Source organism: Passer domesticus, chromosome 3, assembly GCF_036417665.1.
Source record: "Passer domesticus isolate bPasDom1 chromosome 3, bPasDom1.hap1, whole genome shotgun sequence".
Taxonomy (NCBI): Eukaryota; Metazoa; Chordata; class Aves; order Passeriformes; family Passeridae; genus Passer; species Passer domesticus.
In genome coordinates this window covers 87,364,382-87,436,470 of record NC_087476.1, presented here as the reverse complement: position 1 = coordinate 87,436,470, position 72,089 = coordinate 87,364,382, and the positions used below count along the sequence as shown (strand labels likewise).

Sequence of the window (72,089 nt, the reverse complement as noted above, 5' to 3'; positions counted from 1 at the left end):
GATTGTTACTCAGACATCTTTTTAGCATGCCAGGCGTGAGAGCACATATTGTAACCGTATTTGCATGTGGAAGAATGTGTCTTAGTGAACCAAAGATTGCTTCCAAATCTTTCTTGCAATTGAGTTCTCCCTGAGGCCCTCCTACTCAAATTTAACAATTAAATTTTTTTTTTCGAATTTTCACAGCTGTTGAACACTGGATAATTCCTTTGACTCTATGGGTGCTGTGTAATTCAATTTACTCATTTTTAAAATTGTAAAAGAAATTTGTGGTACTAAATATTAAGTATTGAGCTTCAAAACTTTTGTCTTTACATGAGGGAAATCACAAACTACTTTTATTAACTGCTGTTAATAAAACATGAGACAACATTTGCATAAAGCCAAGCCCTTAGCTAATCCCTGGGCAGGCAGTGCGAAGTATAGTGTGTGCTGACTACATAGCCTGGAATGCCATCCCCTTACCAAGCTCAACCTGGAATTAAGGTCAGCTTGAGAGCTAAGTGTTAAACAAAGAATGCAGATGCTCTGAATGGAAAGTTTACAGTTTTAGCAGACTGCACTCAAGAACCTGGAGATTTTTACTTCACTTATTGACTTAAGCATTACGAATCTCCATAGTCCCTACAACCTTTTTCAAAGAAGCATCTGTTTCTCATGGTTCATTGAGGTATTAACCATTTCAGGCACCAGGTGGTTTTTATGACCAGATTTAATGCCTGACCCTACAGCCCTTACTTGAAGACTATTATACCTTGCAAAGTAGCTTTAATAACAACGAGAGGGAGAGAAGGGAAATGGCTTGTTTATTGTCCATCCATGTCTTTGATGCCATATGGTGTTGATTAAACAAAACCTGTAGCTTGTTTGCTTCAACCCAAATCAGCTATGCGTACTCAGCTTGAAACATGAAGGTCTACCTGAGATTTTCCCTGCCATGCAAAACTGCAGAAGATCAAAGCCTAAGGTCTGAAGGCTCACCTGCAGAATCTACTGCAGAATGTCAGCAGAGACACCAGTCTTGCCTGTGACACTCAGTGTGGCTGCCATGAATTATGGCACCACCTCCACAAACTGCTGCTGCTCAGGAGGAGAACAGGGGTATGAGGTGTTGTGTGCCAGCTGCTCCTCTGACCTCTGACAGCTGGCTCCAGAGAAACTCATGGTTTCTATGACCTCCCTTAAAACTCTTCCACTCCTTGTTGGCTCTGGGTGAGGGCTTGCTCATGTTGCCCAGTTGCTGGTAGCCTACCCCGTGTCACTTGAGTGTTTCAGCTTTCCCAAGGGGTGGTAGCTTTGCAAAGCACTCAAAACATATGCCCTTTCTCTGTAGGTGAGGAATGGAGAATGGATCTTGATGATCCTAGATCACAGAATCCTAGTACTTGATGCACCACCACAAGACTTTCAGATGTACCGTGTCAAGGCAATATCCAAAGAGTGCAATGAAGTGTATGAGTTCCGGCTTATGCATTTTATGTTGTTCTCTTTGTCTTCTAAAAGTTCCTTAGATTTGAATGGAAATTATGGAGTCACATTTTCCATGGGTATCCTTTGAGATTTGTGGGTTGTTTTTTTTTTTTCTTTAGGACTCATATATCCACTCCTAATTCAATTCTGTAGGCTCAGCAGGGACTGCAGTTTTATCAACATAGATTATCTTCCTAAAAAGAGGCAGGGCCTTGGTGAGACAAGCAGGGGAAGCCTGTCTCTCTAGTGATTGTGCTTTGGATAATAAAGAGGAATTATATCTCAAATGATAGCTATCAGCCTGACAATATTCAAACCCACTGGAAATGAATGGACAAATTAGAACAAAATGGTTATTTTTCTTTTCAGTTATTCATCTAAAGGCTTTTCATGGTACATGATACAACAGTTCAGTGAAAGTTCAGTTTTCAACCCACAGCATTTACTTTACTTCTAAAACTGAAGAGATGAATAGTATTTTTCTCCTGGCCAGTGTAGCATTTTCTCCTGCCTGGGCAGGGCCCAAGTACTATCAGTGAATAGATGAGTCCTTAACTTGTCCATGCTCTGTGCTCAAAGCAGGTGAAACACACTGGGGTCGAGACGTAAGAAATTTGTGGAAGCCAAGAGTTTAAATCAATTTAGATGTGAGAAGGCAATACAAGGTAGCTGGGAAGAGGCCTGACGTAGTCAAGAAGGGGAAGACTGCTCTTCAGCCTACAACTGAGGACTTTGTGTTCTCTACCTTATTTCTTTTTTAACTTGCAGTGTCTCTTTAATCTGAAAAACAGAAAATAGAAGGTGATTTACAAAAGTTATTATTGTTGCTTAGGAAGAATGTTAAGAGCTCTGTTGCTCTTAGTACATGAAATCTAGTTGAAGTGACCAACTGCCTTGTTGTATGAAGGTGTGTTCCGCTCAGAGGGGAAATAGTTATATTTTCTAGGAAAGAGATTGTATCCTAATGATGTTTAGAGAAAGAAAGGAAACTGGCAAAAAACAAAATATAGCCTAAGAATAAATGACAGGCCTTGTGGTTTTGTTACAGTAGTTCCTTGTTAAACTAAGTTCTTCCAGAAAATTATGTTTCGTTGGGGATTGTGAAATGTCTGACTTAATGAGAAACAAGCATGCTGCCAGGGGCCCTACACAGACACTAACCAGTGAATAATGTCTTCTACCAACACCACTACCACCAGCTCAAATGCAGACAGTTCAAGGAAGGCAAGGGAGAGCCTGTTGAAAACCAGAAAATGTGATGGAGCTGTGAGGGAACACTATAGGCAATATAATTGGGTTTTAGTTTTATTTAGTGTTTTTGGTTGATTTTTCTTTTAGTTCTGTCTTCTTGTACTTGATTCAGGGGATTAAAACATCTGTTAGTTTGGGGAAAACCAATAAGATTTCTTAAATAGTCATGAAATTTTCAGAAATTCTGCAGTCAATGTCTGACAAAGAACCTAATCTATATTAGAATATATGTAATTATTTGCTCCTATGAAACTCACAAAGAATATAATAATTATAGAGAAAGGAAAATAGCAGATAGGAAGGAACACCAAATGTCAGAATGTTTGGGTTACTAAGCCAAACTAAGATTAAGATCGAGATCAAACTGGATTTCAACTGTAGAGACAAAATTTAAAGCAATTAAAGAAAATGGTAAAGCAGATACAGGAAGTAAAAATGGGCATCTGAAAGACCTTTGTCAGAGCCAGAACAAAAGCCCTGATCTAAACATTGGAAAGAAACAAAAAGTATGAAGACAAAGGCAACATGGCATGAGTATATAAGAAATAGGTAGCATAAAAAACCAGCTTGGACTCCAAAATATTCATGCTAAAAAGTAGCTAATAATACACTATGCATCTAGAAAATGGTTAAAAACAAAGAGCATAGAATATAGCTGTAGGTATGATAAAACTGAGCTGTGACTACAGATTTCAGTGATTTTTTTCTTGCCACAAACCATATAAAACCTATTCATGACGTGATATCTTGTACTTTTCAGCACAAGTATGAAGATCTGCATGTACATCTAAAAACTTGATTGGCATGAATTTTTTTTATGGGGATGGGAACTTCAGTGAATTCTGCATCCATGAAAATTTAATAGACAGGAAAATCATAATGAGTACACTGTCAATGTTTTTGGGGTTTTTTTAAATACAACAATATTGAAATAAACATGAGAATATAAACCCACTATATAAATAGAAAATATAATTTATGTCAACATATAGTAAATCTATATATATATATTAGTACTTAGGGAGTGCAACATTTAATATAGATAATGATATTTTTAACATAGTGAGAGGCTGTCACTCACAATAATTTGATTTTTGCATATTACTAGATGCTAATTTATTTATGTGCCAACAGTGACAGCAACTGAAAATCAAACTCTCACTTTTCCAGGTGTGCACTTTTCAAGGCCTTGATTAGGGCTGCTAGCAGAAACATTTTTCCTGCAGACTAGGAAAATGCCACCGTGTGTTAGCAGTCTCAGTCTCTAGCTACTTGATCCCCGGCATGGGCTATAAAATTACAGCCAGCTTAGTCACTGAGGCTGAGCCTACTGAGGGGTCACTACCCAGATGCATAATCCCAGCCAGGATTTGTGGGAGTGCAGGAGAAGTGCTCCATCCCCAGCCCTGTGTTGTGATACAATGCAGAGTGCTCACAGTGCATAGCAGGTTTTTATGGCTTCATGAAAACACTATGTGGGAAAAGTGTGGTTCCCAACGACCTTTCCAGCGTTATTGACCACTGGGATTTACCAGCTGCTTTTTCCTCTCAGATTTGAGGGATATAATTATGAGTGACTGTAAAAGATGCACCAGGAGAGCAGCAGAAGTTCAAAAGGGGTCTCAAGAGACCTGTCCCAGGAGAAGAGCACGCTTAGGGCAGTACAGAACAGTATTTTAATTTATGCATTCAAGAATTAGTAGAAATGCAATGAGAAGGATGACAAATCATATTAATTTTGTAGTTTTAGGAGGTGTGGAGACTTCAGCAAAGCATCCAAATATTCCTTGGGTTTATCCAACTTTTTCTAGCTCTTTGATGTTTATTATACGCACATACTCATAATTTAGAGCATCAAACAAACACATCTTTCTCAGATCCTTAGTAAAAAGGGTTTTGAATGTTTCTTCAGTGCTTCTAGTGTATATTTGTAAGGAAAAAAATAAAGAACATGTTTTGGGTTTATTGCTGTTTGTGGCTTTCTGGAATCATAGAATTATGATATAGGAGCATTAGTAGGAAAGGACAAAGGACCTTTGTGCAGAATCTGTCTTTATTTTGCTGTTTGATTTTTCCAATCAATACCTTGCTTTCCTTAGCATCGAAATTCATTGATTTACAGAAACTACAATCTCTTTCAATGCCTTCTCAAGTCTGCAATCCGGACTAGGAATTCATGAGGCAATCAGTTGTGGCTGTTTCTTTCAGACAATCTTTCTGTCCACCATTATAGGTGCAGGTTATTTAACCTCCTTACATAGCTCATATTTAGCCTCTATAAAATACAGAAAACTTTTCAACTCTTGTTGAATAAGATGTGTTTGTTAAGTGCTTGATGATTTTTTATATTTTTTGGGAACCCCGACCATTTTAATGAGCTACAAAGTGGTGAAGATTTGTGTGTTGCCCAAAGCCAAGCTGTTTAATTTAAGGTTTTCCTATAGCACAGATTTGAAATATGTTCTGGGTTATTTATTTTTGTTGGGCTTGGGGGTTTTTTTCCGCTTCTGGCTCCACTCCTTTTAAAGCTTAGTGCTAAATTTTCCCCAGGTAGCATTTTCCAAAACAGCTCAATTTGTTGGTGTCATAGGCTTGCTCAGCACACACAAGACACATTATTCTTTATTTATTTTGAGTTCCAGTATAAACACATTTGAAGCATTAGGACCAGCTCCCTCCTGCATGCCTGTGATTTTTGCTTGGTGGGTGCCAAACAGCTTCTGCAAACCTAAGGATGTAGCCAGAATCTACTTTGCGTGGCTTTAGAAACCCAGTCTGTCATTTACCTTATGTCTAGCAATATTAGGTAATATAATTCATGTTTGCAGCAGAAGATTCTAAGTATTCTCACATACTTTCACTTCAGCTGAAACAGGGAAAAGAAAAATGGTCCTGGAGTCATTTACAAAAAGATGCAAATGGCATGGGAGGTCATTAATTCTGTATTAACACTGGGACATGAGTCCACACAGAGGGCAGGTCAGAAGCAGCAACTGCAGACACCACAAGCACAGATATTCTGCCTGCTTGTGTACATCCACCTCTTCTCCATGCCTGGCTGTAACATCATCACAGCAGGCATGTTCATTGCTGTGCTAACCATGCACAAGTAATTGATACACCAGTTTACAAGGAAATCTGGTACTTGTGGGCTTTTTTTCTTTCTTTTTTTTTTATTTTATTAAAAGATTGGATATTTGCTCATTTAAAATGTTTGCCATAAGCACTGCATAATGTAGCCCACAGTCTGTGCTATGACTATTAAGCCACTCAGAACAAAAAACCAAAGAGGTTTCCTAAGGTGAGGAAATTCCTCAGTTTTGTATTTGACTTTGGAGGACACTACTGGATGCTTAAAGGTTTCCTTCATTATATTTTCCTGAGACAGAGGTTCGAGGAGGCACACCGACTTTGGAATATTTCAGCAGGTGTTTTCTACACTTAGGTAGTTGAATAATAGTGGATTAGAAAGACACTTAATGTGTGTTCTGGCCAGAATTTCAGCTGGCACAAAGAGGTGTATTTCCACTGAAGTCAAGAATCTGACCTTAAACTATCTAGGCACTTGAAATCTTCAAGACTTGGCTGCAGACCTTGAGAACAAGCTTTGTTGCAAGACTTTCAGCGTTGAATGCTTGCACATGGACCACAAAAATATCCTTTCATACAGTATTTTGGCACTTCACCTTCTGGTTTGGGCCAGAATTGAGATGTACATGAACATGGAAAATAAATTTTTAAACAATGGAAATGTTCAATGGAAACTTCAGATGGGTCTGTGCTAATGTTTAGTTGGAGGGAAAACTTCTGATCACAGTTATTTTTATGTGCACCATTTCATTCATCTGTCTCTCAGTAATGGTCATTTTGAAATGAACTGAATTTGAAACTCCCCGGTGGGAAAAGAGAATCTTGCAGTTAATGCACACAACTAGAAGTCAGGAGTCCTGGTTTTTTATACATCTAAAGTGACTTTAGGCAGTTCACTTAAGCCCTGATTCATCAAAGTATGCAAGCATGGGAGTAACTTTAAGTACATGAGTGGCCTTGTTGAATCTAGTAGTGTTCTGAAGTGAATCTGCTTCATTTAGCAGCACCACACAGCCACAGAGCACTGTAAACAGTTTTTGTTAATGATGAATAAACAACTGTTATCCCTCACACTGTGTGCTGGAGCTCTGATAAACAACAACAGAATGCACATGGGGATGGAGTAGTTCCCAGCCCAAAAATTAATATTGAGAAGTATGCAATGCTGCACAAACTCTGAAAAGATCCCTAAATATTTCCTTGCTCTTGCCTGAACAAAACTCCCCTGTATAAGGTCTTCAGGGCTCTGAGTTTCTGTGGGGATTTTTTTGATTTTCTAATGGAGTAACTAAATAGCTGCCTAAAAGCAAAAAACCTAAATAAAGTGTATTCAGATGGAAAATGCCTACAAAAGAGTTGTAGGGAATAGCTTTAAAGTGGTGAGAGAACTAACAAAACAGTTCCTTCTGTGAGGAAGAACATTTGTATCAGGGGACTCTTGGATAGGGTCTGGAGTTTCATAAACACCAGTGCTGATTGTCAGAACTTCCTTCTCAAAATACTGAAAATAGTTTTATATAGAAATGCATAATAAAGAACAGGGAGTGAGGGGGTGCATGATCCATCACTCTCCTTTATTACTCTGCTCAGGAACTGCAATGGTTAGTGTGAAATATGTTGTTTCTCCCAGCAGAATCTCTATAAATGGGAAAATCAAAACTTATTCTACCGCCAAATAAACACACTAAAGGTTAAATAATGTTGTGCTAGCAAGTGCTATTTGCACACAGCCCACACTAAGAACTGCTGAATGGAGCACGACCCCTGAGACTCACCACTTATGCTAGGGTGGGGGTTCATTTGAAATCTCTCTTTAAAATGGTGTTGCATCCTTGCTTCCTACTGTGAAACAGACTGCAAGCTATGACTAAAACAACCCCACATCCCTCAGAGCCCCTCACTGACACTTCTGCTCCAGGGAGAAAGAGTCTTTTGCTCCTGTGCATGGCAGCATCACTGAGATAGCAGGCCCCTAATGCAGGTCTGCATTAGGAGGAGATTTTTTCTTGTCACATTCATAGCTCCAAAAAAGTAAAAATACTTCCTCTTTTGCAAGTCCTTAAGGATCCTGGCTGCAGTCCTATGAAGGAAAAAGGTCTATAGGGACACATCTTCTTTTTCATATCTGGCTACCCATACTGCAGAAGTATCTGGGACCTCTACTCCTCTTGTATCCTTCGCCTTGGCCCCACTGCCTCATGTCCAAGATGGATTTGTCTAGTAAGATACTTAATGGGCAGTTGCTTTCCTACCACTGGGAACCTGACAGTAATCCTGGATATCTCCATGTCATTGCCGGTTCCATCTCAGGAAGCATAACCAGAGATTAATGCTTCCCTTTGGATTCAGATAAGTGCGCAGTCCTCCACCTCCCCACAGATTTCCTACATAAGATGGCACATCCTATTCTAAGGAGCTAAAAATCAGGGCAGGCAGCTTAAGAGCATCATGATCAAGGTACAGTCATGAGTTATGCTCCTTAAGCACCTGATGTTTTATCTCTACAGAGCTTTCCTGGCCAAAGTGGACATCTCAGAACCTCTCTCTCTATCTCTCTATCTCTCTATCTCTCTTAAGCATTGCTGGCATTTGCCAGGTAGGTCTTTCGACACAAAGCTGGTAGGAGTCCCTCGTGTAAATTTTCTGTCACTCAGGAAAAATACTCCCATCCTGTTTTATGCTAAACTCAGGTGAAAGGAATGCAAAGCCCAGATACAGATCCCACCATTGCATGTGTATTCAAAGCCACAAGACAGGAACAGAGCTTAGGATCCTTCAAAAACTCTGATTCATAGAGAGCTTTAAGCAGGCTGCAGACTTTCCATCTTGCAAGTAGAGGTGACAATGATTCACTACCCTTCTAATACTTGAGGGATTTTGCAAAGAAAAATCACTGAAATAGAGTGGGGCATTTGGGTTACCTAAATTGAGGCTTCTTAAGTATCTCAATAGCTATTCTGAACTTTCAAGAAAATTATAGGTGAACTCCCTCTAATCTACTTTCCCCTTTAATGAATGTCAATTAGGAGGATTCTAGTTGGATTCTAGTTAGTATGATTCTAAAAAGCCCTGGAAATTCATAGCAATTTTTAATCAGCAGAATAATGTTAGAAACTGAATTTGATCTACACTTGATCTAATTTGATCTACACTTTTATCTAATTCAGTTTGTATTCATATTCAGTTGCTGAAATATATTTCCTTCTCCATGGCTGAAGCACAAAATCAGCACACAAAAATGTTTTCATGGGGGACTCGGTAGCATTGTTGGTCCCCAGGATCATCATTCTCAGCATGACCAGACTGAGGAGGTTCAAGGCCCTAATTCTGATGTTATTTTTGGAAATGGCTTGAGTTTCTGCAGTTTTGGCTTTAAAAGAGATCGGAGTCATGCTTCTCAACCTCAGCTGCCAAGCTAAACTTTTCCCTTGGTGTGAAAGCACATGTTTACTCATGTGCAATCTAAGGTACAATGTCTTGCTGTAATTGCATTTGTAAAACGTCTTCCTAAAAATACTACCTTTCCAGAGCATGATCATTTTTTATTTGTCTGCGTCCAAAAGGGAAAAGAGTTTAAAAATGCAAGTGTCATGTATGGTACAGGAGTTAGTTTGATTTGAAATTAAAATAACCCGCAGCATCAGATCCTATTATTACTGTTAATTCATTGCCTCAGAGTATCTGCCTCTGTATGACTTGATGAATTTCCACTACACATTCATTATTGCAAATGCATTTCCAAACACTTCATATAAAGCAGGCTTTAGATAGCTCACCACATTCTTCTGAAAAACAACATTGTGAAGCAACCACGGGGAGCAGTCATATAAAACAGATGCTCAGCACCCACTACCCAGCAACACAAAAGGAATAATCAACTGCCATGAATACGTTGCTTTATATGCAGAACTTTGGATTCCAGTGGGCCCATGTTTTCTGGGCTGGGATATTAAATTCTGTTGGGAAGCTCGTAAAGGCTGTTGTGACTCTGCACAACAGTATTTGGCACCCAGTTGCTGCATATCTTCTGATAGAATGTAAAATCAAATTGAACTGGGCAGACTTATGCGAGGGCTACCAGCACACTGGTTTGACCTACTTGAAATCTAAAGCTTCATTAAACTATTTCTGTCAAATAAAAACTAATCTGAGCCCTCCCAAAAGTCAAACCACATTTCCATTGTGGTCAAAGAGAAATACCCTGTAATGTCCATTTCTGCTCCTAGTCTTGTCTGTCCTTGAGTATTGACTCCGAGGCAGCTCTACCTCTTATTTGCAGCAACATAGAAATTCCTTTAATGAAGAGTAATGATGAAACACTGTCTCATCCAGGCACTCCTGGATACTCTCTGGTCACCCCTCCATACACTGCTTTGGCCATGTTGGCTGCCAAGAGATTTTCCAGTAAATGTTGAAGTTGTTGCACTTTGCAGCACAATCTTTACCTCTTAGATTAGTCTTCAGTCAAGGACCTACAGCTTTGTTGCTGACAGTAGAATTCTCAGGAACAAGAAATTAATCAAAACTGTTGGTATATGTTTTTTTCAGCCATTTCACACTTTTGTTCAGGCTAGCAGATGATAGTGCTCAAATAACACATAAAAAACTATGCTAATCTTCTATTTTTGGCATAACCAGGAAGAGACTCTCTGGCAAGTCTCACTAGGGAGGTTGTTCACTGAAGATTTCTACCTCCATTTTGTAGAGGCAAGAGGTCTAAATAAACAATGAAATTTCATAATGTCTGTCTGGCCAAAAATCTCGACCAGCTTTGAGTTCCCTCTGCTTCTAAGAAGAGCTGTGAAAGTTCTGTGACTTCATTACCATGTAGTGCAAGTCCTTCTGTCATCATTACGCACTGATTTCTCTTGTGGCGCAATTTTGCAAGGCGTGTCTTTACCAGAATCTCTAATAGTGAGTTCCCTGTCACTCAAAGAATCCATTTAAAATTTCAGTCTTCACAGTCATAGGTGGTAATGAGTTCTAAAATGTAATTATATGCTATACAAAGACATTGCCTCCTTTGTCTATTAATGGAATGTTTCTTCTTCATGATGATACTTCTCTAAGAACTTTGCTGGTGCTCCTTTTCACATTGTTAATTGTAATTGGCATTAGGAGATCAGGAAGACCTGCTGCATCTTTGGAAGTACTGCAATAAAAATAATACAACTTTCTCCCCTCATTTTAATGGTATATTTAAATTTGTTTTTCTAATCAGATCTATTAGTGCTTGTGCTTTTCATAAATAAGGAAATGTTCATAAGAAAAAGAACTACGTGGAATTCAGTTATTCATGAGAAATAATGATACAGGACAGGTTAAAAAACAACCTGTGAAAAATCCCTTAGCTGAAACAACCAAAAAGTTTGGTTTGCTGTAGAAAGAAAAGAAAAAAATCTCTACTGGGCTTCATACTGAGTCATCTCTTTATTCCCGGTGCATGATGAAGATAAGTGCAATTTGCAAAGTTTCAGTTTGGCTTGTGTTTTGAAACACTCTGCATTCCAGAAGAATTCAATCTGGAGGTGAAGAGAGGGTGCCTCATCTGATCAGTGTATGCAAAAATTCTTCAGCAAAAATGGGAAAATCATCTGTTCTCATTTTTCATTATAAAATAAAATCTTAGGCTCTATATTTCAAGTGCTTGGCTTAAGTTCATGAATCTGTTGAATGAAAAGGGGAAGATTTATGATTTCGTTCTGTTTGATATAAAGTAATCTAGCAAAGTGTGAGGTTTTTGCTATGTTTGACTTCAAGACTTGGATCTGCTTTATGGCATAATTTGTTGGTTGCAAATTACAATTAATTGAGCCTGGTGGTAGCCAAAACTGAACCTGTCCTATAACTGGGACTTCAAAACTGATGCTATATTCTGTTTTGTTTGAATCTTCTACATTACACGCTAGCAATGCTGTTGCAGAACTCCTTTATTCAAGCTGGTATAGATTTAGGAAGAAAGGCTTTTGGACTCATTATAGGGATGAGGAAAAAAGAATAAATTGATAATTAGGCTTAAGAGAATAAAAGCAGGAAGGAGATACTAGCACACTCTGTAAACATTGGAGGGAGTAGGGCAGTTGATTCTCCATGGCACTGCTGACAAAGAAACAAATGGCCTTAAAGTGGGAATGAATAAACATAAGCTGAAAAGGAGAAGAGGTTATCAGCTCTCTGCAGAGTGAGGGGCTGACCCAGCCTTCCAGCAGGACCAGTAGGAACAGAAAGCCCCAGATTACTTTCCTAGGCAGATTGTCTACCTCCATTGCTGGTTATAGTAAAGAGCTGAGTTTACTGACCCACGGTTCTCATAGGATTTCATGTTCCTGCCTTCAGATACAGTACAAGGGTTTAGTTAACCCTGAGATGGATTTTCAGTCCAGATTTTTGGCTAGTGTGGTCTTCACTGCAACCAAAGAAAATATTTATAATAAAGACCTGCAGCAAAGTCCAATGCTTTGGTTTCTGAGGCACAAACAGAACTCACCAGATGTGGTCATAAGAGAAGAAGAATTAATCTAAAGCACATCTTCACCCACCCTACAATTTTTTTACAGATGTTCTTCTAACTGATACTGTATTTGTTTTCCTTCTGTAGCTTCCTGGTGTATGAAAGAGCACTGATACTACACCTGGGCCCACAGAGAAAACTGTTTTCAGAGGTTTTTCAATACCTGAACTTCAGCAGATAAAATTTTTGTGATTAGCCTCCAATTATATCTTTAATGAGCTGAAAATTTCTCCGAATGTCTGTGTTCCCAACCTCAGGGTGACTTGGCTGTGGGTCCAGCTTTTGCAGCTTGGCCCAATTTTTAGTATACATTCATGTGTCTTCTATTTTATATTTTCCTATTCATCCTACTCATCACTAAATCCCATTTTCAGAGAATTCTCTCAATTTTTAACTAAGTCAACACTGTGTTTGCCCGGGACAGTAGGAATTTCACCTTGTGCCAGCAGAAATCATGGGACTTGTGCTTGAAGGCAGCCTGCGAATCATCTTCACTAAAGGCATAACAGCAAGTAATTCTGAAGGTCATATCACTAAGTGGACAGTGAAGCCACATGAGCATTATTTCACTTTCTGGAAAGAGGAGAAATGCTTTTTCTCTGTGGAGTGCTGGCAGTCCTGCTTCAGAGAGAAGGCAGGACATTTTGGACTCCCACACACCATTTCTGTGATTTACTATGATTAAAAATACCCAGTGTGTAGTATTTTTATATTAAATGCCAGTGATGTATTTTTAACTTTGGCTTCAATAATATCTCTGAGAAGTCACATTTCCTGTGAAGTAGAAAAAGCTTTCCAGGGGGCTTGAATGAGATATTAGCTGTAAATTTGAAGTGTTTCCTCAGTGCAAAGACGATATCATCCTCTCCAGGCATTTCCCTTTCTCTATAACAAAGCTCACTTTTATTTCAGTGGTATATTGCCATGGTCTCAGTGGCAGTGGGTTGTCACATTTTGGTGATAATTGTGTTTGCCCTTTGGGATTGCTAAAAGCGTCTTGAAACAAATATTTCTAACCATAAATTATTTACATTCTTTTAATTGTAGAGGATAAGAAAGTAGGAAATATATTTGCATTTTCTAGGGCAAAGTTCTTTATTCAGAGTCATATTCTACAGAAACTAAGTTACAAAAAAATAGGAGTTTCCAAAATTGAAACTAGAGGTAACTAAAGACTGGGAATAGGCTGGTAACTCAGAAATATGAGCTTGGTAAATCAAAGTTGTCAAAGACCCAGACAAATTGAACTGAAATGAATGACAGTCTTTGTTAATAAATTAGATGTTACTAAACAAATTAGTTATATTTTTTATTTGTATATGTGTGTTATTTATCTTTTGACATGACTCAAAATTCACTCACTTCATCTGTAGAGGAAAGTTTCTGAGACAAAAGTGAAAATGAAAAGAGCAACACTACAAACCCAGTGTCACAATGACTATACAATATATACAGTTAAATAGTTTATTACATTTTTAATAAAAGGCTCAGAAAGAGCCCACAAGCTTACAATTTTCTTTGGCAAAAAAAAATCTGATTTAAACACAACAAAAAGACTTGCATGGGTTCAAGAAGGGTGACCAAAGCACTGTTTTTTGCTATCATTGGAACTCTATCAAATTATGTGTCCAAAACAAATGAATCTGAATGGAAGTAGTTAAAATACTGAAGTAAACCGGTCCAATATTTTTAAAGATATTATTGCTAGCAGTATCCTCCTCCATTAGAAATCTGCATTGGGAGATAGGGACCCACTTCAAGTAAATGAGTCACTTTTGCTTCCTAGCCAGAACAATTAAACTTCTTGTATAAAACATGACCTGAAGCCTGCCCTTCACCACATCATCCCTCCTCAAACTCCCAGAGGTCAGGTCTGACATTTAACAGCTCACAAATTCAGTTTCTTAGCTCCTGAGGCCAAGTTCATGCTTTTAAAACCAAGACTTTGTTACTGAGATTGATGTATGTGCCTGTGTGTGTTTGGATATGTGAGTATAAATACGTGTATGCACATATACAGCAGGCACATACTCCTGCTTCCAGTCTGTTCAGTATTGTCCATGGCTTTTTATCATTCTGCAGAGGTAACACCTTTGTCTCTTTTCTTGCATAGCTGCCACGAGTTGTAAAGGTACACATTTTGTGACACCAAATACTATTTCAGTGTTGGTGCCAAGATATGAGCTTGTCATATGAAACTGCACAAAGCAGATGATACAAACAAGCCAAAAAACAGTTAACGTATTTTGAAACTTGGTACTTCTTTATTGCTAGCAGTTGAGTAATTTTAGGTGTTTTTCTTTTTTTTTCCTCAATTGTTATTGATCTCTTGCCATATTGTGCATATAACTCCCTAAAAACATTAGGTCATTTCTATGCCAGTTTTAAAGCTTAGCTCATCTGGGCTATGTGCTTTGGTGTGTAGGTGTTGAGTGCTAAATGCAACTTAATTTTTCATTTGTAAAAGGCATTCTTAACAATAACAGCTACTTAATTAGTTTGATCTTCTGAGCAATTTATCACACTTTCTGTACCAGCATAAAAATAAAGCCATTATGTGGCAGGTGCAGCTTGAGGCATCAGAATTTTAAGTTTGTTGTATACATTTCCCCAGAAATTTCCTCACTTTTCCATAATGTTTCCTTTTTGGTGGTGGTAGGAATGAAGTAATGCCATTATATTAAAGGCAATAACACAACGTTCACTAATATATAACAAATGAAGGCAAATAGAACGTGACATTTCTATACCTGCTCTGGCTCTTTCAGATAAGCTCTCCTGGGGCACAGAGGAACAATGAATCATTTTAAGTATTTGATATGGACCAAATAAAATTGAAACCACAGATTAAGAGTTTTTCCTAAGTTTATTCTTAAAAATAGTTTTGTGGTGATATGCAAACTGTATAGCCAGGATTCACCTATGCAAATAATTTGTGAAATCCATTTTGTGGTACTGACAGAAAATAATAATTGTATATTTCAAAAATACTACCAAACACCAGATTCAGTCTCTTTCTAGGTTTTCAAAGACTTTCAGACTCTGCCATCAGTGTGTAAGAAGTGATAGATGACTGGAAAAGATCCATTTAAACTACTGAGATAAGACTAACTTTTAAAGTGTTAATGAAGACTAACTTTATTTTTATGACTTATATACTGAAAAAACTCTTTCTTAAACAAACAAATAACTTAGCCAATCCAGCCATAAGTTCCATTATGTTCTTGCTAGCCAGATTTCACAAGGTGGCCACTGAAGTCCTGTAAAATTAAACCAACAACTCATCACAGAACTTCACAGTGTGCGAGAACATAGGGATGGAGAAGCCCAGTTAGATCATCCACTCAGCCCACCCTTCACCTCTGCCAACATGCAAATTTCCACGGTGTTCTCATTTTATGCTAGCCCAAGGAAAATGAACTTCATTTCATATGAAAGAAAGAATATAGGGTCAAGCATCAAGAGAGAGTACAGTCTGTACTTATGATAGCCAATGTGATTTTCCCAAACTCTCTTTTTTTTTCAATTACATTAAAAAAAAAGGAAAAGGAAAAGGAAAAAACCCTCCTAAACATAAATCAGCTGAGCAGCTGAACATTATTAACATTTGTCTCTTTGTGATAATTGTTGACATCAGCAGATGGAGGTACTCTTGTCTTTGAATGTCACAGTCTGTGACCTGATGTTCGCTTCCTACAGTTGTAATCATATTATGGCACTGAAATCCATGCTGTTGCTGTGTTGTCTGGTGGAGAAAAAGAAATTTCTTTTTAGTCAGCAGGTTATTCATTTTTTCTAAGGATAACAAAACTTTCCTATACCTCTGGACAACCAGTTTCTAACAGATAATATCCCATCTCTCTTTATTTTGTCTGACCTGAACCTGACTTCTTGCCTTTCAAGCTGTAGCTTCAGAGAGTGCTCTGATTTTATCTTGCAGCATTAATTGGATCAACATTACTAAATAGTGAAAAAATTAAGCTAGGTTATTTTTCAGGATGTTAGTAGGATCTTTTGATTGGCTGATTTAATTTTTTTACCCTTTAATTTTTTGAAATCCAAAGAGCAAGCTTCCAGAACTGTTGGAATCCTACTGCTGAATTAATTGACAGAGCCAAAATATCTCAGCATCTCAGCAAATATAACTATTATATCTGAATCTGCACAACTCAGAGCCCATATTTCCCCCTTTCTGGGCAAAAAATACTGGACGATGCTTTGCAGAAGTCTGCAGGAGATGTTTGGCACTCTGAAAAAAACAAATCTTTATGAGTGGATTTTTTCCAAGAGGGAAAACTAGTATGGGGTGATGCTTCAAGGGACAAAGTGACAGGAGGAGCATGGTGCTGTAGCTGCAGGAGGCAAACAACAGGGAAAAAATCCCAGTCTGGCACCTTCTCCAGTGTGTTTAATACCACATCCAAAGCTGGACTTTAGGGTAGGTCAATAGAAATTCCAGGTGGCTGAGACTAGGGCAGGCCAAAGTAATGCAAACTTTTATCCTTGGCATGGAGAAACGTTTCTAAGACTTCCATAGCTCTTGCCATTTGCAACAGTGATGCCCATTAAAATGCTTACAGCAACAACCACCCTCCTTTTTCTGTACTTTACTTTAGAAATAATGTATAATAATTGGAATTTGAGCTGAGTTTTCCAAGACCTCAAGTTGTGTTAAATGAATATACACACACACTTTATTTCAAGATACACAGTAAAAATAATGCTCTAAAAGTAATGTGTTTCATATGTGTGTGTGTGTTACAAATTAGCTGTTATTTTAAATGTTTAACTATAAAACATCTCCACACAACATCTAAATGGTATTAAACTCTAGGGGTATGTTTAAATAATTGCTCAAGTTCCAGTTTTTATTCTGATGTAAGTAAAGTATGTTTTACAGGTTAATCAAAATTAAACAAAAATTATTAAGTACTAATTTGCATTTAATTAGTTTTCAGTAAAATAATACTGCATTTCTGCAGTTCCCTGTATAATACACAAGAATAAACCAAAAAAGAACATTCTACTATGGAAAATGTACTGCTGTAGGAGCTAAACAGGAGAACGTCGACTGTACAAATTGTACAAAAAACCACTCAAAAAATGTGGAACTGCTCTCATAGCATAGAAACACTTTGCTCCTTTCCTTTGTCAGCTGATTGTGGCTTAAGGTCTCACTCATGTAAATTTACTACCTCAGAAAAATATCTTCTTCCAGGTCTGAGCCAACAAACTTAAACATGGCATGGGTGTGGTATGAAGGAATTCAAGTTATTCACTAGGGAGCTGCAGAGGTTTTCAAGAAGTAACAGTGCTTTGTTCCCCGCAGAAGGAAACAGACAGCAGAGCACAACCCAGGAGAGGCATTTTAGAGCAGAAAATTAGGTTGTTAGGTAAATAAAACTTTCTTCCCCCTCAAAAATTGTCTAGAGAACCCTGAGTTTATTTCAAGAAACAATCAAAGCTGAAATATTTTGGAAAAACCTGCCACCCTCATTTCTTGAAAGTGTCTTGATAAGTTCAGGCTCCCTTTCTCCACTTCTCTTGACACAGCAAGCCTAAGGAGTTCAGGTCCATGAAATACACACATCATGGGACAGACATGGAGGTTTGTCTGAACTCCATCCTTGGCAGACTCCTCCAGTCTGTAAAACTCTGTTCTGAACAAAAGCACTGGACTTAGGACAGTGAGACAAAAGCTTTCTGAATGAAAAGATATCAAGGCTTGGGGTTTTTTAAAAAAATTATTTCTGAACTCTGAATGAAAGCCTATACATGTCATATTTCTCCTGAATGCTTGTTTTCTGCCACACAATCATATTTTGATGGTTCTCTTTCCTAATTTACTTTTGCCAGTTCTACTTACAATGAATTTTATGGGAGCCTTTGCAACACTAAGATGAACACAATCAAAAGAAAAAAAAACATGAAAGAATCTCTGCCTCTTCAGCACCCAAACTAACCTGGCACATGTTGTTTCATGTCACCACACAATATCTTTTCCTCCTCCTCCACCTCTAGGTCTGGGCTAGAAGTGATAGTAGGGCTGAAGTGGTAACTGAGTAGCACCAGTAACTACCAAATTAATAAAATATAAATGGAGAATAAATTTCTCCCCTAACTCTCAGTGTGAAAAATTTTCCCCCTATACCACATGGTGGATGTGATTTCATAGATATCATAGAAAGGCTTGCATTGATAGGAACCTTAAAGTTAATCTTGTTCCAACCCCCCACCACGGGCAGGGATTTACTCGCCAGACCAGGCTATTTAGGGCCCCATCCAACCTGGTCTTGAGCACTTCCTTTATTGTTTGCCATTTCACATCAAGATACTTTACTAAATTATTTCTCATCTATTTGTCTGGTTCTACACAGTTCTTAGTGAAATCTGCAGCAATGAAATTAATTGTATCAACTTATGTTATGAATTGAATTATGATCTAAATACCTTATGGCTGAATTATTGGCTGTCACCTTGTGCCAGCTGCAACTTCAGAAAAGGCAGGCTGCTAGCTAACATAAGATAACTGACACCCAACAACTGTCTGCAACCTTTGCACATCAATTTAATTTGCAAGACATCTTTGAAATGTTGCCATTAAGTGTTGTGTGCCAACAGGGTATTTTATGGTTCTTTTTTCTTACAAGGCCTGAATTTTCAGGCCAAGTTAAGAGGTAGGGTTCAGTTTAAGAGGTAAGGTCCAGAAAGTTAAGAGGTCCGGCCTCAGTGTGAAAACCCTTCTACAGATGAGTAGTCAGTGGGTCTCTACAAGTGTAAGGTTACTTTTGGGTATGAATGACAATGGACTGAAGTCATTCCTAAAGGGACTATTTCTCCATGTAAAACATGGGAAAAACCATCTATGGCAGTGGATTGGGAACAGCAGACATATTTCTGGAGATTTTTTCAGACAAGAGGCTTATTGAAAAGCCTTATTTAGTTTTTAGAACCTACTTAGGACTCCATGGACCTTTTCTTATTTAAAGCCTATAAATCCTTTAACAGTATGATCAATAAATAATAATAACATCCAGTAGTAGCTACATAACTTGTACATACTACGTAACTAACAAGTAGCTACTTTTGACTGCTTGATTTTCACCTGGCACTGAAGAAGTTAGTATTACAAGAGATTTATTGACAGTACAAAATATGGTCTGACCAAGGACATGCATTGCTCCTAAGATAATGTGGAAAGGAAGTTTAAAACTGCACAGAAGCATTTATGCTTTGCCTACAATGCATGATTCAAGAGTTTACAGTGCTGAACAGGTAGAAGAACAATCTGAAATACTGAAAGTCATCACAACAGTAAAAACTGGGCTGGAAACAGGGGTATGGCACTTTCAGGACCTGGACTAACCTCTGCCCTGCCCTGATGGGTGCTGTGTCATCCCTTCTGCTACCACATGTCTATTTTCTTATACAGCCATGAAGACTAATGTATGGGATAAATGCCTGTGAAGGATGTAATTGGCAGAAACCCCCTGTGGCATATTACATACAGCTTAAAAAAATAAAGGGGGCAAAGGAAGAGAGGAAGGAAAGGTATCCATTTTATCCTCCTCCATTCTCCTAAGAATAGCCATTTCAATATGGGATCTTGTTTTGCAGGGCTTTGGATCAAAATCAAGGATTTGGTTTCTTCAGTTTTAAGAACTTTTCATTACTTTTTCCTTCTACCTTGAGAATGCAACCTTAAATACTTTACCAGCAAAAGCTTCAGTGTTTGAAAACTAATTTTACTCTGCCGGCATCTGCATTTAAAATTAATGTCAATTCAGATTCAATTCTCACTCCCACAAAGGAATATTAATTTTCACCAGAAAACGTCTTTGCTCTTTATGTACATCTATTACACAGGACTGAAGAAAGAGTGGAGAATTCTCCATTACTTGAGAGCATCCCTTCTATTGTTTGTTCTTCTCTGATTCCCTCCATAAACTGTAAGGCACAAAGGCAGAAAAATGCACTCTACCAGAAGATTCCTTTGGCCCTCAGTCAAGGTGGAAGTCACAATTTTGGATTACTGAGTGCTGAATACAGAATTTGAACTGATTACCAGGGATGGGGAGAGGTAAATGGCTATTAATATGATTATTGTGCAACAGAGAAGCATGCGCAGGACCACAGTGTGTGGGAGGCTGCAACACAGAATTTATTCTCTTATGTCAGGACAGCTCTGTGCCAAGCCGAGTATTCTCCTGCCAGCCAACTTCAATGTGTGCAGCATCTGGATAATGTGGAAAACCACAACAATGAACCCACCCTATTGTGCAGCTCTGAAGAAGAGAGTGAGCTAAAGGTGGAACTCCCTCCTGATCTCTGAGTGAAGAATGCAGTTTAACTTCACTTCTGTTTCACAAAGTTTGGTTATAAAACCACTCAGCCCAAATCCCATCTTTACCCAAGTTCTTTCTGACACCCTACTATTCCTGCTTCTCCCATGGTCATTCAATATGGGTTTATCTGGCATGAATTCTGCATTTTAAAACTGCTTACATCTCACAAATCTGGCATGCAGGCTTAGGTTTCTGATTCATGGTGAGCTGGGCTGGATTTGGATGTGACCACTGAAGACACTATGTCTCTCAGCTGTCCTGTGCACTCATAAGATGGAAATTATGGAAACCCAACTTCTGGGAGAATAGAGCAAGTGGTGTCTGCCCATCACCAGTCACAGTCATTCTACTAAAAAAAAATGTACTTTTTCTGCCATTTGTATCAATTTGTCAACTGGAGCAGTTCCATCCTGTTGTTCCTGCTGGAGCCTCAGCATCCTGCAACTGAATGTAGATGAGTATGGTCCTGACTTTGCAGAGCCACAAGCAACCTGGCTTCTGAGACAGCTATATCAAAAATTGATATACTTCTAGGTACAAACATCTTGTCTGTGTGAGCTGCTTTTGGATGAAATTTGGTGTGCTGAGGGTAGACGTTTATTTTAGTTCTTGCCGTCTTGTTAACATAATACTTAACTTTCTGTATGGTTTGTGTAGCTGTATATACATGTCTATATGTTAATGCTTTAGTGAGAAAAAATAGTACTGACACTCAAATTTTAGCCTCTGGGGCTTTTAAAATCTATGTAATTGATTATTTGGTGTCCAGAAATATTTTTTTTCTGTAGAAGGTAATTTATAACCTTGGTTTTAACACAAATCTTAGATACAGTTCATGCTTCCAGTTGAGTGGCTGATACTTTTTAAACAAAAGACTGCAATGATGACAGCTACTGTATAATGGACTTCTGTGATGAATTTCCAGATGATTGATCATTTGTCCAAAAACTTTTGAACTTCTGGTATTTTTCAACATTTTCATGACTAAACTGTAAGTTAGCCTGAATATCTGTGAACAACAGATTACATGAGCTTAAGAACAACAAACAGTGAAGTACACCCTGAAATAATTTTACAGAAGTACTTGCACATTATTTTAATCAGCTGAGCAATTCTAGTATTCTGTCAGAGGTGAAAAATTAGTTGCCACTGAACTGACTGCTTCATGGACCTGAACGCAGCCTACAGAGTCAACAGGATTTTTTTTATCCCTTGCCATCAATGGGGTTTGGATAAGACCTTAAAAGGAAAAACATTTCTGATTTCTATAAGACTTCCCCCTAAGGACATAGTTGCTCAAAAGGCCAAATTCTAACAAATCCTCAAATGCTCCAAAACACTGCCATCAATTTGGGACCAATAGATATAGCACTTCTGTTTATTAATTGTTTTCTGCAACAGCCCAACCACACTGAAAATTCCAGTGTGTGTGAAACATAAATTTATTTCCAGTTTTAAAAACTGAATTCTGCATTCTTCAATAAATAATGGCAGGAGCCAGTCCTTGATTCAAAGCCATTTTGGTCCCATTTAATTCCACAGCTGCTGTCTTTTGTCTTCCCACTATTTTAAAAAAAAAAAAAAATATCACGAACATTTTTATAAAAACAAATTGATAATACAGCCATAATGGCATGCTGAAGAAACTGGAAGAGTTTTAAGGCCCTGAACAAATGCTAGGGTCACCAGGAGTTATATTCATCTTACATTTAATTAGAAGCTCACCTGGATAATTGCATCATATTCTTCCCTCAACCAATGCTTTTTCCAAAGATGTAGTGGAATTTTGGTTCTTGCTGTATTACATGCAAGGCTGCAAGTTCCCTTTTTATTGATAGGTTTTTGCAGACGTTGAGCAAGGATGTGAAAAATGTACTTGATATGCAAACATATTCTTTTTATAAAAAAAATATAAGGTTTACCAAGTGCTGGAATCTAATCTAGTAAAACTGAAGTAAATGGAAATAACTAAAGTACAGATGCCATGGAACTTAGCCAGTAGTTCATACCCTTGTGAGTGGTACCACTGAGGTCTATGGTCTAATTTATTCTTGGTATAACTCCATGGATAAATCTGCACTCTTGGGACTCCTCTGTGGGATGCAGGTTCCAAGTCTTTATTCATATTTTCAGTATTGAAAGCTGAATTGCAAATCCAGAAAATACGCAGTGAGAACTGCAACAATTTAATGAGATATATACACATATTAAAGGATGAATACTTTCAAAGGTTTTCATGTGCCTTCATAAAAGAATACATTTTTATTAAATGGACAGAATGTACATGGCCCTTGCAACTGTTGAAACTGGTATTGAAAGTATATTCATGACTCCCATTGCAAAATCAGTAACTCTCGCCTGTACTTTTTTCCTCATCTGCTTTGTCCTAGCTCTTTTATGTAAATAAACCAAGGTTTGAAACATTGTTTCAGTGCCCATTGATATGCTTTATGCCGGATATATATTAATCAAAAAAGGTGACATTCTATTGTGCTATGAAATTTCTATCAAGAGACTTAAAACAATATTCTTTTTTCTCTTCTATTTTTTCCCATATCCTAGTGACTTCAATGGATGTCACAGCATTTTCAAAGATATAATAACAGATTTTCTTCAGTTGCTTTAATGCATGACTGCAGAGAACAAGTCACGCTTTTTGCCATCATTTAATGTGTGCTGCACAATTAGTGACATTCTGGTTTCCAGCTAGCAGTTAAAATGTTCTCAGTTCAACAAGTGATTATTTATTTCCCTTTTTGGAAAGAATGCAGTGGCAAACACAATACAATTTTTTTTTAAATTTCTCATTTTTATTCTTTATACCCAAAATAAAACAGATCCTAATTGAGAAATAAAGGCAGCAAGACAAAATTCCTGCTTCAGTGAACTTGCATCTAATATATCGTCATGGTTTTGAGCAGAGATGAATGTTGAAGACAAAAAAAGAATAATCTGTGTAGCTTTAGGGTCAGCTAGGCATTCCCAGGAATCATTTTCAGAGTTTTTCAGTAAGTACAGCACTTACCATATATGTTCATAATATTTACATACCATAATGTTCTTAGTTGTAAAATCTCAGGGTCATATTGTCACACGCCTTGGAGGATTAGTGGGAAAGTTACTCACTTGTAGCTTGGTGCCTGCTTGTCTGCGCATACATTGCAAAACAAAAGGAAATCCCCTTCAATTCAACTGATGCCAACAACTTTCCTTCCTAACAATAATAGAGAAGGTCGACTTTGGTGTGAGACTACTGACTTAGGATTTGTTAACATTTTGGTGAGTTTTCCAGAATGAATACATTCATATTTCAAAATAAATATTTCCAGAAGCACCTTCAAGATTTAGGAGCACAAATCCCACAAGTAAAGGATTTGTGAACCCAGAATGCATAAGTTATATTTTTCCTAAAAACATAACTGGAAGCTTTCTTGATTGCCAGCCTCTCCCACTTTCTTTACCTCAAGATGAGTCCCAGGTGCAGCAGGAGCAAGCTCTATCATGTGCCAGGTGTGTCTGGTGGCCGGGCTAGAAGCTGTCCATTAGGTATCTGGATGGACAGGAGGATATGAGGAGCTACAAGACAAGACTGGGGACTGCTCCACATGCCTTTCCTGCTTCAACAGGTCTTTTTCTTCCTGAGTTGCTCCAGCATATTTCTTACAAATTCTGGTTTGTACTAAAAATACCTTGAAAGAGTTTTCCACCTTCAGCTCTGCTCTCTGATAGGCTGAATAGGGTGAAACAAAGAGTTGAAGAATATAAGGATAAGGTCATATTATCATTGTTAAAATCACTAATTTCTGCATTATATGTGTGTGTGGTTATGGCTTAGTCCACTACTGTCACACACCTTGGTTTTAGTTAATATTGCCACACACAATGAAACTTATAACCAGTTATCTGCATATCATGTAAGTAATGAATCATCTCTGTATCCATGCAACTAGAACTTTTGTAGGTTTACATAGATCTTGTCTCTGCCAGTTTACAGCTGCTCTTGGTTTTGTTTGAGCTTCACAAAAATCCCCAAGTATTTTCTGCCTTTCTTTTCCTCCCCTTCCCTTTCCTTCTGGTGGTAGTATTGGTTATCTTCATTTCTTTCTTGGATAGTTCCCTGGCAATCCCTATTGCAGTAAAAGATGAAAAGTGTGGAGAAATTATCTCAGAAGAATTACTGGACCTTTTCTGAAAAATAGAATTAAAACAACTGTAGCATCAATGAAATTGACTGTGATGCTCCCAAACAGAAATTACTGTTACAAGGCCTTTAGCTGTTAGCATAACAAAAGAGATCTTGGATCACTGTTACCCAAAACAGCCTTTAATGGAAAAAAAGCCACACCCTGCTAATGTCTCTGAACTTAAGGGATGCAAAACAACAATGATAAGGGAGACCACACAATTCTGCACAGAGCCCTGTGTTCCAGAATTTCAACAAATAAGGGCATTGCAGAGCAAATCCTGCTGGTAGTTCTCATAAGTAAAAGATGACTTCATTTATTATTTTACAGAATGACATTCTCTTATTCAAGTAATTAGTGCATATGTTGGAGGACTCAGCTCATGATGCAGTCCTAAAAGCTTACATTTTTTGAATACTAATTCCAGATTGCATTATGATTGAAGGGGAATTAAGATGAACTGATTTTTAAACATTTCAAGTGATCAAGCTCCCCGTGAAAACTGTATTCTGTAGACTTTTTCAGGCCCCCAAAAGACATGTCCTTACAATGACCTTACAGCTATGCAATAGGCACTTAGGATGACATCATAAAGAGGCCACTACATTCCAGATTAATTTGCTATCTACTAGCAAGTATTAATTTACTGTCATTAAAATGGGAGCAGAATGACCACATCTGTGTCAGTCAGGGCTTTAGAGACCATGTTAGTGTCTGCAGTGAAACTGTATGACAAGTAAAGGTCAGAGACACACGACCCCATGCATACATTTTATTTTGAGTTACTGTGCTGATGTTGTGCTAGTTGTTACTCTGAACATTTTCTCATATTGTACCTGCAGTGCTCAAATTTTTCCTGTTGTCTTTAACTCTGCAATCATCTATAAAAGGTTTGAAAAATGGAAATTCCCTCCAATCTTCTTGACTTCTTCCTGGTTTTTATCCTCTTTCTATCAATTTTCATACATTCTTTCTTTGCATGGTTTGAGCTGAGAAACCCATTTTAATTAGGGTGTAGTGATCTGATCACCACAGGTGCAAGGGAGGAATTTTTTCCTGGGGGGTAGTGTAAGCAGACTTAGCTAAGAGGGATAATACTTCAGTTGTTTTTACCTTCCTTTTACAAATCAGGTGTTGGATGGATTCACTATGCAACACTTCATGGACCAATGGTCTGATCTGATAAGGCAAGTCCTATTTACAGTACTTACACTGCATGGCTGCCATTTGAATTAAATTATTAAAACGTACCCTAAACTGAGGAGCACACAAGGAATTTTCAATACATAGTACTAACATTTTTTTTCTGTGGGATTTTGGGATTTTTTTTTTTTTTTTAACTAAAGACCTTAATTAATGAACAGAAGGAATGCCAGATTAGTATGAATCAGATGGGCTGGACACATGCGTGATAAAAGAGAAACCCCCTTTCAGAGCTGGAGTAGCTGATGAAGTAAAAGCCAATTTTCAGGCAGCTGTGAAGTTGACAGAAGAGCCTTTGTAACACTATAACCACCACCCCCTGCATGGGACAACCTCAGAACATTCTGAGTCTTTGGGATACATAGAAGCCAAAGGCTGATAAAGAGATGAGTCGGTCTCCTCAGAGGCTTGTAGGGGATTTCTCTGTCCTTTGTTCTCTTTTGTTTGACTGTGGTTTTAACTCTCAGGGGCAGTCCTGGTGGAAGTAGAGACCTTGCAGTTGCTGTTGCAATAGATTTTTTAAATCCAAATAACAGCAAAAACCCCTAGCATCTTTTTATTTAAAGCCAAAAGTTTATAAGCTGCTTTACAGAAACATTCCAAAGGAAGAAACAAAGAGTGAAAAGAGACTGCTGATGAATGGAAGCCTGTAGCCTCAAAGTGAAGCCAGGCCAACAGCAGTTCATTTGGAATATTTGAAATCATCTGTGTGTATGAATTTTGTCAGGCATAGTCTGGAGTTTGTCCAGCTTCTGTCCTTTAAACAAATGTAGGCATACAGAAGCACAGATTGAAAATTTCAGACCTAACCAGGAGAGATTCTGCCATGTAGAACTCTGGTCAGATTTCCAGTGAAGGCCATCTGAGTGAATCTTCTGGTCAGCTTTGGGAGCTGTGTGTCTAAATCCCCTATGCACTTCTGGAAACCTGTGTCATTATGTGCCCCTGTGGGGAACTGTGCAACTTTGTGTGGCTGCAGCTCTGAGTCCACAGAGCTGGAGGCCATATCTCATTCTTACAGATGTGGATATCTTATCCAGGAGCTGGCCCTGTTATTCCCATGATACTTTTTGTGTTTTACTTTTCCATTGCTTTAGGCCTACAATTGCTCTGGTAGTTTGCTGTCAATAGTCTCTTTACAAGAACTTTGTAGACGATCAGAGGGATGTGGGGATGTGGCTGTTACTGCAAATAATGCTTGTGAAGATGAACTCCACACTTCCTGGCCATGAGAAAAGGCCATCACCTACCCTTCACATTAAATTTATCAATCAAACCATCATTTTTTTACTAGTGAATAGGTATGAAAGGGCTGGATTGAAGATACTCTCACCTAAAGGTTTCCTGCAGTATCATTTCAAGCACAGGCAAAAAGCAGGGAAAACAGTTTATAAACAGGTTAAGACTGGAGGAGGTGATGGTCACAGGGTAGTATAACATCGGTGGACTTGATAAAAACATGGTTGGTTCTCACAGACTCTTTAGGATTCATCATATCAACCCTTAAAGGCTTTGCAGGATAGGTCTGCAAAGCTTTGCAATGTCTGTCCATGTTTATTTGGTGACTACTCAGAGTGCTTGTGAAGGAAATACCCTGGATATTAATAATGAGGGAAGGGAATGAATTCCTTCCACTTAGGCTAAAATGGAGGAACTGAAGGATCACTAAGAAGCTTCATTTTCTTTTAGCATAGGCCAAGTTCCACCCAAATTGACACACTTTTTATGTGGGAGGGAGAGGACGCCTAAATTGGGCCATTACTGTCTCAAAGGACTAGAAATGTTTAGACCACCAGATCAGCTCTGTGGAGATACCAAGGCAGTGAAGGTCACAAAGCCATTTGCAAAATTTGAACCAATTCTGTGCTCCCCACTCCAGTTCTTAAAAAATGACCAGGAAAAACTAAAAATAAAGTGACGTGCAAATCAGAGACACAGTAAAAACTGCTTTAGAAAAGATTGATAATGTGTCAAAACAGCTATCACACTTTACAAAGCCCTTTCTTTTAATGATACCTGTGAGAATAAGCTCCAGCTTCTTTTTTCTCCCTCCCTTCTTTCCAGACTTTCTCTGGCTGGATTCCACATAACAGAAACATTATACAAGAAGGAGCTCTTTGCAGAAATGTAGAATGAAGGGCTGGTTGAGGGCATCAAAACAGGACTTATGATGGAAACTTACACTCAGAGTATAGGACAGTTCCTTGGGGTTCCACAGTACATCAGATTTTATCTGCAGCTTATCAAAAGATATGTCTATTTAATTGCTATCTGTTGTAACCAACAGTTTACCATTTGCTACTTCCTTTAAAGACTGAGTACAGAAATGCTCTCTGAGTCTCTGCTGGATCACTTAGAATGACTGCTGCTCATTGCTGACTTTTAATAATTTTCAAAGGCTGGTAGCCAACAGTGAGAAGTACAGCCTTCTCATTTAGCATCTAACTGTTCATCAGTTAGATGTCAGGGCTAGACTACTGCTGGGGATATTCACTGCGTGCTAATATTTTGCAACAAGTTTTCACTTTCTTGTACTCCTGTGTTGTCCTTCAGACTTTCTGATATGATCCTAGACATTTGGGGGCATTTAGATATTAGTTGGCCAAACAATTCTGAATCCCAGTGACAGGCAGAAAAAAAGGTATGTGTTTTAGGGATTGCCCAGAGGAAGGAGAAATAAACTTTCATCATGAGCTGCTGTGACTTTGCTAATGACAATGCTTTTAGAAGCCTTCCCTCCACTTGTCCATGCTAATATTGGCTTTCCCAGTGGAGGCCATCCTTCAGTGTTTTCACCCCAATTATATTCTTGATATTGAAAACAAACAAACAAACAAACAAAAAAAAAAAAAAAAAAAAAAAAAAAACCAAAATAAAACCCAAACAAACAAAAAAAAAGTTTAATTATATATCTACAGTTGAGCAGACATAATTTTTAGTAGTCCTTTCCATTCATTTTGAATAGGAAACAGGAGGGGGAAGTGGAATGAAGGGAGGCCCTACATGCCATATCCATAACTGGTGGACATCATTCTCTGTTAACTGAGCTCTGGATGCAGAAACTCATCACTTTTTAAATTTTTCACTGGCTGCTGGGAAGAAGTGCATTAAAAAGGAGAAAGTGCAGGCTCAATGCTCTGAATCCTGCTTAAGAATTCTCCAGAGAGGAACAGAAGGAACCAGCATGAATAGCTCCTAGCAACTTTCCTGTTAATTAAAACCTGACAGGCAGCTGGCAGCTGAAAGGGGGAGCTATAGGTGGGAGAATCCTGTGGTTCAACACCACATTCCTCACATTCATAAAAGCTACAGAATATTTCACTGTAGGCCCATCAGAAATGTTGATGGAAATGTGAATTAAAAGAAAGAGCTGTCTGAAGGTGACAGAGATAGTGGATGTAGCCCAGGTAATACAAAGATGAAAATATATGAAAATTTATGATATGTAGGAAGGAACTTCTGTAAAAACCTTTCATTCAAAGGTAATACGATTCAAGACATACTAGCAAGATGAACCCATCTAGGCAAGAAATTCATTTTGGGGAAGAGGTAAAATAAATTCCCTCTGTGCCATCCCTCAAACATTGGGGTTATGGTTTTGGCCACAGTGGATGAGTTATTCAACATCTCTGTGGGAGCTTTGCTGTGGGGTACCTTTCCCCGCCCTCTCAGGCAAAGGCTGTGACAATTTTCATGACAGCTCTCACACTCTGAAATCATCAGCCTTGTGATAGTGGTTTTCAGGTTTCTGATAGTAGATAATTCCTCAGAAAAGGACCCAATTATTTCCTGAGGGAGGACATATTTTATTTTCCACAGTAGCATCTGATTTTTTCATGGCCTTGGCATTAGACTGCATGCAAATGGGTAAATCAAGTGCAATTACTTTCCCTTGCAGCCTGGTCCCTTGACTCGTGCCTCTTGGTCTCCTCTACAAATCGTCCCCCTCATGGTCAGGCACAGATTTCTAAAACAATGTAATCATTGCTTTACAACCATTATGCTTTGGGCCATATAAGATATAATGCAGTCTTATTTCACACCCAGCATCTTTTCTCTGTTCAGATGTTAGTCTGAAGGCCTTTATGAAAAATGTGAGGTTTCAACAGTGCCATGTCTTGGAGGGCCAGAGCGGAAGTCATTTTGTGTGCAACAATTAAATGACATTTCTTTTTTCTGATAATAGTGGAAAGCTGGCCAGTCATTATCATGTGGAAAATAATTTAAAATCCCCCTGGACAGTCACCACAGACAGCAGGAACAGTTTACTCTGAAACAAAAAAAAATTGTATTGAAAAATTCTGTCTCTGGTACTGTTATTCTGAATGTGAACCAAAGTCTTGAAAGTAAAAGGAAAACCCTCTAAAATAAAGAAAATCAAAGGCTTCTAGGTTTCCTGTAATCATTACCTTAATTTTTTCCCCATTTCAACTTTCTAAGGGTTCATTTCTGTTTGGTGGCTGGCATTTAGGCAGAATGTTTGTCTCCCAAACATTTCCAGATTCCTGGAGGTGATAGAGGGGAAAAAAAGCATGTTATTTTAAGAGTGCCCATAGAGACCCTTTGCTGATCCCTCTCTCTCATGAATATTGCTCCCTAGGTTAACTTTCTAATTTGTGTAATTGGACACTGCTGGAGATCTAACTAAAAGTGACTCTAATCATAATTTCATCCATAAAAGGTTAAATATAGGGAACTATTTTATTTAATATTTTCTTTTTCTTTATGAAATGCTTCCTCTTAGTTAATAAAACTAGTAGTCTTCAATTTATCTCTACTGGGATGTCTCATTGTAGTTCTGATTTCCAGCTGAATATTTTATCTCTTCTTGTCTGGTATGGTACAAGAGCAGCAGAGAGTACAAATTGCCTATGTTGTGTTACAAGACTGTCTGCTGGAATCTGGGTTTACCATGGTGGTTCCCTTCTTCAACAGCTTATAATTCAATGCCCTCACTTTACTTTTAGGGCCTGGATTTCTTTGCCTGTTTTCTAGAAATCATTGTCTCCAACACCGTCACCCCACCCCCTCACCATGATTTCTCATTAGGAATAGCTAATTAATGCATCCAAAATTAGTACCAGAACAGTTTTTACACAGATTTTCCAATTTTGTGGTTTTGTTCATTCCTTTTAATTTTGCCTTCACATTTATTCATTTAGCTCTTCTTAGCACATGTAGTGTGGAAGCAAAAACTGAAAGTGAGGTCTGAGGCAAGGAAGTGCAGGATCCCATTGCTGGAAACACCCTAAATATATAGAGATGAGAACAGCGTTTGGGGTCACTCAACAAGCCTAAGTAGGACCTCCAGGTTTACTGTTCAAATCCCTGAGAGTAACCTCTACTTGTTCACATGTATATCTTGTAAGAGCTGCAAACTTGTGGCCTGAGAGTGTTCGTCAGCTATAAAGTCCTCTAGGGACTTCAATAATAAAGTGGGATTGTGGTCTCTCTTGCAATATGGTCTTGTCCTATATTATGACCTTCGCTTGAGGTTTTTTAACTTTTCTTTCTTCCTTCATGCAGAAATTAGGAAGCATCACAAATTTCCTACATAATATTTCCAAAATTCCTGTGTTCCTCCTCAGCAACTTCCCAGTGAACCATTGAACTATGTCCACCTGGGAAAATCTTCATTCCTACCATGGCATCAATCCACACAGAGCTTGAATAAAACACACCTGGGCTGGTTTAGTCATTGCAGATGCTCCACACAACATGCCTGTTATATCGATTCATAGGAATTTATCCTTTCCATAAAAATGCCTATGTTTATTGTTTCCTGAATAAGCATGACACACACTCAAAGCAAAATGAAGTTTTATGTTCATGAAGCAAAGTTGCTTTTATAAAATAAACACACACAATTAATAAAATACAGATATCAAATGTATCCAATGTGAATCTCACGTTCAGTTACTCCCATGTTATTTTCCTTTCAGAGAATGTCTCAGACCCCCTTCTAGAATGGGGTCCTGTACTTTGGTTTCTCTTTCTTTCTCAAATCTGGGTAGCTGGTAGTTTCTCAGTTTAAAATAAATTACAAAGCACTAACTGAGTAATGAATTGGCCTCTGTGAATTTAGGGGACTTAGTTTTGTATCATTTGGAAGGATGGCAAAGGCACGCTCAGATAATCTTAGTGCACAACTCTAATACCTCCTGCATACTCTGGGATGTTGTGACAATCTTTCTCTTGGTATAATACCTTTCTACTTTTTTTTTTTTAAGAGTCAGTTCATTGAAATTTTCTAAAGTTTTCAGGGTCACATTTTTGAGAACAGTAAAAAAATAATAAAAGAGATGGCTTTTCAAGAAACATTTTCATTTCCATTAACCAATAGTCTCAATAGATTGAAAATCTTGGGGGAAAAATCCCCAAGTCTTTTTAGCACACTTACACACTGTACTTGTTCCACAAATGTGCAATCATGCAATACAGATATTTATATGTGCTGACACTGCAGCACTAACATGGTTGTTCCAGCAAACAGTTGGATACATTAAACTCACCTCTTTTCTCAAGCAAATTGTGAGAGAATTCTTTTGATATTTCCTCATACACCTGTATTACTGGAATCCATAACTTCTTTTTACTATTTGGTACTGTTCTGTATGTGACATGAAGAGAAAAAAGTGGTCAAGTAGAATTTATTACATAATGAAATATTTTTGTGATAGATCTTTTTCTCTGATGAACTGAGGAGCAGACAAAAGCAGAATAACCAGAATTATTATTCATCCTCATCTTTCTGGATGTATTCATTAAAAGGATGTATGCTGTAAAAAAATAATAACAAAAAAAGAATTAATTATACTGTGTCAGACTGGCTTACAATAATGGTCTGCATTACTGCCATCATTTTACAAAACAATATTCAGGACTTTTTTGTGTCAGGAAATCCAGTGAAATATCCCAATGGAGAGCAATGGACTCCTTGGTTGTGAAGAGACTACTGTCAGCATTTCCAATGAAGTCCTAGAGCCAAAAAACCAGATGCCTCCATAGCACGCCACCTCCCTGTCTTGCCACTTCTTTTTCTGTACCAAATATTAATTTTTTTTCTGTCTGCTCAGAAGGCAGAAAGTTGTAATTCCTTGTGTTTTCATTTGGAATACAAGTTTCATCTTTTGGAGCATATAAACATTGTCATAGTTCTGCACCCTCTTTCCATCCACTTAAATGACTCCTGGTAGAATCCTATCCATGACTTGGCCTGATTGCACTCTTCTCTTTGCACTTCTTTATTAATTATTTTCTCATTACTGTATCAAAAATAAACTTCTTATCTTTGTTTGCAAAATCCCACAGTGTTTATCTCCATTCTATTCAATCTTCTACACACACAAGTTTTGTTTCCATCTTCCTTCATACCTATGATGCCTGATTTGACCTCCTTTCCTTTGTCTATGCCAAGCACACGCATAGTCCAATCACTCATCCCGACTGACACCAACTAAGAAAGGGTGTCATGTTTCCAGACATCATTCCTGCTCATTAGTCAACATACCTGTGATTTTGGTCCACATATTTTTTTCTTTGATTTTCTGCTCTGCTCAGTTCCTACCTTAATTTCAAAACCTAAAGCTTTTCTGAATCACATCCTAACATATATGTTTCATATAAGTGCTTTAGGCAGCATGATGTGGGTTTTTAATTCTTTATGCAGTGTTTATTACAGCAGCTGCTTCACTGGCACTTGTATGGTGTTCACAAAGATCTGTCTTTTTAGGAATAAGGGGTAGAACGAGGTGGTCTTTATGGTCCTTTTCAATTTGAGCCATTTTATGATTTTATGATTCTATAATACAGGAGTGGAAAAGACATAGAGTTCCCCAGAGTCAGACCTTTTCTGGTAGTCAAGTCTGAATCTTGGTCCTGCTTTGTGTAGGGAAGATTATGCTGCCTCCTCATCATCACAAAAGATACACAAGAGCAGGAAGGAACAAAAGAGATGCACATCTGGCACTCCATGACATTTCTGGCAGCTGGGATGCTTCCAGTGGCATTAATTGCAAGGAAGCTGAATATTAATTCTGGAACCTTCAGAATCAAGACAAGAAAGAGGCCATGCATCTTTCACAACAAAATGCAGCACATACAAATGCACAATGAAGAGAGGGAAAAATTTATATAATGAATGCAGAGAGGAAGAGGAAAGAACAACTTCAAAACCAGTTCTATTTTAAAAGAAACAAACTGTAATTTACTGACTTCTTTTTTTTTTCCCTAACCCTCTCTTCTTCTCTTATTCCATTATTAAAAATAATACAAGTGTTGAAAGGACAGCTGAAGCCTTTTGACTTTTCTGTAACTTTTTCAACTCTGTCTTTTTCCCATGGAGATAATGAGAAGCCCTGAAGTAAACAAAGCTCAAGCAGAACTCCTAAAACTTTCAGTGACTTCTATCAAACTTACCTATTGGAGTATCTGTAATTATTTTATCACCTTCTGTTTTTATGTTTCATCCATGGATATTCTTCTCTTTCTCTTGATCTCCTTTTTTTTAGGTGACTCCCCCTGGATTTTATGTTTCCCATGTGAGATGAATATTTAAAATATTATTATCTGTGTAAGGAGGTGCAATATCTGTTGACCTAAATCTGCATCTCCAAGTGTCTCCTGCCTCCCAAGCAATCCCTGTTCCTCCAGTAGTTATAAGAAATCAAGAGATTAATTTCCTTGCCAGAATTTCTCTGAAATTTGCATGATAAAACCATTGTGGATGTGGAGGAATAAGGCATTTCTGGAATGCTGGCTTATTTTTAACTCTGTATATTTCAGTGGTCAAAGTTACGCAAGCATTTTCTAAAATAGTGCCACATGTCCTCATAGTGGAACACAAATACCTTATGGTTTTATCATCAAATGGGGAACCAGCCCAAAACATCACAGGGAGACAGCTCAATGGGTGGTCTGAAACTCCTGTCTTCCCTTCTTGGAGCAGAAAGGAAACTCATGTATCTGGTTCTTGCAGAAGAGACTAATGTGTGGCTAGATCAGATAATTACGGGACAGTTTACACCAATAAGGTCATTAAACCTTGCTGTTCTTTCCACATGCTTAATTATCAGCAGTGTGAAGTTTGAAGTGGGTGGTAAATTAATCTCTTATGCATCTTTACACAGTCAGTTTGATAATATGCTATGGATATTATAAAGCATTAGAATCTTTAAACTCATAGTATAGAAGGCAAAGGCAGCTTCTACCTCTGCAATGGATAGATTGTCCTTCATTTAGAACTACATTAAATTATACTCTACAAACATTCTGCAAAAGAACAGCAGAAGCTGTTTTTTCCCTGGAATGTGTGAAATCTGTTTCTTGCTAATTGCTATTTTTAATGCAGCCATGTATCAGTGTATGTACAAAGTGCAGTACTCATTAACACTTTATACATCACTGCACATAAAGATTACACATCCACTCATTCTTCACCCTGGATTACTCAAATGCAAATCTCCTGTAGAATGAATCGAGTCTAAACACAGCTTAATTCCTTCAAAATGTCAAAACTCTTATTTTAGAATCCTGCTTTGTGGGAGTTGCTAAGATCTGGTTCCCTCAGACATGTCCATTTAAATCTTTGGACCTAATGCATCTGTTTGGCAGGTACTGGTGGATGTGTAAGTCCACCAACAAGGACTGTGAAGTAACTAAAAACTTCCCTAAAATCTGGTGAACCAGGTCTGCTTTCAGATCATGATAATACCTATACACTTGACATTTAGGACACTTGCTGTGGATTTAGAACTAGCAAACCAAATGGAATGTGGTCTTGGAGTGCATCCCGAAGTCAGATGGACAATGGCCGTATTATGGAAATATTAAATGTTCTTCACTGTAGTTAATAGGTTTCTCTCTTTTAATAAAATAACTGAAGCATTCAAATATGAAAAAATGCTACAAGCTCACCATATTTGTGAAAGCTGGGGAAAAAAAGAGCTTTGGTTAAACTCGGCATTCTGCGATCTTTTCTTCTTTTTTTTTTGCTTTGAGTTGATGACATTCAACGTTTGAAAATTACACCGTTGAACAAATCATATTCACTATTTTACAGCAATGCTGTTGATGTTTTTGTACAGCCAAAAAGCTGAAAAGACATAATCAGCTTTGCTTCTCGTTCCCTTGCTGGTGGTCTGACTAATGCAACACCCTTGGTGATGGACTGCAAATACTGCAGGGGAACATAGCAGAATTATTTTTTAAAAGTTCTAACTTACCTTTGCCTTTTTAAAATCTCAAAACCACTCCTGTTAATGGAGCCTTTTGTAGACTTTCTATCCTTTCCTACCAAAGCTTGCATTTTTGGTCTAAGTTACTTCACAGTGACCCTTTTCAAATGCTCAAATAAAACATGTAACTTTATTTGCAGTTCCTGAGACAACCACTGTAAATGGCAGCAACACAGAGAATTGCTGTAAGTTTACTGTTATGTCACTATGGTGTCCATATATAAAAGCAAACTACTGTTTTCTCTGGAGCTGTAATAAATACATTTTAAGGCACCCAGTTGCTAAGGGCACTGATTGCATTTAAGAACTGGAAAACATGTTTTCCTGGTGACAGGGAAGGGGCCCAGCAGCACCGTGTCCCAGCCTGGCTTCCCAGAGCTTGCCCTGCGACCCTGCTCCTTCACCAGTCCGAAGAAAGAGGGAAAGGGTGGTTCCATTCCTTGGGACAGCAACCCAACCAAGGGACTAAAGGCAGGCTTCATGGTGGGAGACCAGAAAAACCATGGATGTTCCCCCTTGTGCACTGTCACAGCTCCTAGGGGATTATGAACTCTGATGGCTTCCACTCTCCCTGTTCAGTGTGTGGCTGAGCAAAAGGACCCCAGATTTTTGGGGCGATCATAGAAAACAGCTCCCAGCTTGTCATCCTTGAAGATGTGCACTCTCAGGCAAGGTGGCAGGATCAGCAAGAAAATCTGAGAATGCTACTTAAAACTTAGGTGCTGCAAGAACTCCAACCTTGCTAGATCTTCTCTAAAAAACCCAACAAAATATTGGCTTTGACTCCAACACTTAGGCCATTTTTAGATGTGCAAAGGGAGTAGCAAGATGTTCTGCTCGGGAAAGTAAAGAATTCCTACATGTCACCAAGTATGTCAGCATCTGACTCCAAAATACATCCCATTCTCCTTCATAGCATTTGGTCTTCAGAGATGACTAAGGTGCAGAGCCAGAACTGTCTCTTCTCTGGCAATACTTTAGAATCCTGCACATTGGCATTAGTTTGAATGACCTGCAGTTTCCTTTTACCCTTGTTGCATTTCTTTCACAGCAATCTTACAGAGGAGCAGTTTGTATGAGAGAAATTCTCATTCACCAAGAAAGTAAGAAATGCCTCTTAATGATAACGAGCACAGCGCAGAGCACCCTGGTTGTACAAAACCTTTTAAGAACCTCAGCAGCCTTTCCAACAACATTGTACCAGCTGTTTCTGGTCTATTTGGAAAACACAAGGTGGTATTTATGCTTTCACATCATCCTAATTTTCTTTCAAAACCCAGCAGAAGGAAGAACATACAGACACCTCACTGCTGTCACCATGGTTATTCCTCTGACTCACCTGTCAGAAAGGACATAACTCTGCCCTGTTTGCTCAGACAGATCCCCAGCCTCAGAGGACAGGTTGCTGGGGACTTTGTGGATTCTGCCAGCTGTGGGAAGGCCATGTAAAATTAGCACAGTTGTTTCCATCTGGGTTGATCCAAAGTGAGGATCACCTCTTTTAATTTTAGTGAGGCTAAAGCTTTTTCACCAAGAACTGAAGTATTCAGGGCCATATTTATCACCTGTGAAGACAGAACATTTTATTTTGTCAGGCTTTTTAGTGTTTCTTAAAATGACCAGGACCAGAACGTGTGTCAAAATGAGACCTTATGTTAAATAACCATCCATAGCAAAAATATAGAAACATTCCTGTTTTAATTACAATTCTTGCTATTGCATTTTTTTTTTCTTCTGCCAAGAATTGAGATGTAAAAGAAATTTAGTTTGTTCTTTGTGAGCCATTTGATAAGAGTTGTCTCATGGCCAAAAGAGCTTGCTAAGGGACACAAGATTTTAGCTGAGCTACCCCAAACTTGATGTCATATACCAGTGAGTAACCCAAGAGCAAGGAGCAGCACAAAGAAGGAGCAAATCCAAGATGCAGAAAAGGGTATAAAGAATGAGATTAATCTATCTGGGACAATTCAGAGCAGAATACACAAGTGGGAAACAAAAGATATAGGCAGGTGTGAGATGATGAACACAACATCCTGCATTCAGAGCATCTGAATGTAGTGATGCAATGTTAAGCCATTGAAATGAGCTCATGTGAGAAGGACAATTTGATTAAAAGAGCAAGATAAAACACAAAGTTGAAATATTTAAAGTGCAGTACTGGTAATTCAGAAATTTATCAGTTCACATTTTCCAAGATATAACCAGATTCTGTGTTGGGGAAAGAACTAAGTGCTAAAATGAGAGAGAAAAAGGGGTCTTACTTAGGACAGATTTACAGAAATCCCATTATGGCTATTTATCAGGGATGAGTGTAGTTACAAGAGGCAAACAGTCCCCCAGAAACTAGACAATAATAATTTTAATATGGTCTTTTTCAGGGTATAACATTAACATGTCCAGGCACCTGTTTTAATTTCTGTGAATTGGAAAGGGATTTCAAGTTATCTTTAAAAACTCTATCTCAACATATTTTTCAATTACTTTATGGGCTTAAAATCTTGAGCTAGAAATTTTTCTCACCCAATGCAGACATAATCTCCCAGCAAACTAAAACATTAACATTCAGTTATAACAAGTTAATCTCTACAAAACTGGTGTAAAGGAACTTTTTTTAACCATTGCAGTGGTCATGAAACTTTAGTATTGCAGATACCTAAATGTGCAGCCTATTAAATTTAAGATCAAATTTCTTCTAAACAAGCCAATATTAGGTACTCCCCAAATGTGTCAGTAGATATACACTAAATCACCTGACTGGAAAGCAATTTTCATATGTGATGTGCACTGTAAATTTGCTTATACTCAAACCACCATTTGTAACATTTGAATTCTTCTTACTTTTTCATATCCTTTCAAGAACTTCAGAATATTTTGCACGTAAGAATTAAATTTCATAATGTTTCAAGGAGTCATCAGCTCACTGAGGCATCAGCTGCCCATGTTCTTCTTTCCAGGAGCTATTTTCCTGTAAAGGCAAGGTTGAGCTCTTGACCTACCCAAATGCTGGTGAAATACCAACAATACACTAGCTAATTCCCATTTTATCTGCCCAGTCTTCAGAGTTTTTCAAGTTTTTTCATATGTTTAATAACCCTCACCCCTTGCAGGAACTAAGGAGACTTACCAGAGAGACTAATATTTGCATTAAAATTGTAAGTGAAATTTTTAACATGTTCTTGAAAGCTGCTAAGTGTTTCTTTTAAGTGGAAAAACCACCATCAAAAATTATGGGCAATAATCAGTTCTTCTGAGAGTTGCTTGTTTAACTTCAGTTTACTTTTAACAGGTGTTCCCATAAGCAGGAGAGACTTTATTCCCTTTTTTGATTTATTATTCTCAGATTTAATACTCTTGATTTCTTCAGACTAAATTGTGTTGTGCACTGAGTGACCTCGTGCATAAACCTGCTTTCTCTAGATATTCCTCACTATTTGATTCTAACTTCAGATTGATAGGTTGCTAGCAAACATTTATTTTTTATTATTGCACTGTTGAAATAATGGATTGGACTGCTATCCTTGAAGAGTTCTGAGTAAAAATTTCAGTAACATCAATATTCACCAAATTCTACACAGAAGACAAAGGAGAAAAGACCATTATGCTCAAATCAGTTCTGGCAGAAAAGTCCAAGTTTCCAATGGAAAATTACCATAGCTAGGGTAAATATAGTGGCTGCATTTAAACACCAGCACAAAATTGCACCTGCAAAAGGAGAGAACAAGACCGCAAACTAGGTGATGTTACTTCATCTGGCATTCAGCTGCTGACAACACAGCTGCACTTTCGCTCCTGAAGGTGCCTCACTATAAAGCTAGGCCAACATTTCACTTACATTGATACATTTACCCCCAACTCTTGAAATTGCTTGGTGTCCATGTCCTAAGGCAGCAATGAAGAATGAAGGGAATGATGACTTTCTCTTCAGAGGGCCTCAAATGAATACAGAAACAGATAAAATGTTCTCTTACAAAGGTCTTGGCTCCATAAAATACAGTGATGAATGACTGACAGCTCCAGCACCACCTATTTGTAGCAGACAAATTTAGAAGGTAACTTCTAAGTGATCCTGGTCAACTCTGCTTAAGCTGCTGGCTTTCTCAAGTGTGGGTGTTCCTGATTCTCCTGTTTATACACATAATATTTAGGAAAGCTGTGTCTTCCCAAGGGTCCCATTTCAGTAACAGGGGTCAATGGTGATTGAAGTCAGTGGGATTTCAAAACATGCCTAAAGATAAACACATGCTTTGGTATATTGCTCAATCAGAGCCAGAATGAATAGGACTGTTCAGCACTTCTAATCAATAAGCTCTCATGGTTTTGAGACATACAGTATCTGATTATGCTCTTTATCTGCTCTCTGCCTTAGGAGTCTATAGATTTCCTTTTATTTCTCCTTTTGTTTTTAGAAGTAGGTTTTTAGTTGAAAACCTGATCTGCAGATCTCAGAACTATTCTGAGATAGTTAATAGGCAAAATTGAATACCCACTCTATTTACAGCTCACATTTGGCCTTTCAAAGCCCTCATTTCCAGAGTGTCTCACATTTTCTGCTCCATGAATTCTTAATGAGTTCCAGTTGAAAGTGCTACACATCCACATTAGGATCATAAAACCCCCCTGAAAGGAACCGTGTGGCTTCCCTGGAGCCCTCGCTCTACCCCACTACCTTGGCCTCCCCCTCTTTTGCTAAATGCTGGCAATCTCACTAGCAGTCAGGCCGACCCACTATGTTTAAAAATCCTTTTAATCCTCTTTATAGTAACAGAAACATTTGTGATTGATCTGTGGAGGCTTTGTACAGTGCAGAACACCTGTGCAGAGAGCGAACACCCGGCTGGAGCCTGGCGTGCTCTGGCATGAGGAGCAGCACCACACAGCTCCATGACCACAGTGAGGCACGGCCTCCACCTTCAAACTGCCACGTGAACCCCTAACTCTGCTCGCAGGACAGGCATAAAAGCCCAATAACTCACTGTGTTCGTGTCAGTAAAACTCATTCACTCATTCACTGACTGGAAGCCAAAGTCATGGATGCCCCCACAACACTGCTCAGTGCAGCACAGAGCTATTCTTATTTCTGCTCTGTGCCTGGAGATGTGAGAGTTTGGCTAAACTGAAATACACGGTTAGATCCAGGCTTCCATCTGCACTTGTAAAAATATCCTCTTTAACAACCTGAAGCACCTGTGACTTTAGGCATTACTCTAAAAATAGATGTTTGCGAGCATGCAGATGGAATTAATTTGGTGAGAAGTAAAAGCTTCAGAAACTTTTGAAGCCTTTTAAGAAATGCCCCTACGAGAGATGTCATCTATTCCTTTGTGTTTCTCTGCTGTCTTTGAGATGTTCACCTTCAGCATTTTATCTCTATTTGCCTCTTCCTTTTAGAAGGACTCTGGTCTACCAAAATGTGAATTTATGAAAGCATTAGCCCAGAAACTGCTCTCAGGGAGATAAGGATGGACAGTCAATGCATGAAGAGAAGTAACCTGTGCTGAAAGATATAAATCCACAATTACATGAGGAAATCCACTCTGGTATCCTACAGCCAATAAAGGTAATTTAGTGCAGAGGACAGACAAGGAAGCCACATCATCATCTGTGAAGACTAACAGCTCCCACAGCAGGGAGGCTGGAGAGCAGGACCTGCGCATGGCTCGCTCTGGATTTCGGAATTTATGCTGTTTTAATGAGCACAGCTAACAGGGTCCTTTGACACATTATTCTCTGAATCATGGGATTTATGTTTTTTATTTTACTTCCTGGGAATACTATGGAGTCCACTGAATCATGAGCATACATAAAATGTTCTGAGATTCTCTGAGGACATGGACCACAGAAGCACCAAATGTATTCATGGTAAAGGCCACAAACACTCTGTAGGATCCTGAGATATTAGAAACTGGTGGGGCTTCAGGCACATAAAAGAAGGGTAAAAAAAGGGTTTCTTTGTTTTATGTACTGCTGACAAGCATGACACTAGTTATCCTGGGGAAACCAAACGTACATCACATAGGAAGGCAATAAAGACTTTTGGCTGGTTGTCAGTGTTCCCGCCACATTCCCTCCTCAGCTTGTGGGAGTCAAACATTCCCAAACTGATAACAGCTCAACCAAAAATTAATTTTCATTACAAACTGAGTCTGCTTAAAAAATGATCTTTTTAGTGAGAAACAGCTATTAAATGCCAACTGTATTTGACCTCTTGAATTCTCAGTTCCCCAACATGTGATTAATAATAAATAATAATATAGTTCATAAAGTACTCTTAAACTGCCATTAAGATGTTTTAATGAATCTTCACTGGCTTGAAACTACTTTTGAACAGAAAATATTGAGCATCTTGAAATAAAATGCAAAATTAATAAAGTATCAGGCTACACTTTGCTTGTATTTATCCTGGTGAAAATATAGATTTACATTTCTAATCCACTTTTATATAAACATACAATCCTTTTTCTCCCCTGATTTTTTTTCTTGGAAGAAAAAATATGTTGTAATTTTGCTAATTTAGCCAAGCAAATTCTCACCAAACCCAGCTAAGGGTGACAAAAAATAGGGTTAGGTCTACATTTTTCCAGGCACTCTAGAAAGAGTTTTATGTCTCCTGTGGCTTGCAGAAGTAAATGGCTTCCAGGAAATAGGGTGGTCTGCTCAGTGCCGGGCTTCTCTGCACTGCTGCCAAAGGGTGTAACAAGCTCTGGAGCGACCATGGCTTCCACTGGAAAAAAATTTTCAGAGACTATCCAGGAAAGAGTGCATCCAAACTTTACTATTTTCAAATTGCAAGGTGGCCCTGAGCTTGTCTTTAAGGAGATAAACTGTTGATATTGTTCAATTCCTCTCTAGGTACATCAGCTGCTAGAAGTGTTCCAGATCACACAAGTATTAATTCAGAGGTGTTGCCCTTTTGGTTTTGATTGGAAGTCCATGGTCATGCCCTTTACACACTCAGGGTTGAAATGCCTCTTTGCATAAACAGACACACAAGTTAAGACCCAGAAACTGATCCAGAATCTCTTATGAAATTTCCAAAACTGAGCGCAAAGAATGTGTTTGGAAACTGCTTAAGACAAGAGTTCCTCTTTTGAAGAGCTCCAACTCTACATTTTCTTCTGACAAAAGTAACTGCTGATGAAACCCTATTTACTGATGCAAAAAATTAAAATAAAATAGAACATTTTCAGCCAGCTACAACTGAAAACATAAGCAGCAATCTGAGCCAAGCAGAGAGGAGCGCTGTTTCCAGCTGAGCCAGGAGGAGGCAATTTGGTGATTTTAGCTACACCATAGGGACAAGGCCTGTAACACGCAGTCCTCCTGCTTGCGTGAGCTACAGCAGTGCTGAAAATGCATCTCCATGCAGAGTAATGACTGGCACATTGTTCAGTGAGACCTCAAAATCTCCAGCTTCTGAGCTATCTTGAGGAATGTGTATGCATGCTTATATAAATAAAGGGGTGCTTTTGAAAGTATACCCTTGTGCCAAGCTTTTACCATTTTTTTCTGCAGTTGCTATGGAATCTTTGCAGAATTGTACACCATGGTGCTCGGGTCACTGGAGCTGCTGCCCCACATGGCTCCGTCATCTCAAAGAGCTATTGTATTCACTTGACATCTGTGAATGGCAGAGAGAAATGAGATGAAGATAGATTTATTTCACTCTGATTTTATTTCTCATATTTTCTTGCTGAAGTAGTACCTAAACGGCAGAGCTCTGACTGGAAGGAAATGCGATATCAAAAAACAGAAATGCAGAAATTTAAAAGCAAACCGGTGCTTCTTTATGCTGAGTTCTGGTTCAGTTTAGGAAACAACTTGGAATATAGCAATGCAAATCATTATCAGTGCATCTCTCCTAATAACCCTAATTATGAAGCAAAATCCAAAGCCTACCGAAACAGGGAGAAAATCTGGATCAGAGTCCAAATTTCAGAACATAGAGCTTTCCAGTGATGCAGTAATATTCAACACATTCTGTGGGATGATTAAAAATTTCTCAAACATCTGACTGATACTCAAGATCATGAATTAAGAACCTGGGGAAACTCTAGTTTGCCAATATTAAAACCAGAAAATATTATTTACCTCTGTGTATCCCACATCATGCCACTGCAACCCAAGAAATTAAGGAGACCAGGAAAGGGGATGGAAATGGATGGTTCTGCATCCTTCCTCCTTTCTTCAAAGGCTCTGAAAAGCTCGTAACTCAACCAAATTTGTCTCTAACTCAAATTACCAGCCTTCTTTCCAAATTTAAAGAGTTTATCCTTGTTTCTTTGATATTGTTCCTTTGAGGATCTGCCAAGTTCCAAAGTTCTTTGACCTTAGATGTCTTTTTCTCCATCTGTAATTCTGAATATGTTTATTTTACAAGTGAAACCAAATTCTTAATTGATCTAAGGAAAGTCAATCTTTTAGATTAAACAAGTGCTCAGCTGTGCATATCGGAATACTGGTAGATATGAATCAAAATATGAGCATCAACCATCAAATGCAGGCCAGATACCACCATAGCTGATGTATAGGGAATCCATGCTATATTCCTAAGACCATGAGAAACAATAAAACCACACAGTACAAACACAGAAACTTAAATCATGCTCCTTGAAAAGTTTGCCAAGGTCCATGAATCTTTTGAACTAACCTGGGCCTATTTTGAAACAAACACAGAACATGATTTTATATTGAAACCATGTGGGACTCAGAGATTTTTGTTGTTTGGGGTTCATTTTGACTTGAAACTTGAAGCCGAATACAAAGACTGGAACACAAAAGTCATCCAGCTGAAGAAAATCTTTCTGATATGACCAATGAAAAATCAAAGATTTTTCTTTCGGGGTTTTTTTTGTTTGTTTGTTTGGTTGGTTTTTTTGAGTGAGGCAATCAGGGTATGTAAGCCATTAGACTCTGAATCACATGGCATAATTGCACACATGTTTTTGGAGAGCAATCTGAGGGAAGGCACAGTGGGAAAACATAAGTAGCTGACAAATATCCACGAAGAGGTTCCATGTCTATCACTGAAGGACATAGTACTTCCTATTATCTGCTGGATATAATCAAGGCAGTCAAGAGTCTGAAAGTCCAAATTCTGTATTGCCATCATCAGAGAGAGTTACAAGGTGTCATTCGGGACAGAAAAACAGAAGGAATAAAGTTGTTCTGAAATGCTGAGCACTCAGACTGTCCGAAAACTAGGACTCATCAGTGTCCATAAATCTGTAAGAATATGATTGTACCAAATTATAGAAGGTACGTACAAAAGAGGATGACTTTGTGCAGTTGAAAGCTTCTAAACTTTAATCCAGAAGTCTTGACTCTGCTAGAAATGAGCTTTTTTGGTTCCACTTGTTCAGTCTACAAAATAACTTTCATGATGTAAAGATACTGTAAGGCATTTTAAGATTATCACCAAAAAGCACAGAATAGAAGATGGCATATAGGACAGTAAAAGCCTAAAATGTGCAGTTCACAGGTGCTGAGGTAAATGCTCACTTTGATGTCTTTTGAATAAGAGTAGGAAGAACTCAGAGAAAAATGGGGCTTTTTGTCCTTCTTAATAGTCATGTGAAAACACTGTGGTTTTTTTGTTTTGTTTTGTTTTTTAAGTAAATGAACAATTCACAAACCAAATAGCATTTTCTAAAGTAGCTTTATTTCTGAAGGTAAATTAGTAGATGAACAAGGATGTGACTGAACACGATTTGGAATGTAAAACTATTTCCAGCAGAAATTATGGTTTTTTACCAGCTCCTACATTAAGCAAGAACTTTAAATACATCTCTGAACAGTTACTCTTGTACATTTTACAGCAACAGAGAAGGCAAGGCCAGAATAAAGACCACAAAATTTTCTGTACCATGAAACCCCCAAAGTGAAAGCTCTGGGGAACAGTTCAGTTCATTGCCATGAAAGTAAACACATGAGAGAAAACTCTTTGGATCCTTTTCCTACCACACACAGCTAAAGACACATGAATGTGGGAAAGGATTTGATTGACTTCTTAAAACACTTAATGACATTATTCTAGTGTTTGCAGAAGGTACTGGATTAAGACATCTCTGGAGATGGCAATGATTCTGCCAGACCAATTTTCTCACATTGTCTCCTGGGTAGTTTCCAGATCTGCCTAGCTAGGAGAAGTAAACAAAATCCATTACATTAATTTCATTAAAATATTGAAAGAAAAGCCAGGTGACCCGTGTTCCCCTTCACATCTCAGTCTCTGAAGAGCTTGAAACAGGCTCAGATAAAAAGGTGTCCTTGCCTCCCAGTGTATTTATTTTTTCTTAGCTATCACTTTCTGGATCCAAAGTTCTCAAAAAATCATTGTGTTCAGATCAGCAGCTCTGGTCCTCCTCTTTACACAGTGGTCTCTCTTGCTTAAAAGGATGAAAACAAAGAGCTCGCCAAAAAAAATGATCAAAGCTGGTGGAAAACATTTGTTTCTAATATAATTTGTGAAGGGATTTCATCAGTCTCCCTTCATAACTAATAGAGATAAGAAGTTAGATAGAATTTGTGTGTTTAAATATAAGTAACCAAATAGAAACAATTAATAGAGATAACAAGGTTAATTCCAGCTGCATGGAATCTGGCTCCATGCTGAGCAGATACAATAAAATCAGAGGAATGACTTTGCATTTGCAGCTAAGCAGCTCTTAACATATGATGTGACCAAAGTGCTTTTCAAGCCAGAAAGTGACTATTAGGGCAGCAGAGTTGTATTTTCCCTGAGAATGGTGACCTACAGGCAGTTTGGGGCTCCTTTATCTGACTGTGACCTTCTGCCTAACCTGGCACTGCTTGACAAGGTGATAAGAGAGGATCCCACATAACAGTGACTCAGCCCTCCCAGTTATCCAAGTGCATTATCATCAACCCCAAGTGTATAAACATCTGAAGTGAGGACTCAGAAAAATTGATATCTGATTAGCATTACCCAATGTGTAAGGAACTGAGGAAGTAACAACATCAATTTTCACTTCCATTACTCTGCTGATCTGCCTCCTGGGCCACTTTCTTATTCTTTCCAGTAGTGTCCTTCCTCTTCTTTTCACTTTTTTTTTTCTCCCTCCTTCCTTGACCAAACAGGAAACGGCAACATGGCTCAACAACGCCTGAGGGGCAGGGTGGAGCAAGCAGCCATTGGTGGAAGACATAAACTTTAAAGGAAAATTTAAAAGTAATCCTATTCACTGATTGCTACTTAGCGAGTCCTTCTCAGAATCCAGAAGACAAATTAAAAGTGTCAGTTTAGGAACCTCATTATTTTAAGTCAGTCTGGTGAAGGCTTGATTAATTTTTTTTGCATTTGGTGTTATCAATACTGTCTGTGGAACAGTAACAGATCCCAGCTGTTGCTCATACCCAGCTTCCCAAAAATAGAGGGTCAGTTTGGGGCTGGGAGATGTTGTCTCTTTTGTTGGGTTTTTTTAAAAATAATAATTTCCCTTTCTCACAAACAAAATCAATAGAACAGGCATGAGTCTTCTCTCACATGAACTGTGCTGTAATGAGAATAGTTCAGGACAGTGACTGTTTTGCTGGACAACAAAAGTACTAAGAAACTGGACAAAGAGTACAGAAGGATTGAAAAAAGCCTCTGATTCAAAGCAAATATTTTTATTTGAATTTTCAAATGAATGTACTTTTACTACATTCCTTCCCTTCTGGGCTCACTTTCCATAAACAGCCTAGTGAATTAACTTTATAAACAGGAATACTTGCTAAAAGCTAATTTTAGAGAATGGGTTTTTAACTGCTCTCTAAAAGAAAATTCCAAGCCAAACATTAATAAAAATTTTACACTTAGTGATACAATTTGGGCACACTTGGCCCACCTAAATCTGCTACTGTTGACCCAGCTACAGCAAGTGCCTCAGCCTCAGCCTCCTCCCCATCCCTGCTCCTTGTCTCTGTGTCTGCTAAAGGAAACTCTCCTGAGCTCCAAGACCTGCCAGTTCAGCTCTGCCTTCCTTTTCTTCCTAGCTCAGCTCTATGACATGGTTAGGGTGTAAAGAATAACATGAAACTTATTACAGTTTGGATTTTTAAATGTTTTCAATTGAAATGCATAGGAGGAAGCCAGAGACTAAAAAACCTTCTATTTAATTATTTTTAAAGAAACTTCTAATTAATTATTTAACCTAGAAGATCTGACAGAACAGTAACTTCTGGCAAAGATGAAGGGATAAGCAGTCAGGAATGGCCTGAAAGTGGTAATACATAGCCCAGGTCAGCGGCACTTCCTTGGTGACACTTTGATTTCATGCTTTGAAACATGAACTTCTTAGTGAGTTTTGTAAGCCATTTCTTTGGGGAGTAGAGCTAAAATCATCTAAAAAAAAATCTGTGCAAATCTGCAAAAAAGAGGTTTTCCTTAATGGATTGTTCTTCAAATGCATTTAAAAGGGTCATCTTTCAAAGAAATACATGAAGAACATGATGATAAGAGTACATACGTGAACATAAAAACATGAATGCCAGTGGATAAATTGTTATTGATTAGGTGTCTAGCTCTAAAGAAAGGTTGCTTCAATCACCTCGCATGGCTTGTTACATCAATTGCTCTCTGTTTCCACAAGAAGATGATAAATGGGCAATTGGTGGAATGTACATACACCTTAGTGTCCCCAGAGAGTCAAGAAGCAACATATTTGCTGTCCCACCTCAGGCCCATCTCTAATAAGTCTAAAAACAATCTAAAATAAGGTATAAAGACATTAAGCAATATAAAAAATATGAAAGTAACCCAAGAAGTTTGCAATGAAACCACAATTGTGAGAAAATCAGTTAAAGGAAGTAAAATCCCAGCTCTGCTCCTAACTCACTGTGTGGTCTTGGGCAAGCCACAAAGGGCCATACTTTGAACATCTTACTCACACTAGTAACCAGCTCCTTACAAAGCATTTTTGCTTAACATCACAGTCCACAAACTTCTACTTGATCTATGGAAACAGCATGAACATGGATCTACTTACATGAGGCTAAGTATTGCAGCCTACTCCTGAGGGGATTTTTGCCTCCATCTATCCATAAAAAACAGAGAAAAGCTCTTACCACTGTGTGAGTGGTGTTGCTGGGATTCAGTCTAATTAATAAACATTTGTACAGGTCTTGGAAAATGTAAAGTGCAAAGTGCTATGCAGCTGGAAGAGATGTAGTTAAAACCTAATCTTCCAGCTTTGAATCTGCAGACTTTGAAGTAGCTGCAACATGTGTGTGAAAGGAGAATAAAGGACTGTAAGAATTTCCTCTCTAGTGGGACTGAAGACTATAGAAGAACACAGAACATGCTATTTTTACCAGTGTTTCTGTGTCCCTACCATGTTATCAAGAGAGTGGTCTGTCAAAAGCCACAGACATTGCTCCACAAGTCTTTTAGTGTGCTGGGAAATCCCAGGGATAGCTTCACACCACATCACCCTTATTACAGTGTGGGTTCAGCAGCAGTACATTTCACATATCCCAAATCTTTTCCATATATTTGGCACTTCTGTACCTTAGCCCCCTAGATTTTTCTCCACCTTTCTTGTTTTCCTAATACAGTTAATGCTACCCAGCTGTTTGCAGTCAACTTTAAAAACTATAACTAAATTAGCATTCCTGCTGAAGGCTTATTCCCTGAGCATATATTCCCCACACTACTGATATTCTCCATACATTTCTTGACAATCAAGTACAGCTTCACTTTTATTTGCACAGTGTTATGTTTCAAAAAATAATAGTCATCTGAAAAAAGAAGAGATGGGCCTGGAGAAAAACTGGATCCAAACAGTCCCTGGATGCTGGAGAAATTTACATCCAGACTGGATTAAAAATGTGCAAGTAAACCTCATCATTCATCAGATTCCACGTCCTTCTGTCAAACTGTGAGTTCTTGCAGCAGGTTTTCCCTAGTAATGGCAAAGCAAGACCTTCCCCAATAACAAATTAGGGCCATAAGTCCAATGACAATTCTTCAATACAACAATTAATATTTAAACAACAAGGCTGAAGTTCTGACCTGCACAGGTTGAACGCAGCAACTCATTGAGGCATCTTTAGAGGAATCCCAGTTGTCACCCATACTGTGAAGACCAGATTGGAGAGAGCCCCTGAAGTTACCTAGCTATTCCTAGTGCTCTGCCAGCTGCAGAGCTCCTGCACCAGAATCATGTCCTGGGGTTTTCAGTGTGCAGACTCACAGCCATCCCATGCAGTCCCTGTACTGTGGCTCTTTCCCCAGAAACAGACTCTCTGGATCCTGTAGGATCTTTCACCCAGGTTTATGATTTGGCTCCCTTAAGGTGAGATGCTAGCTTGTGTTGCTGGTTCAGATCTTTCAGGACTGGATTCTAAAGTAAAGACATGTTTTGGTAATACCTGGTATCAGAACATATGATTTTCTTGGTAAGTGGTAATTTCAACAATCTCACAATACTTATTATGGTCCCACCTGGATTTCTAAGTCTGCAAAAAGAAATTCTCTTTTTATTTTTCAACCCCCATGCAACCCTTCTACCACTGTAAATATCTGTCTTAAGTGGGGCTTATACAGATGATTATTCAACAGGATTACTCACCCCTCCTCTGCCTGACTTTTATGAATTTCGTCCCCTTCCTTGTTCACTATAATTTGTAGAAGATAAATTTCCTTTCCTGCTCTGTGTTTAGAACCCGAGCCGGCGGTGAGCATGTTTCCCATCTCCTGCTGCGAGATAAGTTGGCCCTTGCACTCCTGGGAAGGTCTGAACCCCTCTTCAAGAAACAACAGCTTAATGAAGGGGCAGGAAGAAGGGAATTAAAAATGCATGGGCACAAAACAAACCAGTCCCCAGCAAGCTCCTGCTGACAGGCTGCACACCAGCCCCCAGATCAGCAGGATATCCAAGCCCAGGCTAATGAATGATTTCCCTGATGGAGAGAGGAGTCCATGTGTGCCGAGAGTTCACTGCGTGCTGGAAGCATTTGTTCAGTCAGGTTTCAAAGGCAATCTCTGTCATCTGTGGCATTGAGGGTCAGATTATTAATTTAATGGAGTGGTTGCGCTGTGCAAGGAAGTGGAAAAAATCTGCTTCCACCTTGGCCAGAGCAGTAACGCCTGCAGCAGCCATACACATTTTTTCATTGCTGTCAGCTCCTGAGGGAAACAGAATTGTGACCCTGCTGCTTTTCACTCCTGGCATGATCCTTCCTCCTCTTTTTGCCAGTAGGAAAACACTGATTGCAGCAGGCCTCCTGTTTATCCATCGTTGATTCCAGCACAGCCTGCTCTCACCAGGTGTCGGTGGATCCAACACAAGCATCAGGAGTGCACAGCACTAAATGTGCATATATTTAATTCCAGGTTTTGTTTTAAGGTCTTCAGGCAGAGGAAGGGGTGGATAATTGTATAGTGGAGGGGAGGTCAGGCAGGCAGTTAATATGAACTTCATAGGACGGAGATACTTGGAAAGCAGCGGCACTGAAAAAGACCTAATGAACATTAAATTAGATATGAAATTTCCATCTGGTAAAATGGCAAAAAGCCTCATGCAAGTATGGAATGCATTTACAGACAATTCATGTCACTAGCCAAAAAAAAAAAGGGAAACTTTCTTACTTGAAATGGCAAAGTACCAACAATGGTATAATATCTAGAATGCTTCAGACAGTGCTTGACATTGTTGGCTTCAAAGACTTCAGAGAAAATTAACAGAAATTAAGAAAGGCTGGAAGAATTACTCGATGAAAACTGTTACTGACTCTGCCTGTGTGTCAGAGAAGGACACAGTCAATCCACACTCAGCCCCAGAGCACATCCCTGAGTATCAAACTTAACCCAGGCTGCTCTTGGATTGCATAAACCAGGTCCACCAGAACAGATGCATCTCCAGTCCCAAAGTGAAATGAATCCCAAAGTGGGGAGTCCCCCTCTGCAAAGCTGAGGAGGAGCAGACCTAGGTGAAAAATTATGGCTTTTCAGCAGGAAATACTGAGAAAACAGAGCTTTTTTTCTAAGAGGGTTTCCAAGAAACTGTGTTCTGGTTTCCTTGTAAAGAAGAGGAATCCAGAGATTTTCTCTGAAGATAGAGTTCTGAATTCATTGACCACAAACATCTGATGAGTGCAACTTTAATTACAACTTTCCAAAATAAAAAAGAGTGCCTAAAAATTCCAGGAAAATACCCTATTCTTTTCTCTTTTGTCACTTTTAAACATAACTATACCTCAGTTTCTTTCTGTTTGCCCCTACCACAATATCATGTCCCCCCTGCACTTTTTTCCTGTTCCTTTTGTAGACAGGGAAATGGGAGCACAGAGTGATCCACTGCAGGGGATCCAAAATTTCCAATTCTTCTTTGTCATGAATCCTGTCCTCACCTGACCTAAAGGTCAGATTAGTGCAGATAATTAGATATATTCCAGTATTAGCAGAAGATGGGTGGTAATTAATGTTGTGTTTGAAGGATGCATTCTACTCCCTGGCCTCTTTCCTGGCTATCCCTTTGGCAGAGAATAGTGGCACAGGAATATTTTCAATACTATATATTCCAGCTTAGTAGAACTCTAACAGAAACACAAGATAAATGCATTTTTGTCATTTTTTATACTTTATGAGACTGCTAAGTCACATAAGAACACAGTGCCAAAGGTGCTTTGGAAGAAAGACAGATCTGACTTCAAACTATTTTTGTTCTTAGTGTGTTAAGCTAAAAGTGAGGGCTGTGACATTAATTCTGATGAAATTTACACTTGACCCACTAATTAAGAAACTTATCACAGGATATGTTGCTCACTAATAGGAAATAATAAATAATTGTATCAATACAAAACTGCTTCCTGTACTGCTAATTAAACCAGAGAAATTTTTTCCAGCTAAAGGAAATTATCTATTCAAAAAGCATTAACATTTCTGGCCGAATTGATAAAATGATTAACTGAGTCTGGTCAGGAAATGAAGTCCCTGTCCCTGCAAGGACAGGGAAATGTGCTGTAGAGATTATTCTGAAGTGAAGTTCTAACACTATGGGTGACCAAATCTAATGAGCAGGATTTCCTCAGTGACCTGGCAGAGATTGGAAGGAACCTGCAGAAATGCTGCATTAGTTTTGAGATTAAAATATGGATAGACAGGAAAAATATATTAAAAGTTCATGAATGGAAGTCATCATGGGGTCAGCATGCAACATATTTCAAATTCATGAGAAAAATCAAAGCATTTTGAGGAGATAATTCAAAAAAACACGCCCTGGATCAAAATGTGCTCTAGATGAAAGCACTGGTTGGTGCAGCAAGGAACAGAAATTGGCGTAATTTTTCCTGCTCCAACAAAACTTCCAGAGGCTTGGAGTAGCTGAGCTGTTAAATTCCCCGGGGTTGTAGAGTGTGGAAGGAAATGGCCAAGAAGATCTGCCAAGGAATGAATCCATTACTATTGCCCATTCCCCATACTCCCTCTTCTCACATCACAAGTCATTGGAGAATGGCTTGCTGTACATTTTATTTCAGCCAGTTCCCATGTGAGTGGATAAAATGATCTGGTTTTCCAGTCATGCTTCCAGGTTTTGAGGAGTTGTACTGAAATCAGGATATTGTCCTGCAGAGTTTGGGAAGGAGGCTGGAAGGAAGAAATAAAGTGTAAGCTCACGCCAACCAAAAACATGGGCCCCCAACTCATAATTTCCTATGTTCCTTCCTTCACTATTCATCCAGTCTGTCATCCCACTGTGTCATCCTGTGACATGTGTTTCACATCCCACCCTTTCCAGATCTAAACTGTTTTTCACCCTTCTTTTATTTCTTTCTACCCTGTCTTTCTTCTAGAAAATAGCCACCCTACATGGGCTGAGCAAATGCACTCACACTGAGTGTCCTCAGAAAAGCTTCCAGAGTTGGCTTCCAAACTCTGATCACCCTTCCATCCCAGAACTGATGTTGAAAGACTTGCATAAATACACACTCTGTGTCTGTTCCCTGGTTCTGTTCTTCATCCTGGAAAGTTCTACTTACATCAGCTATGTTACTCTGGTAGAAAAATGACATGGGTGAGTGGAGAATCAGGTCCATCCATTTTCTTCTTTTTAAGTCAAATGATGTAATTTGTTTGCCTTCTTAAAATGAAATGGCCTTTCAAAGGCTTGTTTATTTGGTTTTTTCTCACTGAGCGTCACATGGGTCTTCCATTAGTAATAACAATAGCTAAAAGAAAAGACTAATTAAAGCAGACAGTCTCCTTAGTTTTTTTTTTATTATTGCACTCAGCATTCACTGCTGAGAGAAATATGGATAGCAGGAAAATAACTCAAAATATTGCTTCAAAAAGGCTGATTCAAGTTGCTGCTAAGAAGATACTACACCATATGGAAAATGTAACTGAGTAGCTGCCAAATATGTTTAGTTTAAACAAGGGTAGGTAAGATCTGATAATGCATGGAATCATTTTGGCACGTAGTACAGCTCTCCCAGACCCATTGCATTATGCCTATCATCAAGTTAGTTCATCTAACAGCACAAAGTGGAACACCATGACCCTTCTTATTCCTGTTAATCACTCTTAAGTAAATAATACCTCTTTGGAGAATAGTGATTCATATGCTACAAACTGAGATACAGTCAAGCTGTGAACTGGTCTTCCTGCAGCGATAGGCAAAGTCAGGGAGCAAAGATAAGGAAGAATTTTGTCAGACTATTATCACTACTTCACTTTTTAATTGCCTATAAAAGTTTTTTTAAAGAAGCAGGACAGCATAGAAGAACACAATCCTTTCTGTTTTCTTTCACTACATCCTCTAAACAGCTGTTCTGTTTCTTTCCCATTGTCACCTATTTAATTTTAAGATAAGGGATACTTAGGAATAATTTCCTCAGTGAAGCAGCTAGGAAAAATTATATATTTCTAAAATGTCCTGTGCTATTTCCTTTAAAAGAAGTCAGACCAATTCTTGGTTTCCCAAGGCATTCTCATAGCCCTGATCACTCAGAAGTAAAAATGAGCAAGACATTGAGGAGCCTTGCAGTTCAGAGGTACACTTTCCCACTTTTCTTTCTGCTTTCCTTTCCTGGGACCCAACCCTCTTCAATACTCATATTACATTATATATGTAATATATAATTACATAACCACAGTTTGCCACCAGATCAGGCTGAGCTGCTCCTGTCAGGATTTTGGAGAGCTGGGCAGCCAGCTGTCAGTCTCTTTCCTGTGATTTTAGATCTCTTCATTGAGATATGGAGCTGAGGTGTATCTCTGACACACTCCTTAATCTAGCACCCATGGAGATAACTCTAATGCACCCAAAAGGGTTGTCCACACCCCAGAGGACAAAATTATGCAGAATGGGCAAACTACCTTGGACTGAGGTGTTGTGCACTGTGTAGTCAGGTAGAAATCCTGCCTGAGGCCCTCAGGTTGGCCCAGCAGTCCTCACACACAGCAGTTCAAGGGCTGGTGATCGACATGGCTCTATGACTACAATTTTGTCTATATAGTGCTTTGTAGCAAGGCCTATTCCTTTTGTGGAGAAAAAGCCAAGATTTCACTCCACAAAATGTTTAAGTCACTGTTCCAAACTTTTCAGAAACCAGTCAGTTCATTCAGATGAAGATGGATATGTGTAAGACGGGTACTTTGCACTGGACAGGTCAGGAAACGCCAATTTATGTGTTAGAAAGATACATTAAAAGTCTAATTTCTTAAGCCATTTGAGAGAGACACATCAAGCTCCAAGGAATAGTGACGGTATGGTTTTGTTATTCTATTAATGAGATACTGTAAGTAAAGAATGCTCAAGCAGACCTGCCTGTGGATTTGATTTTGGTTTGTTTTGATCTCTCATATATATTTTGCTGAGGCTGGGGAAAAGACTGACACATCACCTGACTTCCCTTCCCTAAATATTTTGACCATGATGCCCACAGTTAGGCTTTGTCAAAGATTATGTCCAATAACAGAGGTCAAATGTCCACCTGCTGTACATCAGCAGTACCCCACTGATGTCCCATAGGTCAGTGGAGCTGTGCCAGTTTACTGCAGCTGTCTGGGCTCCGGGCTTGTGCTGGACCATGTAAAGTCTTTTGAGGTGTTTGCAATTGGCTTGAACATGTTCATCTCCAACACCTCACTTAGAGAACACTGATAATCTCTAGAAGCAGACCTAGAATGCTTTATTTCCTGAGGAATGGACACAGGATAAGAGTGTTCCTTAATAAGGTCTGGGAAACATATGTAAAGTGTTTTGGCAGAGAATCAGTTCTTTGTAAGTAACTAATGCTGAGTGAAATTCTCCATAAGACACTTTCTTCTCCTACAGAAGCTTTCTGCCGATGTAAATATTCTCTTTCTTATCTCATTACTTGCCATGACATAAATAGAGCAATCCTATAAGTTTCTCTATTTTTTTTAAAATTCTGAACTGATTAAAAAACTTCTCCATCCTTCATGTGTTACGTAATTTAAGCACTTGCCAGGTCTAAATGGAGCTTGAAATAGTTATAATTCTATTTACCCTATAATAGGAGAGGAGGGGAAGAAGAACCAAAATGTAATTTTTACTTAGTGAGTGAAAATTTTTCTTACACACAAAAGATTTTTTATAGTCCTTAGAAACAGAGATTTAGCATGGCTCTATATTCTAGTGCAGACCAAAAATGAAAGGTCTAGAAGGACTCTACAACACAGGTTTGTTTAAGCATTATTTGAAGACCTACAATAAAAGGAAAGAGTTTCACCTATAGCACAACAAAAGACCACATGACAATTTTTTTCACAGTGTATCATGAAACCAAACCTACTTCATGTTAAATCAGGCATGTGAAAGATTATAATGCTATAAATTCATATGCACAGACAAGCACATGAAACACTGAGCTTGCTGACCTTACAGTATACTTTGTCTTTCTTTAATTCACTTTCATGTAAACAAAACAGAAAATGCACACCCACTGCTTTACTGCCTGACACCATCACCATGTTCAAATAAATTGTTTTAGTATTTTTGGAAAAACTTTTCTTTGTGTTTTTGTGCCTCCTCACATATGTTCTTCTTCTATCTTTTGGAACTCAATTTAGAAAATTCAAAATTTTTATAGAGACATGCAACATTTCACTTCCAAAAAGATGTCATAAATAATTTACTGTCAGAGTATGAGCTTACAAAATAACAAAGAAACATGTTTTTGAAGTTTTAAGTCTTATTGTAACCCTGGAAACTTGCTGGGTGGTGAATTCATTAAAAAGATGCCAAAATATAAGCTCAAGGTCTCAAATTTATTTCGTGTTATAGAAGTTTTCCATTCCAGGAAGAAAAGCATCACTAAGTGGATGTGCATAATAAACACCAAATCAAACTGTGCTGTGCTAATGGTTATTCCTATAATATTGACTAATTAACATTAAAATTCTGATTCAATTAAAACAATTTTTTTTTTAGATATTCTCCATTTTTTTCAGATTTTGTTTATGTCAATAATGTTGTGCAATATATAATTCAGATCAGAATTTCCACTGTATACAAGCAGAAACATATGATACAAATTAAAGGTGGGCAAACCCACTCAGACACAGGCAGGATGAACAAACTCAACCCTAGAACACGAATCTACTCTAAGGTGCTCAAAATGTGCTTTCAGGTTTGGAATGTTTGTTCTTTCCTTTTCAATCAGTTTTATATTTCTTCATTCTGGATAGCCCAGCAAGTACAAGAGAATAAACACTGCTTTCTAAGGTTGTTTCTACTTGTCTCTTTCCACGGCCAATACCATTGATTCTGCCAGCAGTGCCAGTCTCAGGCCAGCATTCATTTCTTGTCCCATCTAGCCCTTTCATTTCCATTATCCCTGATGCCATAACTTCAGTCCCCATAACTTCACATCATCTTGAGACTCATGGGTTTAGAAATGACATGTATTCTCTTGTTTCCTTGCAAAATTCTGAGCATTTCTGCACAACTCTAAACCCAAACCCCAAACAGTTCATCAATGTTGATTCAAATGAGCAAACAGACTGTCCCAAACTCTGAAACATTTAAGAGGACCAACACAGTTCTCACTAGGTAAAAAAACAACACAAGGAAAATGAAACCAAAGAAGAGTGGAAAGAAATTATAAATAAACCAAGCCCTCTGCCCCCTTTCCTTCTCCTCAGAAACTGTGGTGTGAGTGTATAGCAGATATTTCCTGGACTGTATCTCACTGTACATTTTGCACACAAACTCTTTCTTCCTTTTACCCTACTACTAGGAATTTTAGTAAAATTCAATGTTATTTGACACATGAATTGAAAATTCAATTCTTACGCAATTATTTTCACAGCTCATGGTTGAACCAGCTGACTCCATAAGAGGAACTGTTGTAGAAATTAAAATTTTGTGAAACCCTTTAAATACTTAAAATCAAAACCTCCCCTGTTCTTTGAGGGACCTACTCCAGAACCTGAGTAGGAAACATTGGTCTAGAAATATTTAATGCTTTCTGCCAGGGGAGAACCAGGTTGCAGGAAGTTACTTCTTGTTACCAAACCCAGACAAACACTGAGTCAGTGTTGCAGAACTTAGGGAATGCTATGGGAATATTCAGCATTCATGGAAAGAAAATGCCCAAAGAATGCCACGGCTCAGGCTGCTGGTATCCCTTGAATCTTGAATGGGAGACAGGTAACTCCACAAACACAACCCTCCCTAGATGAGCAGAGGTGCAGAGGCAGTAGTTTCTTCCCCTTCCAGAAAGAACACTTTTCATCCGATTTCAGAGCAGTTGCTCAGTGGGCCCCAAAAAGACAGAGCAGAAATGATACCACATGTGAGCAGATGAAACAGGTTAACCTTTTTCAAAACACAGCACTTACAGTTAGTCAGGTCTGGTGAGAGAGCACATAGGGAAGAACTATACTGGCAGTCACTATGGAGCTGGAATATGCTACCTGAGAAATATAAATTTCTTGGCAGAAAAACAAAATCATCTTGCCTCAGGCAGCCAGCAAACTCACTGCAGACCAGTCATGCATTCAAGTGCTAGAGACCAAAGAAATCACTCACTATCAGAGATCTGTCAAAAATCTGACCAAAAAAGAGAGCCCAATTTACCACTTCTGCAATGCAACAAGGTATTTTTCACCTTTACCTCAATGTTTTTGTGAAAACTAAAGGCAATTTATATTTGATGCCTAAGAGGGAAGCTTTCTTCTGAGCAGAATGACTAAGATTAAGCCTAGGACAGCATAACTGAGTAGGCAGGAACTGGCTTGTCATTGGAAAGGAAATTCTGCTACTTTGAAAGGAACAAGACCTCCAAACTCCCATGAAATACAAATTTAAAGAACGTTTGAAGTCAGTTGCAACATCTTATCTAGATAAAAGGAGTATGCATTTTGGTTAAGGGCTGATCACCTTTAACTTTTTGGTTTTTAATATAAAAGATGGTCAATTTTAAAATCAAGATATGTCATGGACATTACTGAAAGGTTTTGTTTTGTTTCTTTTTTCAAAACAGATATTTTTTTAAATTAATGTATTAACATATTTAGTTTTAAATGAAAATTAAATTTCTGTTTGAAAATTGATTTGGTAAAAACTTTTATTAATGTTACTTTCCAAGAGCTATTCTAGCTTGGGCAAAAAGTTAAAAAAACCCCTGCCATAGTTATTTCCTGTATTGTTTGACTTCAAAAAATACTTTGGCTTATTCTACATAATGGTTAGTATATTAACATTATTTTAATTTAGACAGAGCAATACTTCATTCTTGGTCTTCCCTCACAACTGAAAAGTGCATTTTTAAAATCATTATCAATTATAGCATCTAGTTAATAATTTTTCTCATTCTCTCACTAAAGTGAGAATTTATAAATCTGTTATTAGGAGTTAAAAGAATACATTTACAATTTTTTCTTATTGTAAATGTAAATGCATCTCCATACTAATTGCAACAGAATATGATACAGAATCCTGAATTTTAATTCTAATGTTAAGACATATCAATACAATTCTAAATTACTTAGTCTGCTTTTTAATCAAGTACTTTTACCACTTTATCCTTGAACAGAACCTCTTAACCTGCATTCAATTAATGCCTGTCTTTCAGACAGGCATGACAAATCCAGCACTTATCTATAGGTTACTTGAAAAGGTACCATCCTCACTGTTAAATCTGTGCATTCAGGAATAATGTTTATAGTCATGCTTATTCAGAAAACTACTCTTCCTTTTACATATGGCATGTTTTCTTTTTGTCAGAAAATGCCAGATGAAGAAAGTTCAGTTCCAATTTTGATCCCTCAGTCTAAAAAGTCGAGTGACACTGATCTGTGCAGGACTCATTGGTTTTAAACTTTGTTTTCAGGTGGCTGGTGTAAATTGGGTTTTGTACATTCAGATGAAATTAAGGTTTGGAGTGTAAAATGGAAAAGAAATATTTAAACAATGCATGGAAAGAAAACGTGATAAACACTGAATCTTTGAAAAGGAAGGCAGACTGAACAATATTTCATTACTATGTTTTGAGAACAGTTGGTTTAAATTTCCAAATAACTTTCATTTCAAAGGGACAGTATCAAAACACATGCAAAAAATAAAATTCTAAATAAGGCACAATAAATTATTTCACTGCTTAGGTATTAGATTTCAAAGGGAGAAGACCGTATGCACAAGGATATTAGAATGGACTATATTGTATCTTTGGGAATTGCTGTCAAATATTGATGCAAACAGAGAGACTGTCAGAGATCAGATAAAAGAAAGAAATTATTAGATTTGGAAGAACAATGTGAAATGTGTGGCCAACAGAGACTTTGAATGTAAGCTAATAGCAATCCACCAAAGAACAAAGCTGGAGGAAGTCCCACATATTCAATCACATTTACAGTCAGTTAGAATAAGTAAAAAAGTTATGGCACATTTTTCCTTGTTTTGAAACTCACCAAATTGGTCATTCAGTGGATCTGACTGTGACACATCATTGCAGGGAATTGACAAGCATCAACAAAACATGAAAAAATTATGAACCCTGATTTTAGCCATTTTTTCACAACTTGTTCTTATCACAACATAAACACAATTTTTGGCTTTTCTGGAATTTAACTGGGTTATGAAATTGAAGAGATTCACTGCTTTTACATAGTACACATATACAAATGAAAAGTGTACATAGTACACATACACACATGAAAAGTGTCTTGCAGGTGCTACTCTCAAGACTCTCGTGGTACCAGAATGCACAACACAGAATGTCTTGTTTTGAAATTTTTGGTCATAATATGAAACAAAAAGCCATGGCACAAAGGTTTCTTAACATAGTGCTTTTCCTGGAGTGACCTTTCCTTTCTGGAAGAAAAGTATTTTAAACAGTCTCTCTAAACCCTTAATTTTCTCTCAGATAATTTCTGTGATCAGCAAAGATTTTAAGAAATTGAATGTCAACATTTCCTTGGCCTACATATTTGAAGAATTTTCAAGTTATCGTGAAGAACTACAAAACCATTAATCTTTAAATATGGAAGTAAGAAAGTCTGGAGTCCTCTATGCAGGCAGACACAGGCAGTGCCAGTTCCCTGACAAGCAAGGAAGTGTGTTCTGTAACAACATAGAACTGCAGATTTTAAGCAGTTTTAATGCATTACATGCAGAGATTTTTAGATTTAAAAGGGCAATATGCTTTGTGTCCCATGTTTTGATGGTTGTTACATTGCTTGTAAAGCTAGAGCAACTCAGGACCTCAGTGGAGTTATTGTATCCATACACATTGTAACTAAGATCACAATGTGGTTTTATAGTAGTGTTGCAGAGAGATTACAACCCATCCGTTGATTTCAGCAGCTTCTGGTCCTAAACTTAACTTTTGAACTTCTGTACACTGGCTCTGCAAACCCTGAGGTTGCAGATGAGATGGGGTTCTTGGTTCTGTTGCTTTGGGCTTGAATCTGAAACTTCATCCCCCATCTTATCGTTATTGCAGTAAGGGTGTAAAATGAGGATGAAGGTGTCTCATTATAGAAATCTTCACCATCTTGTTACCTTCCCCTTTTGTGAACACATGGGAATGTTTCACTCACATGTGCTTGCAAAGCCCTGCTGAACCTGGGAAAATCCCCAAGAAAACAGAAGAAAAATAAAAACATGGCACCTAAGGGGAAAATCTTTAACTAGTAGGGACTGCTGCATTTGGTTTTGAAAAGGCAAGATAACATCACCCAAAAGATTCAGCACTGATGAGGCTTTCCATGTGATCTTCGTCACACTTTTTCATAAACACACACACTTAGGCCTAATTAGAGTGAAGCACTTCCCTTGCTGCGTTCCTCGCTGCTGCTGGAAGTGAAATACTGACTGTTAGCGCAACACATAACAACTCAGATCCACACACACATCCCGGTCTTTTACCAACTGCATTTTTACTGGCATATTTGCTCACTTTTCCCAAAATCACTCACCAACAAGTAATGATCTTCTTATTTTCATAGTCCTGCCCATTTTTAAGAAAAATGAAATCATCTTGCTACTACTTTTTATTTTCTGTAGTTAGGATCAGAGAATCAGTAAGATTGGAACAGGGTCCTGAGATCGAGTCCAGCTGTTAACCCAACACCACCATGGTCACCACTAAGCCACATCCCCAGGTGCCACATCCATGCCTTTTTTGAACAATTACAGGGATGGTGATTACACCAGTATCCCAGGCTGCCTGATTCCATCCCCAACCACCCTTTCAGTGAAAAAATTTTTCCTAGTATCTAATCTAAACCTCTCCTGGAAAACTGGAGGCTGTTTTCTCTCATCCTGTCACTTGATACCTGGGAGAAGAGACTGACCCCCACTGCTTTTCCATATGCCCATCTAACAGCTCAGCTTCCCAAAATTCTGGTTAAGAGTGACCTACACCCACCATGCTCTTCCAAGAGAGAAAATCACAGAGCAGAAGCTTTCATAGTTGACTTCAAGCTTGACAATCTCTCCTGAAGAGTGCTATGAGGAGAGTTGGTCCTGGAAAAAATATTAGACAGATTTGTTTTGATATCATATCTAGGAAAAACCAAAGCTGCCTAGATTGATAAAGAAGTGATTTGCTGCTGTCCTAATGAAAATGAAACTGCATTAATTTTCAGGTATATCAAACCTTATCTGGTCTTATAACATGTAGTGCTAATCTGTCAGAAAGCCCTTAAACTATGATGAAACATCAAATAATCTTTGCTCTTACTGTGGCTTTTTACTGTTTAAAACCAGTCCTGTGCTTTTTAAAGTCAATGATTCTCTGTCTTGTGTATGAGGATCTTATAAAAAGGTGTTCATCTCCTAAAAAACATCATCCCACCATGTCACTCTCCAGCTGGGACATGATTAGGGATAGGTGCCCCAGAGTCAATATGATTGGGCAAACTCTTGATTGCTAACATACTGCAAGCACACAAGTATTGTCTTGGGGAATTGTTCTGATGAATGAAACAATAGATTGAGCATTTGGTTGAAAGGAGAGGAGACATTAATGCAGCCCACAGGCACTGCAGATAAGAGGACTTGTACTGGAAATGCACATGATGGCTGTAATGTGCATTTTCCAGTTATTAAGAAAACCATTTGCTCTGGAAGGTTGTTAGCTACATCTGAGGGCATAACATGAATTTGGATTTTAGAGAAGACATTATTTCTGATAGCTCTACATGTTGCTCCCTAAGGCAAACAGGAGGATTTTGAGTAAAATACACCTGTGCTGAGACAGAGACATGATTCAAATGGAAAATGGTAACATACAGACTTGTAACCACCTGCACAGGCTACAGAAAGGAACTTATACAGAGGATGATTGGAGAAAACAGTAGTCTTTGTGAAATTACTGTACAGGGAACTTGGCGCCACTCTGTAAATCACTTCTTTAACATAGCCTATTCTGCTAACCAAGTTAGGTTTCCTCTCAGGTTTCAGCCTCACATGAAGTATCTCATATTCAACATTTACATGCAATTAAAGCTATGTCAGAAATATACCATACCAGTGCCAACATGTTTTACTGGAAGGCATTTGGTTACCTGTTTTAAGACTTGTGTTTTCTTGGTTTGCACTGTGTTTATAAAGTTATTTTTCAATCCTTTAAACTCTGATTTACTATTTTATTTACGTGACAGTAGGTAGAAAAAAAATCTGTTATCAAAGCTTATAAAAGACCTAGATTTCACTGGAAAGGCTGGTGATGTGATCATTTACTGATTTACTTGGGCTGAATGCATGTAACTAGAAGCAGAATTTGACAATATGTCCCTTGCAGTGAGAATGTGCAGACATACCAAATATCATAAGTGTTCCCAGCTGTAACTGAGACCCATACTTTTTTCATAGGGACAACACATAGATTGGGAAGTTTGTCCTTAGTTCAGAGCTGGGTGGCCTAATTCCTTCTGTTTTCAGTTTCAGACCAAAATTAATGTGTACATCTGGGTTGTTAGTGCTGAAAAATTTTGGCTTATGGTGGAAAAGATTACAACAAGCCCAGTGTTAGTGGTATAGGAGGAGCTGACAGCCTCGTGTAGTCCCACTGAGTAATTGCTTGGCCTTTCGTAAGAAAAGAGACTTTCAGCAAGCAGCCTTGGCAGCAGAGAAGATGAGTAGATGACTGCAAGCCTGAGACATAACTGGAAATGGGCAAAGTTGATGACCATATGGGATGTGAAATTGTGCTGTGTTTGTGTAATGTCGCAGATTTGATTTTACCTACAGTTATACTGCTTTATTCAACTCTTCAGAATTCAAGCAGATGAAGGATGAAGAGATTCAAATACATGTTTCTGGTATAGGCTATCTCTGCCTGAGGGAATTCTGCTTCCATGTCCTCTTAGCAGTGGTAATACCAGTTAGTGGTCTTAATGACTACATCAAGTGTTTCCAGTGAAAATGAAAAATGCCCTTTCCTCAACAGTACATTAAAATTACTAATCAGGGGGAAATGTAAAGATCCCATGTTGCCAGAGCTGTTCCTTTCCCCTGTCAGTGAATTCCCTTTGCCCATCCAGTACTTTGAGTGACCTCCAGACTCCCGTTGAACGAAGCAGCTTCAATTTCAGCTAAGAGATGGAGGGCCTTGAAGGTGACATGGAACAAGGGCAAGCAAGGAGGTTACATGCATCAATAGTTCACGTTTGGTGAGTACTGGCATTAAGCTTACGTTTCTGCATACTTAGAGACTCTGTGAGATGTCTCCACTCCAAGCACTGTGGGTGGTGCAGAAACATGAGCTGGCCTGTTCTGTCAAAACAAGGAATTCTGAAATATTGAGTTTTCTGCTGGGCTGTTGGGGTCCACTCCAGCTAGCTATGGACCCTTGCCCACACAATATTTCATAGACGAAGGTAAAAGATTGAGAAGCGCTCTCCGCCACGTGGCAAACATTCTCCTTTATTCTAAGAGACACACCAAGTGGACAAACCCATGGGAGAAGAGGGCATTCCCTGGTGGCAGGGGACTTTTATACCCCGGGGATGGGGACAGAGGAAGATGTCTACAGCCAATGGAATACCAGTGAGGAGTGGAGAGGGGAGGGGTAGCCCAGGGGAGAGACCACCAGGTGGTACTGGGACAGGTGAGGGAAAGACCATGTGATGGGGAAACGGGGTAAAAAACCATGTGATATAACAGAAGCTATACAGTGCAATACAAAACTATTCTGTGCAAATTCCCAATCACCCAGTGCAAGAGAACAACTAAAACTAGTGCACCACAACATCTGAGTTTCTTTTGAAAGGCACAGACTGCTGAAAAAAGCTTCAGTGAGTCTCCTGCTACAGAGGGAGACACTGGGTCTGCTTCTAACACCCAGCAGGAAACACCACCTCGGATATTGTTTTTTACTTTCTCAGCCAGCTTTAACCAGGAAGGCTTTCATCTACCTTCACTTTCACAGATGACAGAGAGCAAACCACTTTATAGTGAATCTGAAAATTTGAGCATTTCAGGGTTTGGAAAGTCATCTTGTCCCTAAAGATGATAATGTCAGGGAATAAACCAGTCCAGGATGGCAATGAAGCAGCAGCTGCAGTCTGTGCCACTCCATGGTCCAGGTACTTTACTTTCTGGCATCTCTTGGTTTGAGCTCAGACTCTGCCTGAAGAGAATGGAACTACTTTCACAGCAAAGGCAGAGGCTGCAATGTCTTTCCCTCTGCTCCGAGAACATTGGGCAAGAATCAGAGCTGGTCTCCCACAACCCTTCAGGATGATTCCACATTATCCCCTGTTGAGTTGGATTGCACAGTTTGGCCTCTGTCTCTGAACTGCAGAGATTACCAATGAAAACACAAGTTGTTGTGGAGGTCTGTTGATAAGATTTTGTTTATACACTAGGAGTAGTTTCTTAGAATCTTTAAATTAAATTAAATAACACATTAACTTTTGTGCCAATAGCTAAGCTCTAATGCTAGTCAGTCATCAACTCTGACAGCAGTAAATCCAGCATAAATAGAAAATACCATTAACTTTGAGTAATTTACATAATAATTACATTACCCAGATGAATATTTCTTCCAAAAGGAGGTCACAGATGCATTCTGACTCATTACTGTTTGCAGTAAATTGGGAAGCTCAGCCTGCATGCAATAATATTGGAAGAGATTTGCAAAGCATTATTAAAAAGACACTAGTGTCAAAAGACTGTTCCATAAAAACACATGTACTAAAACCTTCAGCATTAATTGAATCATGCTTGTGTTTTGGCAATGCTGGAAACCTGGCTCAGTCATTGCTCTGGTGATTCATTAGTGCTAATTAATGCTTTTTCCAGGCTAGTAACAAACTAAAGAGACATTGTTTGTCTCTACTGATCATTCCACAGTTACAGTAATGGTTTGATTTATGTATCAGACACTTAATGCTGTGTTTCATTCATTTTTAAACAAGTTTCAAAGGGACTCAGGGTACTTACATGAAAATTTAAGACAAGTAAACAAAAGTGCTTCCTCTGAGTACTGCAAAGCAACAATGCTGGGTTTCCTTGGGCTTCCCATCCAATGTGCTCCGCCTCTTTTCCCTAAGACCCACACAATGCCAGCATTCTCCCAGCAGGACCTTCAGTCTCCTCCCAGCGGAACCTTCCCACTCCCTTCCCTGTCCTCAAGAGGCTCGGCAGAGCTGCTGGCCACAGGCTGGGCTGGCCAGCTGGCTGTGGCCTCCCCAAAGGGCCTGTCCCCTCACCGGAGCCACCAGCCCAGTTCCACTGCCAGCTTTCCCAGAATCCCCTCCCAACCTCATTCAGGCAGTTCAACTCAAGGGCAGGGCTGTATCTTCAGACCTACAAGGACCTGAATTTCAATATTATTCTGCTCTCAGTTCTGCAGGGAAGGTTTTGACTCCAATATTTTGCTTTCTCTACAGGCGCAAAACTGTGTGCCAGCAGTAGCATAAAAAGTGTAAATGCTGCAAAAATATGTTGCCATTTCCTCTCACTCTGCTGCCCAGTTTAGAAATTTGGCTGGAGGCATTCACTGCAGTTTGGAATTTTCTTTTAAAATAGTTTTTCTGTAACTGTTTTCTTTTACATTTTTAAAACATTTTTAGTTCTCAGGAAATGTTTTAGAAGGGGAGTTGGGAAACAGAAGCACTTTACTTCTCTATAGATCAAAAGAAGGGTGAGGAGTGCCCTTTGCTGCCAATGAGCTTCAGGCCCTGGATGAAGGGATTTTCTCGGGGGCTGAGGAGCTATTTGGAGCTTCCTGCACATTCAGTTCTTGGCCATTTTATGGCTGAGCAGTGGCAGTTCAAGGGTTGTGGAGCTCTTTCCATGAAGTACAAGGCTGACATCACCAACAGTTCAAACCAGTTCAGACCAGTTCCAACCAGCTCAAAACGGTTCAAACCACTACTGACTGGTTCAAATTGCTTCTGTCCAGTTAAAACTGGTTCAGACCAGCTCCTACTGGTGCTAACTGGTTCCAACAGCTTCAGACCAGCTCTGACCAATCCCAACTGGTTCTGACTGGTTCTGACCACTTTAAACTAGTTCAAACTGGTTCCGCCCAGTTCTGGACAGTTCCAACCAGTTCCAGCCAGTTCAAGAATTGGTTTGAACTGGCCATAATCAGTCAGAATTTGGAAAAATTCGGTACCAATTTGAATAGGCTGGAACTGGTTTGAACCGGTCAAAACCAGCTGTAACTGCTTGGAACTGGTTTTTATGAGTTTTATCCAGTTGCAACCAGTCAGCACTGATCGGAACCGGTTTGAACCGATCGGAATCAACCTCACCACTATCCCCAAGAAGGTGATGGAGAGAATCCTCCTGAAAACATCTCCAAACATACAAAGAACAGGGTGCTTTTGAGGCACCAACACTGATACGTGTGTGGGGAATCACAAAAAAAAAGGGTGAGGGGAGAGCAGTTTGCACTGTCTGTCCTCACCTTGGCAAGGCTGTTTGCTCGTGTTCATCACAGACAAAAGTATAAGATGCAGACTGGAAAAATGGGCAGCAAGGTGTGCTGGAAATCTGAGGAACTGTTGGGCCCAGCAAGGAATTCTGCTGGAGGTTGGTCACAGGTTGTGTACCCAGAGGTTGGTATCAGGTCCAAGTTTGACGTACTATGAATATCAATAAAAGCAAAGGGAAATTCCTGCACCTGGGGAGGAATAACCCCAGAGGTGCCTTCTAACCTCAGTTTGCTTTTGTGATTCTGTGTTATTTGATTCTGGTCAGAATATAAAACACCTGCTCATTGCATCATTATGAGGCAAAAAATTTCCAGGGATTACTACTATAGGAGCTCTTGTGTTTTTATAATTTTAGAGCAATAATATACTTTTTTTTTTTGGTAACTTGACACATTTTAAAACAAGACAATAAAATATTTTTTTTTTAGTGCAAGTGCACTGTAGTCTTTGCATTTTTCCGGATGCGCTCACTTTAGAAAAATTATTCTGACTAAATTTAGAATGATCCTGTTAATTTGCCTATCTGAGCTGGTTCTTGAACTGATAATGAATTAGAAGGCCCTCTATATGAAGAATTGTCACCTTTTGGAAACAACATAAACCTACTTACCAAAGACTGAAGACATGAAGCAGTCCCTGACAACTACATCAGAAGTGTTGTTAAATCTGCTGAGCATGAAAAACACTGTTTCCAATAATTATGTATTTGTTTCTATTGAAATCCTTTGATTTCAGCTGGCTGTAATTTTTCTTTTTCTCCAATCACCCTTTAATTTTGTATGCTTTAATTACACATAAATCAGTACCTTTGCAGTGCTGCAAAAATGGTTTGAGAGCAGAGCTTGGTGCAGAACTCCTAAGTTGTGCTTTCCTGTGCAGCATTAAGCAGCTGCCACACCTCACTGCAAAAGCTTTCTGTTTCATGTATGGGACCCTGGTAAATGGGACTACAACCAAATTCGAAAGACAAATATTCACATATTTATGTGGTCACTGAAGTTATTCCAGTAATACTGATATTACTGAAACTCAGATCAAAACCATTAACTTCCACACCATAACTTTTACATGTTTGCTCATGGCTTTCAAGGAGCTTTGAAAAAAGTCCAGTTGCAATATGGCCTCTAGGAACTACATTTGTGTAGTATTGCTCTTCGGAGCTTCAGTGAAATGCAGCAAAAAGGCAGAATGCAACCATGATCATCTCCTTTGTGAGTATATAAATAAGTCACAAGCAACACAGTACCCTTCAGAGTGGATGTACAACAACTGCAACTTGAATGTGAGGACATTGCAGGGTTAAGAAAAGAGAACATATTCACTGTACAAACATTAGGAAACTGATAGCTCAGCATGTACATTTTCATGCCAACTTCAAGGTTGGTCTGAAAGCTCAAAGTTTGTAACTGTTTTTATTTTCAAAATAGCATGGAGAACTAGAAAACTGAGCTTAAGCTAGATTATTGTTCATAGTAATAAATCTAGAGATGATTTTGACAACAACAAAAAAGTTATTGGCATATATTTAGACCATGCATGACCTTGCTGAATCAACTTGGCATTCTCAAGAACAACAAAATAAAACCAGATGACAGATTCTTGTTTTCAGACTCTACAGATGCATCTCACAGCATGTGAAGAATAATTGTAGTGGGTATGAGGGAACCCATCACATTCCCCATGGGCTTTAGGTGACATTTTCCTCGGGTTTTAAACATAACTGAAATCTTTCAGGTACATCCTGAATGGGGCCTTCAGCACAGATAATGAGCTGCATTAAGAATCCATAGCAGGATAGACTGTCTAATTTATAAATAAAATGTCTTCAGACAAGAAAATCTCCTGAGGAGGTACATGTAATAGAGCTAATTTTCTGAGCTTTTCTGGAATTGCTACATAACAAACTCCTCAGAGAAACTTTTGCAATAAAGATTTTCATGTGGTCTTCCCACCATGTAGATTGGACGGATCCATGGGAAAACCTAGTCTCAGCTCTGTGTGCCTCTCATTCTTCTGCACTTTTATTTGGATACAAATAGGCAACAAAGCTGTGACAGAAGCATCTGAGGTTGGATATGGGAAAATGAAATGCTGTTAGTTAGGAAGCAAAATTAAAGTTGCTATTGTTTTCCTGCACTTTGCACTGGTATTGTGTACAGACATAGAATGTAAAGTGGCTGTTCCCAACCCCAAAGCCTGTTTTGGCTGTTTCTCTATCCACCAGAGATATCTTGAGTTACACAATAAAATGGCTATGGACTTTTGGGAAGATGACTGGAGAGTGTCCCGCTTGCTTTGCTGGATGTTGGATCATGTTCTGCTGCAGTAACCAGAGTGTCTCAAACTACAGACTGCAGCTTGGTAAGGCATCGGCAACACACTCCCTTCTTCCTTCATGCACAAATGTTCATAACACTAAGGAAAATGATGGAAAACAGCATGTGGAAGCAACACAGTCACTTCCCTGGATTTGGTTCCTCTTAGCTGGGCTAGAAATTGCATTGCGTCTGTGAGTGTCTTGAGAGACTGTAACAATATAGATACAAGGAGGAAGCTGGAAAAAGGAGCATTACCTTCTGAAAGAATAATCAACAGTTTTCACACACAGAGAACATTATTTCAGTCTTGAATGTAATCATAACCCTTTGTTCTGTAACAGATACTAATAATGCAAGCATATTTGCTAACGAGTACCTGTCCCTCCCTAACGACATCCTGTACCTATGCTGTCTGTAAAGTAAATGGCACATTTTCCTTTTTGCTTTTTATCCACAGTGATGTTTTTCTTAACCAAAGGTCACACTTGACTAATGCTCCCCTACCATCATTATAAGAAAGCTGACATTTAGCCCAACCATGACAAAGATGTTGTCTATTGGCAGTTCTCCTGTTCTTAGCATGTATTTCCTTAATATCCCATGTTATTATGGTGTATTTGACTAGACAAACTAAGAAGCAGAATTTTAATATTTCACTTCAACATATTGTATTCTGGGAGTTGACATTTTGGTACAACACAAGACACTGTAACTCAGCAAAATTATAATTTGCTTTGCAAAAATCTTGTGTAAAAGTTATTAATTGAAAATCCTTGCTCAGCATTGGTTGGACCGGGTGAAGTATGAATGTATATTCCTGACACTGCCTGAGAGAGAGAGGGAGCAAGGAAGCCTGCTTGTAAGGTTTTGTAAGACTGAGATCCAAGGTTTGAATGAAGATGATCCTTCAGTTATTCGGTAGGAAAAGGGACAGGTTCAGAAAATATAAGGGTTCTATTTATACCAGGTGAGACACTGGAGAGGTTGCCCAAGGAGGTTGTGATGCCCCAACCCTGGCAGTGTTTAAAGCTAGGTTGGATAAAGCCTTGAGCAACCTGATCTGGTAGAAGGTTTCCCTGTCCAAGGCAGGGGGATAGAGACTAGGTGATCTTTAAGG

The 72,089-nt window shown here is 38.7% G+C and overlaps 2 long non-coding RNA genes across 3 annotated transcripts; both read right to left on the bottom strand.

The window, feature by feature from the left end:
* Nucleotides 1-23,629: 23,629 nt before the first annotated feature.
* On the bottom strand, nt 23,630-43,921 carry LOC135297047 (uncharacterized). 2 transcript variants are annotated; one of them, XR_010359065.1, is made up of 7 exons: nt 43,787-43,921; nt 40,136-40,312; nt 37,629-37,854; nt 32,567-32,833; nt 30,464-30,559; nt 24,357-24,397; nt 23,630-24,217 (listed from the first exon to the last, which is right to left on the bottom strand). It is a non-coding gene; the product is annotated as an uncharacterized LOC135297047 (long non-coding RNA). The 2 variants fall into 2 exon arrangements; XR_010359064.1 differs by having other exon boundaries at nt 23,630-24,397.
* A 17,856-nt stretch (nt 43,922-61,777) lies between these two features.
* LOC135298170 (uncharacterized) lies at nt 61,778-66,818 on the bottom strand. The gene is made up of 3 exons (XR_010360163.1): nt 66,738-66,818; nt 63,131-63,228; nt 61,778-62,556 (listed from the first exon to the last, which is right to left on the bottom strand). It is a non-coding gene; the product is annotated as an uncharacterized LOC135298170 (long non-coding RNA).
* Nucleotides 66,819-72,089: the final 5,271 nt, after the last annotated feature.